General features: G+C 38.6%; 4 protein-coding genes and 1 long non-coding RNA gene across 5 annotated transcripts; 3 read left to right on the top strand and 2 right to left on the bottom strand.

Annotated features, from left to right (window-relative positions):
- Positions 27,292-29,658, top strand: LOC18770707. The gene is made up of 5 exons (XM_007202393.2): positions 27,292-27,531; positions 27,645-27,812; positions 28,485-28,595; positions 28,938-29,004; positions 29,102-29,658. The coding sequence occupies exons 1-5, from the start codon at positions 27,373-27,375 to the stop codon at positions 29,395-29,397; spliced, it is 801 nt and encodes a 266-aa protein (XP_007202455.1). The 5' UTR covers positions 27,292-27,372; the 3' UTR covers positions 29,398-29,658.
- Positions 30,994-33,555, top strand: LOC18771699 (transcription factor PCL1). Its single transcript, XM_007203613.2, has one exon. The coding sequence runs from the start codon at positions 31,729-31,731 to the stop codon at positions 32,698-32,700; it is 972 nt and encodes a 323-aa protein (XP_007203675.1). The 5' UTR covers positions 30,994-31,728; the 3' UTR covers positions 32,701-33,555.
- Positions 37,311-38,998, top strand: LOC109950213. The gene is made up of 2 exons (XR_002272501.1): positions 37,311-37,444; positions 37,957-38,998. It is a non-coding gene; the product is annotated as an uncharacterized LOC109950213 (long non-coding RNA).
- LOC18770232 (R3H domain-containing protein 1) lies at positions 40,218-44,685 on the bottom strand. Its single transcript, XM_007204630.2, has 4 exons — positions 44,340-44,685; positions 42,573-43,197; positions 41,807-42,083; positions 40,218-40,520 (listed from the first exon to the last, which is right to left on the bottom strand). The coding sequence occupies exons 1-4, from the start codon at positions 44,452-44,454 to the stop codon at positions 40,470-40,472; spliced, it is 1,068 nt and encodes a 355-aa protein (XP_007204692.1). The 5' UTR covers positions 44,455-44,685; the 3' UTR covers positions 40,218-40,469.
- On the bottom strand, positions 55,189-56,067 carry LOC109950325. Its single transcript, XM_020568884.1, has 2 exons — positions 55,748-56,067; positions 55,189-55,687 (listed from the first exon to the last, which is right to left on the bottom strand). Exons 1-2 carry the CDS (start codon positions 56,065-56,067, stop codon positions 55,189-55,191), a joined length of 819 nt encoding a protein of 272 aa, XP_020424473.1.

Here is a 72,089-nt window from a genome sequence, read left to right as displayed (position 1 = left end):
AAGACACATCACCAACTTCCAAATGATTTCCAGCAAAAGGACACCTTTATTTGATCTTGTCATTTTCCGCTCTGGAGAAGGTGCAAAGTGCACCAATGCTTATAGGTATGGGTTCATGGATTTTCTGTTTAATGGGTTCATGGATTACATTATCTGTTATGTTGAATTGGGAATGGATTTAATTTTGTCGTATCTTTTAATCACCCTATGTTATGTTGAATTGGGAATGGATTTATTGTTTTCATGCTTGGTTTCATGTATATGTTGGTTTCTTGCTTGGTTTCATATATATGTTGTGTTCTTAATGGGTTTTGTGTTCTTGAAAATAAACTGAGACACGACGAATTTTAAGGCGTACGACGACGATTACACGACGGTGTTTTTAAACTACCGTCGTTGTATTACTTATACACGACGGTTTTTTCATAAACCGTCGTTTGTATTACGTATAATAGACGACGTCTGTTGAAAATCCGTCGTCTATATATGCCAAATACGTCTGTTTTTGATTAAAACCCGTCGTCTCTGTTGTTTATTACTTGCGATTAGATCATTGTATAATCTGCTATAGTGATGGTCATTGCCTGTATTTTCACTTTATTATAGATAATAGGTTATAGTGTCGGAGATGGATAAGTCATGGATGCACTCGGATAGAAGATCGAAGGCATATGAGTTTGGGGTGGAAGCATTTTTGAACTTTGCTGTAGAAAATCTTCTAACTACAACACATATCCGTTGTCCATGTGTTAAATGTGTTAATTTGAAGTTGTTTGGGGTTGGAATTATAAGGGATCACTTATACTTTAATGGAATTGACCAAAGCTATAAGAATTGGACATTTCACGGAGAACCTTGGGAAGCAACTACTAATGCTAGCAGAAATGTTGAAGAAGATGATGGCCATAGTAGGTACAGTTTTGTGTCTGAAGAAATTGATATGGATGATAATGATTTTGGTGATTTTGGTTCGGATCCGTATGAGTTTGCCAATGTGATTGGGGATGGAGATCAACCAGTGTACCCTGGTTGTAGAAAGTACACGAAGTTATCGGCATTAGTGAAGTTGTATAATTTGAAGGCAAAACATGGGATGAGTGATGTCTGTTTTACAGAATTATTGATACTTCAAGGCGATTTGCTTCCAGAAGGAAATACAATACCAACCTCCATGTATGAGGCTAAAAAGACTTTGTGTGCATTGGGGCTGAGTTATGAGAAAATGCACGCATGCCCCAATGATTGCATCTTGTATAGGAAGGAGTATGAGGATTCAACTAATTGTCCTACTTGTGGTATCTCAAGGTGGAAGGAAGGCAAAGATGCAATCTTGAAAGAGGGTGTGCCAGCGAAGGTGGTGTGGTATTTTCCCCCAATTCCAAGGTTTAAAAGGATGTTTCAATCACATGAGACAGCTAAGAGTTTGACTTGGTGGCATGTTGCTAGAAAATCAATTGACGGTCAGATGTCTCATCCGGCGGATTCCCCGTCTTGGAAACTTCTTGATGATAAATGGCCTGAGTTTGGTAATGAGCCGAGAAACTTGAGATTGGCTCTTTCATCTGATGGATTCAATCCCCACAGTTCTCTAAGTAGCAGATATAGTTGTTGGCCGGTTATCTTAGTTACATATAATCTCCCTCCATGGCTGTGCATGAAACGAAAGTTCATGATGTTAACCTTATTGATTTCCGGTCCTAAACAACCCGGAAATGATATAGACGTCTACTTGGAGCCTTTGATTGATGATTTAAAATCCTTGTGGGTTGGGATTAGAGGAGTGTATGATGCACATAATGGAGAATACTTTACACTCAGAGCTGCATTAATGTGGACAATTAATGATTTCCCCGCCTATGGAAACTTATCTGGTTGTGTTGTTAAAGGATATAAAGCTTGTCCAATATGCGGCGATGATACACCTAGTCACAGGTTGAAAAATGGCCACAAAATTTGTTACATTGGGCATAGAAAATGGTTACCAATCAATCATCCATATAGGAGGCAACGTGCAGCTTTTAATGGGAAATCTGAATATGGCATACCTCCAGAGCCATTAACCGGAGAAGAAGTGCTGCATATGGTTGAAAATGGTGACAGAGTTTGTTGGAAGAAGAAATCAATATTCTTTGATCTCGAGTATTGGAAATACCTTCCTGTGAGGCATGCCCTAGATGTTATGCACATTGAGAAGAATGTTTGCGATAGTATCATTGGTACATTGCTGGAGATCCCTGGAAAAAATAAAGATGGGATTGCTGCTCGATTAGATTTATTGAACATGGGGGTCAAAACTGATTTGCAACCCGAGTATGGAGAAAGACGTACTCGTTTGCCTCCTGGGCCTTGGAATTTGTCAAGAGCAGAGAAGAGAGAGGTTTGCAATTCTTTCTATGGTATGAAGGTCCCTGAAGGTTATTCTTCAAATATTAAAAATCTTGTATCTGTACAAGATTCAAGACTTCTTGGCCTTAAATCACATGATTGTCATACCTTAATGCAACAATTGCTCCCTGTGGCAATTCGTTCTGTTTTGGAGAAGCCTGCAAGGTATGCAATAACTCGTTTGTGCTTCTTCTTCAATGCTATATGTGCAAAGACTGTTGATGTTTCCAAGCTAGATAAGTTGGAAGAAGATGTAGTAGTTACTCTGTGTTTGCTTGAGAAGTACTTTCCCCCTTCATTCTTTGATATCATGGTTCATCTAGTAGTACATCTTGTCAGAGAAGTTCGTCTATGTGGGCCAGTATATTTTAGGTGGATGTATCCGTTTGAAAGATATATGAAAGTGCTGAAGGGGTATGTTCAGAATCGTACTCGTCCCGAAGGTTGCATTGCTGAGCGGTATATAGCTGAAGAAGCGGTAGAGTTTTGTACTCAGCATTTATCTGATGTTAGTACAGTTGGAGTGCCTTCAAGCCAAAAGATGGGAGTTTCAAAGCCATTATCAGGTTGCACAGTGAGCGTAGTTGATCAGGACCTGTTGAATCAAGCACATCTATATGTCTTGGAGAATACGGAGGAAGTCCTACCTTATATCGAGTACGTATGAGTTTTATTCTTTAAGTTTCCATTTAAAATTATTTCTTATGTTTATCTTATATATTTGGGACCGTAATGCTTGAATTTTTCGTGTCATGTAGGCAACATATGATCCACATCAAGACTGCTTATCCAAAATTTAGAAAGAGAACAAAGTGGCTGCAGGATAAGCACAATAGCACTTTCATTCAATGGCTACGCTTCAAGGTATATGTTGTTGAATAACGTATTTCTCTTTTAATTTTCTTCTTATTTATATGTTAGGATGAATTAAGATATGATTAATTTGCAGGTTCAAAGTGAAGTTGAGGAAGACAATCATGGCGTATCAGAAAATTTAAGGTGGCTAGCAGCTGGTCCAAACATGTCAGTGCCATTATATAGGAGCTATCTTATTAAAGGTATTAAATTCAATATCAAGGCACAAGATGATGTGCGGACAACTCAAAATAGTGGAGTTTATTTACTTGCACATACCATGCAAGTTGCTAGTGCCAAGGATAAAAACCCAATTCTCTCAAATATGGGTTTCTATGGTGTCATTCAAGAAATTTGGGACCTTGACTACCAAAAGTTTACAATCCCAGTCTTTAGGTGTGATTGGATAGATAGTTCTGGTCTTGTAGTCGACGAACTTGGATTTACCCTTGTAGATTTGAGTAAAATTGGACATAGGAATGACCAATTTGTTTTGGCTTCTCAAGTCAAACAAATATTTTTTGTTGACGACCTGATGCATCGTGGTTGGTCGGTAGTGTTATCAATGCCTAGTAGAGAATATAATGATGTTATTGGTGATGAAGTATTAGGTGATGTGATAATTGAGTGTGAGCCATTTACTAGAGGGATGCCAAATGTTGACACATTTGATGAACTGGTAGGTGAGTTAGGCGGTCAAAATATTCGAGATGGGTGTGAAGATATATGGATTGAATGATGCTTATGTAATTGGCAGTGTATGACATTAATTTTGTAATATATTGTAATGTGATTTCTTCACTTTCTACGTTCAAATAAAACACGACGTTATTGTGAATCAGTTATTCAGCATATTTACCGACGTCTTAAAGCAACGTAACAATGAAGAACCACGACGCTATTGTGAAGCAATTATTCAGGATATCACGTCGGTGAAGGATAAAGAACCGCCATGTAATTCAAAATAACACGACTCCAATCCCATAATACCGACGTCTAAAAAACGAGATATGTAATCTGAACGTTAAAAAATACGACGTCATCATACATTTTCCACGTCGCAAGTTCTTTTATAAACGAAGAGGAACGAAATTAATTCCGACGGAAATTCATTATAACCGCCGTCTAATAACAATTAAACGACGTTATTTGTAATACGGCTCCCATCATAATCTACGCCGTCTATATGTTCTGTAATACGGCTCTCATTTATTTGGAACCGACGTTGTTTAGACGTTCAACGTCGTCTATATTATTAAGTGCGTCGTGAGTAATGAATACATATAAATACAACGTCGACTATATAAATGTATACGTCGTAAATAATGACACTGACAACTATTTCCACGTCATCTTTTTTAGATAAAATCGAAGTGGAAAATTTATTTCACGACGGTTTTTTGTAAATAAGAGACGTTGTAGAACTTTAGCAGACTAAACACGTCTGTTTTTATTGTTTTCCGACGTTGTTGTATTTAACAACGTCTAATATTTATGGTCGTTGTTTGTTTCTGAAAATAGGACGTATAAATTTTTTAATACGACTCTCATATATTTGTAACTGACGTTGTTTAGTTTTTCAACGTCTACTATAGAAACACATACGTCGTAAATAATGACACTGACAACTATTTCCACGTCATCTTTTATCAAAAAATCGAAGTGGAAAATTAATTGTACGACGGTTGTGTTTATATGTGCGACGTAGTAGGTATCAATAACGTCGTCTTCTAATGTATTTAAAGACGTCATATTTTTTATTGTCGTGAAAATTATATTTAACGTCGGCGTATTTTTATTGTCGTCGTTGTATGTCTATCTTGCGGCCTTGTTCTCTTAATATGTGTCATATTTTCCCTTTTTAACGACGGTCTTTTTAGAGAATTGGTCGTCTATTATCATCATCGATTGCTTTTTTTAGATCTTTTTGCAGTACAAAGACGTCGTTTTGTATTTTTTGATGACGTTGTATTGTTTAACAACGACGGTTATTTAGCGTCGTGGTTTATGAGGGAAAAGATGACGGTGGATTCCACGACCATTGAAAAACCAAATACACGACGGTGATTTACCGTCGTCTTTTTGCTTTTTTGTAGTAGTGTGATATTAGTTATGTAGTAAGCATAACAAGTCGATATCAATCTCACCGAATGACTCGTTATCAATCTAACCCAGGTTCAGAACACTAGGCAGATGTCAAGTGCGTCCTAAAATACTTAAGAAGAATGAGGGACATGTTCCTAGTTTATAGAGGAACATCAGAGCTGCAAATGGAAGCCTACACCGATTCAGAGTTCCAGTCTGATGTTGATGACAGAAAATCCACCTCTGGATATGTCTTCACTCTGAATGGAGGAGCGGTTAGTTGGAGCTGCAAGCAAAGTACTACTGCCGATTCCATTATTGAAGCAGAATATATAGCAGCAGCTGAAGCTGCCAAAGAAGCTGTTTGGATGATAAAGTTCATCTCCGATCTTGGAGTGGTCCCAACCATAGTGTTGCCAGTAGCCTTGTATTGCGACAACAATAGGGCAATAACTCAAGCTAAGAAACCAAGGTCTCATCCGAATTCCAAACACATTGAAAGACACTTCCATAAATTTCGAGAATATATATCTCTTGGAGAAGTCAGCATCCTCAAGGTAGTTTCGACAAATAACATAGCAGATCCACTAACTAAGCCAACAACTCAACTACAATTGGATCGGCATCTCGAAAAGATGGGTATTAGATACATGGCTAATTGGCTTTAGAGTGCATGTGTGAGATTGTTGGAAATATGCCCTAAAAGCCAATCCATATGATGTAATCTTTTAAGGATATTTCATGTATTAGACTTATGTTAAATTCTCTTAAAGGGAAAATTTATTGTTTATTAGTAAATGTCTCATTAACAATTACACATGCTTAAACAATAAGTCTAATGGTGTGTTTGGATGAAGTAATTCTAATTTTCATGGAAATTGTAAATGACGGAATTTCCAATTACATCATTTAAAAATTCCGTCAATTACAAATTTTAGTGTTTGGATGTCATATATGCGGAATTTAAGAAATGACAGAAATTACAATTTCACCTGTTTGGATAATCATCACATAATTAGAATTTACGTAAGAACTTTTTTATTTAATTTTTTTTTAATTTTACAAGAGTCTTGTATAAAATCTGATATGAATAATTAGCATAGTTCAACACATTATTATTATATATATAATTAGAAAGACTTGTGATGTATGAAAATGTCTAACATCACATACCTCAATTGTTACTAATATAAAGAATTGCAACTGTAGCTTGTCTAATTTAAAAAAGCATAAATCACATAATTAAAAAAAAATGAAGCTAATCATCCCAACCAATGTTTCAACAAAATAGCAAAAATTAAAAATATCAACTGAATATAAAATGTGTCTATGCTTTTGGTGAAATAAACATAAACACCATTCCCTTCTTTCTCTCAGTTGGAATTGTCTTTAACATGAGAAACTGTTTCTCATTTTCTATAAACCAAGAGCATGCCTTCAGTTGTTCATCTGGACTAAGATCTGGAATTGCAATGACTTCATTATATACTTCTGTTGGATCATGCTTTTGTGTAGTAGAATTGATAAAGTGTTCCAAAGATGAAGCCATTTTAGCCACTGAATCAGCAAGAACATTAGTTGTACCTCTTTTTTTTGGTGGGGGAATATCAGAAGGTTTTTGATTTCTTCTCTTTGGACAACAAGAGTTGGGTGAAACATCATCAACCTGACAACTCTCAAAACCTTGAGTATCACTTTCCAAATCAACAATATTATTGGGATCACTCTCAGGAGTCATAATCTCAGCAGCTTCTGCACATGTTTCAGCATCCTCTCCCGTAGCTCTATCTTTGCCACATAAATCCACTATATCATCCCAGTTTGCAATCACTTTAAATCGAAAAGTTCTAGCATCTTCATGAGACTATCAAGCAAAAAATCAAAGTTAACCATTTATTTACCACAATTTTAGTCATACAAAAAGATATAATTGCATTATAAATTACCTTCACATACTCATCCCAAACATTGTCTTCATCTACACTGAGCATCTTCTTTGTTGCATTCCAATTGAATCCACTCTGACTTAATATATCACTGACTATATCATAAAACCTTTTCCAAGTTTTAACACGATTTCTTATGTTATCATCACTTACTTCAATATCAAATTGTGCTGACAATATGGCAGCAGCGGTGTTATAAGCAATTGCTTTCCAACCACCATCTCCTTTATGACCGATCTGACGTTCTTCTCTAAGTATATCCGCTAATGAACGCTCCATTTGTATATTCCATCGAAAATAGGCTTTGTCATCTCCTTCAGTGTCATTATTTTGCTTGTCTTTTCTTCTCCTCTGCTTTATTTTGTTTACTTTTTCTGCCATCTTATGTATTTAAAATTATTATAACAACAACATTAATAAATATTTGATCAACACATATTTGCATAAAAAATGATCAACATATATAACAAAATAGACACATAAAGCTGAATAATAAGGAAAAAAAAAACAATCAATAAAGAAGAGTACACATTTATTAAAACTGATAAGAAAAACATGATTCAAATGTTTACAACTCCATACATAAATTTAACTTGAGACAGTTCCAACTCAATTAATATATAATGACTGAAAATCATGAATTAGTGGCGCCTCGTGCTTGATAATCAAGAAACATCTGCATTGCTAATGTGTCATGGAAAGTAGTCCATTGATCAGTGACTTGAACACTTGTAATCTATTTGCGTTACCCTCTACTGTAGAATGATTTGATACCTCATGATCCACAAATAATTTTAAGATAAGTGGCAACATTATAACAAGAACATATTTTCCTAAAGTTATAAGATTACCTCAAACCACTTCCACTTGTCTCTTTCTGAACCACCAATATCACATGGCTGAAGTTTCAAATATTCTTGACTAATTCTCATCATTGCATGCAACACACTATTAAATTGCCGGCTAATTGTTTCCTTAGAACGATAATAGTCAAAACCAATGACCCTAAACTTCAAGTTATGAGCAAGTATATTTAAAAAGATAGCAACGGATTCTTCAATTGAAACATTTCTTGTCCGAGCCAATCCACCCTTTTCATGCAAAATAGTGCACAAACTTTGAAATGCTTTCTTACTAACTCATAGTTGTTCAATACAATCAACTTCCTTCCCATTATACAAACGATTCAAGCGACATCGCCTTTCTTCATCCCAATCACGTGAGGGCTCTTTAACCAAATAATTTTCATTATACCATACTCCAACAATGGCAATGATACATGTAATGGTACTAAGAATCATTGTCATTTTCTTCTTATTTTCTTCTTCGTCTCTAGCACGCTTGCGACTTAAATGGGCCAAAAAGTGTATAATTTTATTATGTAAGTAATCTACTTCACCTAAAAAAATATGACTCAACATCAACACACATAAAAAAAAGAGGCCAGCAAGATACCAAAAAGGAACCAAACCTGTCAGCATCCTCATATCCCGTGCACAAAGAGTTAAGACTAAATTAGACTGAAGACTAATTAAACAAATACAATGAATGACCAAATTAAGCCTAGGGATTACATGATCCACACAACAGATGTTCAGGGGAAACAATTATTCACAGTTACCAGGATGTCCAAATCACAGTGCAGCTCCTATGATTAACACTATGCAATGAATTGTGTCCTAAACATAAGATAACTCAGAAAGAATATGCCTAATGATGCTGAAACAGGTCTCAAGAAGAGGAATGCTGCACTACAAAAAGATATATCCAGGTCCAATATGACTTATATTGGCTCTTCAAGCATTTGGGACCTTTTCTTATTTTTTGGCCTCTACAAAAATAGCAGGAGGGCTAGCCGCCTATTCTCCACCTAATGACGTAAATTTTTTGGCTTGTATACTTATTTATTACTTTTTTAACAGGGTATGATTCCTCCCAGATCTAGGTTTGATCTCAAGACCAATTTTTGTTGGCCCTTCAAGTTAGGATTTTCTCCCTTGGGTTTCTGCTTTAGACTGATTTTCCACAGGTAGACCTCTACATTGTTCCTGGTTCTACCTAGAGACCAACCTTAATTTCATCAACTTGTTATGAATATGATCATCTGATCCGTCCTTTCAATTGGCTTTGTAAAAGGAGCATATATCAATATTTCTAACAAGGAGCATATATCAATATTTCAAGAACGTGATAGCGACTGCTTTCCATTCCAACTAATTAGCAATACAATCAATACAAACACAAATATAACACAAAGCACAACCAAGCACATAGCAGGGGCAAGCACAAGGAGAAGAACAGAGAATTATTATCTTGTAAATAAAATTCAATTAACTGAAAAAGGAAAAATAGATAAAATATGCAAAACCCATGTCTTGTTTTCGAGAATGATCAAGAAACAGATTCAATTCAAGGAAGAATCAGAGAAGAAGCAAAGAGGAATTCAAACTAAACAAATTTTGAATATGGACATCGATTCAGAGAAAAAGAGAAAGAAAAGCCCGAAGAAAACACTTGAGAGAGAGAGAGAGAGAGAGAGAGAGAGAGAGAGGACTTATCGAAAAGTCGGAGGCGCTTGAGGAAGAAAGGCGTTCGGTGAATGGAGGTGAGAAATTTTGACCTTGCGTATGTATATTTCTCTCTACTCTGTCTTTCTAACCTTGATTGGAAGAGCAAATATTCTTGTCAGATTGAAAGACAGAGAGGAGAAATAAAATAAAAGCAAAACCCTGGTTCTAGAGATGAAAAGAATCAATATAGCATACAAAAAAAGAGGCCAACGATAAGGAAAGAAATTGAAAACTGAAACTCACCAGAAAACTTAGCAGAATACCATCAAGAGAATACCCATGGCGCGTAAGCTTGTTCTCTTTGAAGAAGATAGGTTATTCCTAAAATTTTGGCAGGCAGAAGATGAAATTTTTGGCGGGCAGAAGATGAAAATTTTGGCGGGTAGAAGCTAGGTTATCGCAGGCAGAAGATGAAAATTCCCTCTATGTTGGGAATTGTACAATTCCGCCTATTACCATGGAATTTCAACTCGGGATTATAGATGTGCAATTTCCACGATATTTTCCGCGTGTAATTTGGCAAATCTTGAGTTGATTTTGCCAAACGCTGAACTTTCCCTTTTCCACGCTCCAAATCTGACTTTTATTAAAATTCTGAGTTATTTTACCGCATCCAAACACACCATAAAGGATAGAGAAAGTAATCTAAGGAAGTTAGATTCAGGAGACCTTTCCTCTATTATCCTCATATCCTAAATGTTCATAGTCATAGGATTGTCAAATGGGCACTGACAATCCAGAAAGACCGGTATATGCTATATTTTCTCAATTGGGAGGATGACTGGTCTCAAGTCATTTGTGTAGCGACACTAAGACAAGTATGTAGGTGCTCCATAGAGAATAAGTACGCTAAATGCGATCAAACGAGAGTTTCTTATATGAAACTTTTACTTAAATGTCAAACAAGAAACTCCAAGTTGCAATAACGTAATTTAGTCCTTAGACCTAAGGCACTATGGTTGTCTTGTGGGAAGGTCGTGGATCTCTGATGATGCTATAAAGACATATCCTAATCACGAATGTGGTACAAGCATTGTTGGGGTTCTGGATTAACTCATGAAAACATGTGAGTGTACAACATAGAATCTCTATCGAACAACTGTGTACTAAGCACAGGTACATGCAAACATCTAAAGGCAACTGGGATGCAGACAAATCGGGCAAGTAGATAGGCAAATCCTGGGCAAACACCTATATACTAAACACAGGTATATGCAAAGATTTGAAGGCAACTAAGAATAAGGAAACTGGCTAACCACCTGTGCAGACAAATCGGGCAGGTGGGTAAGGAAATGCTCATTAGACTGCTCTACACTAAACAAAACTACCTACAAACATTAAAAGGTAACTGGGAAGGGGGAAATGGGCCGACCAACTGTGAAGACATGTCGGGCAAGTGGCGGAGGAAATCTTGGTCAGACAACTGTGTACTAAGTACCGGTACATGTAAACATCTAAAGGCAACTAGGAACGGGAAAACTGGACAACCACCTATGCAGGCAAATTGGGCAGGTGGATAGGCAAATCCTAGCCGAAAACTGGTATACAAAACACAAGTGCATGTAAAGATTTGAAGGCGACTAGGAACAAGAAAACTGGCCAACCACCTGTGCAGACAAATCAGGTAAGTGGGTAGGGAAATCCTCGTCAGACAGCGCCGCATTAAACACAACGAGCTGCAAACATCGAAAGGTAACTGGGAAAGGGTAAACTAGCCAACCAACTGTGCAGACATGTCAGGTAGGTGACTGAGGAAATCTTGGTCGAACAACTGTATACTAAGAACAGATACACATTTAGCCCTCATGATTGGAGATGGCTTAAGAATAAGCAGGACCAAACCTACATTAAGGCTATAGGGGCTTTTTCGTTCCGGCGGCTATTGTGGGCTTGGACTGCTGTAAAGGGCCAAGTGTGTGAAAAATTGCCCCTAGGTCTGAGTTCAAGAATCAGACCCCAAGAATGCGTCGAAAGGGTAGTTGAGCCTTAGGAAGCAACTTGGTTAGATTCACCAACAAAACTAATAGTTGCTTACAGATAAATTCTTAGCTTGACATGAGAGGCTTGTGGCATGGAAGCAAAACTGTCATGAGTTTAGCATTTGAAGGGAGAAAGAGCTTTGAGTTCCTGGGAGAAAGAGGGAGGTCAAGGTAAGGGAAAAAATGATTGTAAGAGGGTTTGGCTGAGAAGAGAGAGGGAGAGATGGGGGAAGTAATGGGCGTGTTGAGTAGTTTCCGGCAGCCTGAGAAAAGCTTTGTCAGACTTTAGAATGGCTTGCCAGAAGAGAAATTGGAATAGATGGAGGAATTAGGGCTTGAAATTGCAGAGGTTTTTGGGATGAGAGATGAAGCTTGCTCTCTAGATGTGGTTGTCTGTTATTGGGTAGGAGGTGCCCTATTTATAGCCGCTGGAAGCTCATCCTTTCCAAGAAATCCTAATGGTTTCTATCCAATTTGGCCAAGTCTTTCTTTTCATTTCTCTTCTCTTCCTTTGACTCATTGTATTTAGTGAAATCCTCTCTGCCCAATCGCACAAAGACAGAGCGCCCTTTACTAATATAAATTAAAGGCTCTAAGCTCTGCTCATTCGACTGATTTTTCACACCGGATCTCAAATTCTCTATTGCACTTCCTCAATAAGGTTATTTTCACCTTTCCCTCACGGTACTTGTATGTGCTAACGGTCATTAAGGAATACGTAGGCTTAGAGGGTGGTCTCCATTTCTCGCATAAAAGCGATCAGAATTCGAACATGTCGTGTTTTACTAGGAAGGTTCTGTTGAACCAAAAAAAAATTCACAAAAAAATTGGATTGCATTTGCCTAAGCCCACGTCTAGTAACCTTAACTAATATAGATGATAAGTGTTTCAAAAAAAAAAAAAAAAGTAAAGCCAATTATCCAATAGGCTTTTCAAGTTTCAAAGCCAAGGGATAAAGCAATTCAATCCCACATAAAAATATCCTGAGGGCTAAAGATGATTTCAATCATTTATGAGATCAAGTCCTGATCTGCCCCGAGGTGCAGCTCCTCTCAGATGCTTCCAGGATGTGCTCAACATCCAATTCACAAGCACTCTGTAAGGATTGCTTATCGTGATGGGCTAATCGTCACAAAACCAAAATTGGTTTGTGGTGCCATTAACAAACGTTGAGAAACTCCCGGAATTTTCTGGGCTTCTCTTACTACAGTGGCATAATGGCAAAGACTTGTTCAATGTTGTTCATGTCTACCGAGGGAGGAGAGCATACAGGAGCAAATGAATTGCTGACAGATTTCTATGAATTCTATATGAATTTCTTGGTTATTTGTTCTTAAAAGCAGCAAGACAGCGAGATTTCTCTCACAGATGCCTTGAACATCCAAAGCCACAAAGAAGCATCAAAGGAAGAATAGCCGATGATGTGGGGGAGAACCCACCAAGTGGCCTGGAAAAAAAAAGGGGGAACAACCGAAGGAGGAGAGGAGTCATGCAACGCAGAGAAAAGCAAGCAACAACATCGGAGCAAAGTATGCTCCCATGGCTTCTACTGGACCTTGCCCCTACTGTACCAAAAAAATACAGAGCAAACCTTCACAAATCCACTGCAAGGCCTCTCTCTTGGGGATGTTTAAAGCATCCAAAACAAGTTATTGCGATGTGTAAAGCACCCAAAATTATATGGAGGGATTGATCTCATATGATGGTGGAAACCATCTCAAACCTGTCACAAGGGAAAGTCACAACTCTAAGTCTTGACTTGGCTGCAAGCAAAAAGTAAAGCAAGAACGGACAATGATGTGGTGATTCCATCACGGAGTCTAGAACAAAGCCTTCCTTGTGAAGGAGAAAAACAGAAGGAAAAAAAAAATAGAAGAGGGATGTGGTGGAAGCCACCACATGAAAGTCCAAAAAAAAAAAAAAAAAGAGGCAAAGAAACATAGCAAGAGGACGTATTCTTCTATGGCAAGCTAACAGGTCCTTGAAATCAAGCATTCACCTCAGCAAATCAAAAAGACCCCTACGGCAATTGAATTGCCTTCCACATGAAACACTTGCTGCCAGCAAGTCAACAAAAAAAAGCTTATCTCTATAAAATCCAGACAAGCATGGAACTGAAAAAAAACAGGAAGATAGACATGTGGGTTACCACGTGAAATCCCAAAGGGGATGAAACAAATTGTTTCTTCTTTTGATGGCAAAGCAAACAAGAAAGAATATCAAAAACATTCGTTTTGTTTGCTAGACTTTTATCCTTGGGTGTCTTAATCAAATTAAAAGACACTTGTTAATGGCACCAAGCTATGAGGGACCAGCTGGAGCAAGGCAGGGCCACAATCACTTTTCCTTCACGATTTCACCATTCCAAACGGCAAGCAACACCGTTGGGTCTCTCTACTATGCGTTCAAGCATCCCAAACACAAGTTCAATCTGTGGGGATTGTCACGATGATTTCAATCATCACAAAGCAAAATCAAATGTGGTGTCTTTGCAAGGAAATCATGAGCCGGGGTTTGCCTCTGACTTTAGATTTTCCGAGATGAAGATGGGTTTGTGGTGATCCATTGTTGAATTTATCCTTGTTGGTCTTACGCCACTTGCAAAGCACCGATTTAAAAGCAATCGATTCACAAACAAAGACAAATTGCTTTATCTTGGTCCCTACAAAAAACAAAAAACAATAATAAGGCAACTGGGCATGCAATCCCAAGTTTTCCTTACCTTTATGGCCCCCACAACAAGAATTGCAGCTGCAAGATTTGTTTGTGATAAAAAGGGAGAAAGCTCCCTTTGGTGAGCCCACCACGTGAAGCTCCAAAAGGGAAGAAACAATATGGTTTCTTCTTTGAATCAAAAGTGAAGCTTCATAATTTCACGGCCCATATATTTAAAACGCATTCAAGGCGATTCCCAGCACCATTGGCATGTAACTATCTCTACCCTAAGTCCAGTTGTAAATGAGTTCTCGGATTTGAAATCAACTCAACGACAGGAAGGTACGAAGACCACGCAATAAATCTGAGAATCCAAGACGTAAAGTCCAAGTCCTTCCCATTAAAATATATTGGACGGAGTAGGTATCTCAAGACCCAATGGTCTAAGGTCAAAGTGGATATCAAGACACAATGGGCTCATCTCAGTGTGGGTTAATGGGCTCAAATAAAAAAAGTCCTATTAAGTACAAAACCACACCAGATGTCAAGTGGTACAAAACCACTTCAAAACCACACTGAGAAATGTGGGAATCAACCATTATGGCAAAGAAGCTATTCAGAAAGGAGTGCCAAGAGACTCAACCATGCTGTGACGGTGACTTCAGTCCAATAAATGATTGGTCATGCGCTGAGCATGAAGCTCAACTCCCAAAAGATTTTAAAGGAGAATCAATATGGATTAGCGGGTTTCGTTGATCACAAAAGCCCATTAATCTCAAATCCTCCAAATCATGCATGGATACAAATGCATGTGTCAATGGTCAAATTAAATTAGGGGGTTTATCAAAATTGCCCATTAGTTTTCTTTGATATTGACAATGAAAAAAATGGTACAAAACCATTCCAAATTTTCTCATGGGTCATCTACCCATGAAAATTTCAATGAGATTAAATTCAAATCTCTCGAATACAAATTCTCAATTAGTGGACCACACTTACCCATTAATTTCAAATTTTTTTCATAGGTAATCTACCTATGAAAATCTTTAAATCGCCTCAAAGACACCAATTCTAAATTATTTGGCCACACTTACCCATTAATTTTCAAATTTTGGAACTATGTCGGTTTGATCCCATGAAGGATACGTAGGCAGTCTAATATCTCAATAGATGCAACCGCAACCAAATTGTCATCAATAAAATCTCCACACAAATCATTTCTGAACTACGTTGGTTTGATCCCTTTGAAAGGGTACGTACGCAATCTAGAGTTTCAGTCTAGATGCAACCATCTCAAACACAATTCCATATTGAATCCTTCGTTTATTCAGCTAAATTCACTTAAACACTCCTCAATCAAATTCATTCAAATTCCACATTTTGCAAGTCATCCATTCATTGTGAATCTTTGAACTATGAGTGACTTGATTCCCGCGAGGGATACGCAAGCATCCTGAGGTTGGACTTGGGAGCAGCTGCAAAATCAAACACACACATTCTGTTTCTTTATGATGGAATCAAAGGGTGTTCCCTTGAAGCAAGGGATTGTAATTAAAAGACTTGCGTCTCGAATGGGTCAAACCTAAAAATAATAAAACCCCATTATTTATTTAGTGGTGGTGAAATTATGTTGGGAGGTTCACACTTTTCCTTCAACATAATTTTTGGCACGCCCAGTGGGACCCATTTACCTTTTCATCTCCATTCATAAATAGACTAATCATATTTACTTTGTGTTTGCCTCAGGTTATGAAAACCAAAAACAATGGCACCACAAGAAATGCTCTACTTCCAAGAACCCCTTCAGAGTTATGGTTAGCAAGGTGACTGCAAATGTCATTAATGCCCAAGCCACAAGAATTCCATCTAAGAAGGCAACCCCAAAATGCAAGAAAAAGGGTTGTTAGAGCTCAAAGGAAGAAAGTTAACTGTAAAGTTGTCCCAATCAAAGATTTTGAAGCTGCTGCAACAAATGCCATTAAGGCTAACTTCTTCAAGGCCATTAAGGTTCCAAGGTTAGCAAAGCCTTTACAAGCACTCAGTCATGATTGGTTGAATATTTATCAACTTGGTCTTTCTAGCTTCAACATTAATGGTTGCTAAGGCCATAAAGGACCAACCGCTGTCAGCTCAAGCATCACAAAACCTATGATGGTGATTTCTGCCGAAGAACACTCACTATCCAAGTATGCTCACTAAGTGGCTAAATCATCAAGGTTGAACAAGTCCAACAAATTCATAAATACAAATAGAGCAGAGTAAAGCTTTGCCAATCAAGTGATGAGAGGTCGAGCACCATAGGGGGCAATACCCTCCACTTACAAGTCAAGTGAAGACATGAAGCTGATATGCCACAAGGGGTAATCCCTTTAGCTCAAAGTCAAATCAAGACAGGAAACTGGTATGCCACAAGGGGCAGTCCTCGAGTTATAACTCAAGTCAAGACATGAAACTGATGTAGCAAGGAGTAATCCTATTAGTTCAAAGTCAATGCAAGACGTGAAACTGATGTCACAAGGAGTAATCCTATTAGTTCAAAGTCAAGCCAGCACATGCAGCTAATATGTCACAAGGGGTAGTCCCCGAGTTGCAACTCAAGTCAAGACATGAAACTGATGTAGCAAGGAGTAATCCTATCAGTTCAAAGTCAAGCCAACACATGAAGCTAATATGTCATAGGGGGCAGTCCCCAAGTTGCAACTCGAGTCAAGACATGGAAGTCAATTCAAGACATAAAACTGATGTCACAAGAAGTAATCCTATTAGTTCAAAGTTAAGCCAAGACATGAAGCTAATATGTCACAGGAGGCAGTCCCCAAGTTGCAACTCAAGTGAACACATGGAAGTGAAATCGAGACATTAAGCTGATATATGACAGGGGGCAATCCCCTCAGCTCAAAAGTCAAGTCAAGACATGAAATTGATGTCACAAGGAGTAATCCTCTCAGTTCAAAGTCAATCCAAGACATGGAACTCATATGTCACATGGGACATCTTCAAATTCCCAAGGGGAAGCCAAGACATTCAATGGGTCGTACTGTTACATCAAAGCAATGGGCGACGTCACATCATTCATGAAGGATACTTTTAGCCTCAAATGTGATGAGGTAATAAGTTCCAAATCTCCTATCCAAGAAGAGAATATTTCAAAACCAACAACCCAAGCTCGAGGCTAGAAGATTAAAGACACAAAGTCTGAAGCCATGCTAGTCTTGGTTACTATTGTGGATGAAAATAGCCAAATAAAATGCTCAAATAGCTTGACTAATGGTTTAGTCAACTCCAAGGATAGTCAAGACAAGTGTGAAAAGAAAGAAGGAACAAGGGGGCAACAAAGAAAGTTCTCATCCTACAAAAAGGATGAACATGAACAGCCTGCAAGCTTTTTTGCTGCCTTCGCTCAATTGTTTTCAGCACAGTTCTTCACAAGTCAATATAAGACAAAAGAACAGGTCTTATACTGCACTATAGCCTGTGGAAAAGACGACAATGTTGATATTGAGGTTGACGAGGTCACTTTCTGTTCCGATCAAACACATCATATTTGTTGAAGAAAGTTGAGCTTTCCTAAAGTTTAAGCATAGGAAAGTCATCCAAATATCCTTTATGAAATGCTGTGACAATGGAAGTTCCAAATCCCGCCATAAATGGCACTCCATTTTATGTCACTGGCAAGGTTGGCATAACAGTTAACCGAATCTTGTGGGATTGCAGTTTCGCAGTGAATTTGATCCCAATCAAAATGCTACATGTTATAAAGATATGTGAACGAAAAATGCCCTCCCAGTGTTGACCATACCATACATGGGTTCAATAAACTTGGGCAAAAAGCCACGTGCTCTTTATCACACTGCAACTGGAAATGTGAATTTCTCTATGAGCGCTTTCGTCTATGTGACAATGTCCTATTAAGTCCTCCGTGACTGGACACATATGACGCCGTTTATCCTACACTCCACCAATGCTTCAAATATTTGTGGAGTAAATGAGGGTTTAGCCAACTCTGACCTGCTTATAAGGGAAGTGATAAATTACTCAAATGCAAAGTTTTATGGACCGCCTGGCCTTACCTTAGCTCAATCTTCAAAAGCTGAAAAAGCTAGGTCGGAGTGAGAAGGTGAACAAAAAAAAAACCCCAAAAGGCAAAGGCACTTGAGTCCGACAAAACCATTTGAGTAAACTATGCATCTTGTATTAGGTCATCCTCAAGAGGTGAAGGAGTTGTGAAGACCAAGCTAAAGAAAATGTTCAAGTTCTCGATAAGGGACCAAGGAGAGTCCAGTTTGTTGAAACATACAACTTGGGCTCTTCGAAAGACCAATCAACCCAATTCAGGAGGCAGTATGGTTATAAAAAAAATAAAAAATCAAAAGAGCAAAAGGGGAAGAAAAGCAATGCCAACCCAAAATTCAACAAGTGAATGGCATACTCAAAGCAACTCTCCCAAAGCCAAACTCAAACGTTTCTGAATCGGAACTTCTCACTATCCTCGAGCAATCGGTGTTTAGGGGAGATGAAGTGAGTACAGAGCTACTTCAAGTCTTGGTATTCAAAAGACCAGGGGGCAAAAAGCCACCATGCACCATAGTCTTTCAATGTTTGGAGGATCTTTCCAATCATCAACAAGGGAAGGTTCATATAAACAAAACAAAAAGGGAAGATCAAAGTTCAATGAAAGGCAAATTTTCAAAAAGGCTTAAAAGGGTTAAAAGGGAAGAACGACATAGCTCAAGTCAATTACATCTCCACCAAGGAGAAGATAGAGCAAGATGTCAACCATCCATTTACAGAGGAATTCCATTGACGCTGTTCAACTAGCAGGGACTCTCGTCTTTACTAAGGTCCTTGTTAATGAGGTCACGAGTTTTCGAGCTCTAAAGGGAAACACGTTTCACCTTGTGTTAATGCGAAGTTCGTTAAGAAATTATGTCTAAACGGTCCATTGCGTTGGAAGCCCGAAAGAGCAGGATAAAACAAAATGTTTCATGGGCAAAAACCCAGAAAGGTGGCTCAAGCAAAAGAACTATGGTTGACTTGATCCCTCAAAAAGGATACGTAAGCAATTTAGTCCTAAAAGCTAGATGCAATCGCAAATCTCAAATGTCTCTTTCTTTACCTCATATGAAAGAGACGTAGGCAGCAGGCCCAAAAGCTAGCTCTAGCCATAAATTTTCCACCAATGGTGTTAGCACGTGGTAAAACTGCTGTATACTACACAAGAACTCCAGTTCACATGAGTATAAAATGTTTGTTAAAAAAAATAAAAATAAAGAAAGAGCTCGTTGGGCTGAAAACCTGAAAGGGAGGTCCAAGCAAAAGTTAGAGCTTAAAAAAAATGCTATGTGGGCTAAAATCCGAAATGAAAGCCTAAGCAAAAGAACTACAGTTGACTTGATCCCTCAAAAAGGGTACGTAGGCAATTTAGTCCTAAAAGCTATATGCAGTCGCAAATATCAAATGTCCCTTTCTTTACCTCAAATAAAAGAGACCTAGGCAAACAAGCCCAAAAGCTAGCTCTAGCCATAAATTTTCCACCAATGGTGTTAGCACGTGGTAAAACTACTGTATACTACACAAGAACTCCAATTCACATGAGTATAAACTGTTTGTTAAAAGAAAAAAGGAGCTCGTTGGGCTGAAAATCCGAAAAGGCGGTCCAAGCAAAAGTTAGAGCTATAAAATAAAAATAAAAATAAATAAAAATAAAGGGCTCGTTGGACTGAAAACCAGAAAGGGCCTTCCAAGCAAAAGTTAGAGCTAAAAAAAAAACTCGTTCGACTGAAAACCCAAAAGGGCAGTTCAAGCAGAAGTTAGAGCTTTAAAAAAAAAAAATTGCTATGTGGGCTAAAAACCAAAAGGGAAGCCCAAGCAAAAGAACTAGATTCAGTCACAAGTCCAAAAATCCCCCTTCAGTACCTCAATTCAAGGAGGTGAATTATGTTCGGCTTGATCCTTTTACAAGGTATGTAGGCAATCTAGCCTAAAAGCTAGATGCATCCGTAAAATATCAAAATCTATTTTTTATCCAACAAATGATAGCATGTGGTTAAACTGCTACACAAGAACTCCTGACCCACACGAGTATAAACTGTGAATGGTTGAAGAAAAAAAGGGCAAAAGAAAACCAAATTCTTGTCTAGAAAAGTTATCAAACCTTGCACGCGAAGAGTTGTTTCACGCACAATGCTTGAGGGGGCATATGTTGAACCAAAAAAAATTTCACAAAAAAATTGGATTGCATTTGCCTAAGCCCACGTCTAGCAAGCTTATCTAATATAGATGATAAGTGTTTCAAAAAAAAAGTTAAGCCAATTATCCAATAGGCTTTTCAAGTTTCAAAGCCAAGGGATAAGCAATTCAATCCCACATGAAAATACCCTAAAGGAGTTTTAAAAAAAATAGGAGTTTGACCAACCAATGAAAACTCTCAAGAGAGTTTGGTGGTTCCTGTTTTGGTGGAGTGATTACTGCATGAAGAGTCCTCCACAAAAGTGACCTCTGATAGCTAGCCTACAAAAAATACGGCTGTGAAAATATTTGGGGGAGGCTGAAAAAGAGCTTGGGCAACCGGCAGGCTGTACAAGGATACAAAAAAAAAAAATAAAAGAAGATGCTGCAAGGCTTGGGGAGAGCCGCAGGAACAAAGAGGAAGAGCAAGCACGTAAGAGGATTCCTGGCTATGATGACTTCTATCATCATAAAAAAGGTTAGGAATCTCTCTATGACAAGGCTCTGCTCAAAGACTTCCAAGGAAGCACTCAACATCCAGTACAATCAACCCATGGGAATTCTTGGCTGTGATGATTGAAATCATCACAAATTAAGTCAAGAATCTACTCTAGGCGTATCTCCTCTCAAATACCTCCAAGACATCCAGCTATGGATTGACAGCCAAGATGATTTCAATCATTTATGAGATCAAGTCCTGATCTGCCCAAGGTGTAGCTCCTCTCAGACGCTTCCAGGATGTGCTCAGCATCCAATTCACAAGCACTCTGTAAGGATTGCTTATTGTGATGGGGCTAATCGTCACAAAACCAGAATTGGTTTGTGGTGCCATTAAAAGACGTAGAGAAACTCCCGGAATTTTCTGGGCTTCTCTTACTACAGCAGCATAATGGCAAGACTTGTTCAATGTTGTTCGTGTCTACCGAGGGAGGAGAGCATACAGGAGCAAATGAATTGCTGACAGATTTCAATGAATTCTATATGAATTTCTTGGTTATTTGTTCTTAAAAGCAGCAAGACAACGAGATTTCTCTCACAGATGCCTTGAGCATCCAAAGCCACAAAGAAGCATCAAAGGAAGAATAGCCGATGATGTGGGGGAGAACCCACCAAGTGGCCTAGAAAAAAAAAAGGGTACCAGTCGAAGGAGGAGAGGAGTCATGCAACGCAGAGAAAAGCAAGCAATAACACTAGAGCAAAGTATGCTCCCATGGCTTCTGCTGGACCTAGCTCCTCCTGTACCAAAAAAATACAGAGCAAACCTTCACAAATCCACTGCAAGGCCTCTCTCTTGGTGATGTTCAAAGCATCCAAAACAAGTTATTGCGATGTGTAAAGCACCCAAAATTATCCAGAGGGATTGATCTCATATGATGGTGGAAACCATCTCAAACCCGTCACAAGGGAAAGTCACAACTCCAAGTCTGACTTGGCTGCAAGAAAAAAGCAAAGCAAGAACGGACCATGATGTGGTGATTCCATCACGAAGTCTAGAACAAAGCCTTCCTTGTGAAGGAGAAAAACAGAAGGAAAAAAAAAATATATAAGAGGGATGTGGTGGAAGCCACCACATGAATGTCTAAAAAAAAAAAGCAAAGAAACAAAGCAAGAGGACATATTCTTCTATGGCAAGCTAAAAGGTCCTTGAAATCAAGGACTCACCTCAGCAAATCAAAAAGACGCCCACGGCAATTGAATTGCCTTCCACATGAAACACTTGTTGCCAGCAAGTCAACAAAAAGGAGCTTATCTCTATAAAATCCATACAAGCATGGAACTGAAGAAAAAAAACAGGAAGATAGGCATGTGGGTTACCACGTGAAATCCCAGAGGGGATGAAACAAATTGTTTCTTCTTTTGATGGAAAAGCAAACAAAGAAAGAATATCAAAAGCATTCGTTTTGTTTGTTGGACTTTTATCCTTGGGTGTCTTAATCAAATTAAAAGACACTTGTTAATGACACCAAGCTATGAGGGACCAGCTGCAGCAAAGCAGGGCCACAATCACTTTTCCTTCACGGTTTCATCATTCCAAACAGCAAGCAAGACTGTTGGGTCTCTCTACTATGCCTTCAAGCATCTCAAACACAAGTTCAATCCGTGGGGATTGTCACGATGATTTCAATCATCACAAAGCAAAATCAAATGTGGTTTCTTTGCAAGGAAATCGTGAGCAGGGGTTTGCCTCTGACTTTGGGTTTTCCGAGATGAAGATGGGTGTTGTGGCGAGCCACTGTTGAAGTTTATCCTTGTTGGTTTTACGCCACCTGCAAAGCACCGATTTAAAAGCAACCGATTCACAAACAAAGACAAATTGCTTTGTCTTGGTCCCTACAACAAACAAAAAATAATAATAAGGCAACTGGGCAGCAATCCCAAGTTTTCCTTACCCCTATGGCCCCCACAACAAGAATTGCTTCTGAAAGATTTGTTTGTGATAAAAAGGGAGAAAGCTCCCTTTGGTGAGCCCACCACGTGAAGCTCCAGAAGGGAAGAAACAAAATGGTTTCTTCTTTGAATCAAAAGTGAAGTTTCAAAATTTCACGGCCCATACATTCAAAACGCATTCAAGGCGATTCCCAGTGCCATTGGTGTGTAACTATCTTTAGCCTAAGTCCAGTTGGAAATGCGTTCTCGAATTTGAAATCAACTCAACGACAAGAAGGTACGAAGACCACACAATAAATCTGAGAACCCAAGACATAAAGTCCAAGTCCTTCCCATTAAAATATATTGGATGGAGCAGGTATCTCAAGACCCAATGGTCTAATGTCAAAGTGGATATCAAGACACAATGGGCTCATCTCAGTGTGGGTTAATGGGCTCAAATAAAAAAAGTCTTATTAATTCTCAAAAAGTCAAGTAAAGACTCAAGTGGTACAAAACCACACCAGATGTCAAGTGGTACAAAACCACTTCAAAAGCGACACTGAGAAATGTGGGAATCAACCATTGTGGCAAAGAAACTATTCAGAAAGGAGTGCCAAGCGACTCAACCATGCTGTGACGATGACTTCAGTCCAAATAAATGATTGATCATGCGCCGAGCATCAAGCTCAACTCCCAAAAGATTTTAAAGGAGCATCAATATGGATTAGCGGGTTTCGTTGATCACAAAAGCCCATTAATCTCAAATCCTCCAAATCATGCATGGATACAAATGCACGTGTTAATGGTCAAATTAAATTGGTGGGTTCATCAAAATTGCCCATTAGTTTTCTTTGATATTGACAATGAAAAAAATGGTACAAAACCATTCCAAATTTTCTCATGGGTCATCTACCCATGAAAATGTCAATGAGATTAAATTCAAATCTCTCAAATACAAATTCTCAATTAGTGGGCTACACTTACCCATTAATTTCAAAATTTTCTCATAGGTAATCTACCTATGAAAATCTTCAAATCGTCTCAAAGACACCAATTCTTGGGCCATACTTACCCATTAATTTCCAAATTTTGGAACTACGTCAGTTTGATCCCATTAAGGGTACGTAGGCAGTCTAACATCTCAATAGACGCAACCGCAACCAAATTGTCATCAATCAAATCTCCAGACAAATCATTTCTGAACTATGTTGGTTTATCCCTTTGAAAGGGTACGTAGGCAATCTAGAGATTCAGTCTAGATGCAACCATCTCAAACACAACTCCATATCGAATCCCTGGTTTATTTAGCTAATTCACTTAAACACTCCTCAATCAAATTCAATCAAATTCCTCCTTTTGCAATGAGTCATCCATTCCTTGCGAATCTTTGAACTATGAGTGGCTTGATTCCCACGAGGGATACGTAGGCATCCTGAGGTTGGACTTGGGAGCAGCTGCAAAATCAAACACACACGTTCTGTTTCTTTATGATGGAATCAAAGGGTGTTCCTTTGAAGCAAGGGATTGTAATTAAGAGACTTGCGTCTCGATGGGTCGAACCTAAAAATAATAAAACCCCATTATTTATTTAGTGGTGGTGAAATTATGTTGGGAGGTTCACACTTTTCCTTCAACAGGTTCAAACCATGGTAACGAATCTATAAGGTTATCACCTTCTTTGGCCAGATATTTCAGCCCTTTCACAATTACAGTTCACTGCGCCCTCGACTTGAGAATCAAGGAGATTAGCTTGCTGGTTTTTCCATCTTCCAATCCACAACAAATCAAACGAAACCTGGCGAAAAAAAAGTGAACACTTTGCTGAAGAACGAAGCTTCATGTTTGTTTCTCTTCAAAGCCCTAAGCCGTTTTCGCTCGCTACTACTAACGAGCTCTCGATTGATTTCCCTTCCTTTAGCTACTCAGATATTTCAATTCACTAAGTTTCAAAAGTCCAAAAAGTGTAGACTAGCCTCGGAGCTTGGATACGGTTTCTTGATCGAAGATCCATGAATCACAGACGATATCTCCCCATGGCCTTTCGCCTTTGAAAGCGTCCTTCCTTCCTAATGCCCTGGCATCTATCCAATGCATTCTTTTTGATCTGGTGCTAAGGTACACTGAACACCAACCCAATCTCGAAAAAGAAAATACCCGTGATTGAACGCTTTGTCATTAGAGTGTTATAACCTTAAATAACGATAAAGCGCTTTTTTTTTTCTTTACTCAACTCGTAAAGGCAAACAAAAAAGGGATTCTCCTAAAATCAAAACTATTTCTCCTTTCTTTTCTACGCTATGAGATTTCTTCTCTTATGAAATTTCTAGTTTGATCGCGGGCGATACACTTCTCCCCAATATGAGATAGATTGCTGCTATAGTTAGAACTCCAACTGCTCTCTCGATATGGAGTTTCTACTCTACATGCCGTCTACTCTCTCGAGGTCGTCCTTCTCTAGGTATAAGGAAACTTATAGTGCTAGCAGATTAGGAGTACGAAAGTTAGCCCTACAATAGGGGCAATGTTATCTATAGAACGGGAATTTGAATCCTCTCTTAAAGTCCTTTATTGATTTCAAGTCGGGAATAGAGTTGTGGTAAGTAATATAGATCCCTCATTACCTTTGTAATATTATTACAATCTTCCAACACAGGGAAAAGATTGTTTATCCCAATCCTATATCGTTTGTTGATAGATAGGGTTGACAAGAGAGGTTTTCAGATATTGTGGAAAGAGCGGGGTCTCCCGCTTTTTCTTCTCGCTAATGATTGACATTCTTTTCTTCCCCATTCCGGCATGATCAAAGAAGCTATGGTTGACCTGGTCCCCTTTGAAGATAAGACCGTCCTTTTTCTTTCTGTGGTTCTTTTCAGCTTTAAAGTTGTAAATCAACCCTCTTTGCTCCTCTTTCTTTCCAAGGGCACTGCTTTATTGCGTGCATTTGGTGTGCTATTGAATAACATTCCTATAAGTGGTCAAAGTCTCTCCCCATCTCAAGGAGGTCCTTTACTTTGGTTGGCTAGTCGATCTTCCTCTTTCCGAATTTACATTTTGATCACCCTTGTTGTACTTGTTCTTTCGAAGGATCACCTATCGACTTCCTTGAACCTTTCATCTCTCCACATCACTAACGAAAGTGTGGGTGCCCACATTTGCGACTTTACTGAGGATAGAAAAGACTCCAATGCATCCATGGCTATTTCCAAACAAAGACCCAATTCAATGAGCTTAACCTGCATACACTTGCACTTTTTTTGCCCTATAACCAGGCGAATTCTAGTTTCTAGGGCTTGGCCCACTCGCCCTGTGCTGTGACAACGACCAATTTCCTCTACCACACGGACCAGTACCCATGGCCCACTCCAGACCATGATATATGTCAAGAAGAGCAACTGCGTTGATGACCAAGGTAGTTCACCTTAAATAGCCCATCTTGAGAGGCACAATGGGAGCTTCCTCCCCCAAGCCTTACCAGAGTTATAAGGAGACACTTAGCCACACTAGAGAGCTTAGAAATTTCCCATAGGTCAACCCTGTCTTGTGTGACTGCGTGTGCTTGTTAGATTGCTTGGGATTCTATGTTGGGCCCACTCTTTTTCGCCTTAGGAAAATTTACTTATAGGTTGTGTTTCTAGGCCCTATGATGAACCTTTAGAATAAATAGGGAAGGGCTTTGAATTAAACCCGATATGTGAGACTTAGGATTCAATACGACTTGAGCCCATAAGGATTACGACTTAAACCCAATATGTGGTTTTGTCATACAATAAGATCCAATTTGTTTGGACTAGTTAGGATCGGGCTATTACCTTGAATGAGGCCTAACGTGTACACCTTTTGTCATGAGGATGTGATCCTATTCTTATCCACCGATGGGTCTTGTTCTAAGTCCAATCCTCTTGTCTTAGAGTAGGATATCCATAAACCTTAAATCGCAAGAACAATTCCTTTTTGGTTGACAACCTATGTTGGGCTGACTAAGCCCACTATCCTAATAGGGTCCCATCTTGTGTCGGGTTAAGGCTCCACCTCATGTTGGGTTAAGGGCTTAGTGGAAGCCAATTTGTTCACTTGTAGTCTAGGGCTTTGCTTGGCATTGGGCTTTAGTTAAGCTACATCCATTTTAGAATAGGATCTTTAATGTAGCCCAACCCATAGAGTTCGGTCACTTGGTCTGAATGTCTTTCTTCTATTCCACAATGGGTTTTCCCCTTTTAGGATTAGTTTTCTATCCCATATCGTGTTGTGCTAAGCTCAGACTAAGGGTTCGTGTTGTGTCTCAGAGTAAGGGTTGAAGCTATGGTGGGTTGGCAGAGGAATCTGCAGTCCCTAATCAGTCATATTGGTAAACGAGTATCTGCTGCAAACTTTTCTTCTTCTTCTTCTCATTTTCAGAGACTCTGGAGACCATCTCCTCAAACCATTGCAAGGCCTCTTTATCACTGCTTTCAGCACTTGGTAATCACAATACTTTTTAATTTTAAGACTCGGGGATTTTTTTTCTTCTTTCTTTCAATTTCAACTTCTGTTTCAATTGTCACATTTTTTTGTCTTTGTTTTCGCTATCAAAGGGGATTTCCAGTTCAAGGAACTTGCTTGCAGATTCGTCTGTCGAATCACCTCTTCAATCTACGGTGGCTCCTGTCTCTGCATCAGATGGTGAAAGGAATGAAGAACACAACCAGAAACCGCTCTCTAAACCTTCACAAGTTCAATTTGTCTTAAAGGGCATAAAAATGGTACCATATTTGCATCCTTTTAAAGGTTTCCAAGAGATTCTAAGTTTTTTGTTGTTGTTGTTTTTGTTGTTTTTTTGTTTTTTTTTTGTTTCTGGAATATTTTTGAACCATCTGGACATTAAACATTTCTTCTCTCAAGTGGGTTATAACGTTCCTTTCATGCACATTAATCAACTTTTATTTTGGACTAGGAACCGTAACGGATTTTTGTTACATACACTAATCTCTCAACACCAATTTGAATGCTTATTGCTTTCTGTCTAAAGCACAGTTGACTGGTTCAGTTACCTTGGGATGCCTAAATTTGAGGGGGGTTTGAACAACTTAGAAGAACTGTTACTTTCTGTATTATTGTTTGTGCTGTTATTTATGTGGGGTGTGGTGTATTTGGGAAATGACTGCAGTGCAAAGGGGGTTTGCGGGCATTCTTTGTGCCCGGGGGAGCAATGGGTTTTTGTTAAAAGTAATGTCTGTTGTTTTTTGCTTTGAAGTTGTTGGCTGCTAATAATACTAGCAATTGAAAGGATATCTTAGATATTTCATCTTCACATTAGCATCAAAGGATCTTTGATCACCTAACTGACTGCTTAAGTCTATGTTTGATGGTGTTTTCAACTTCTTCCCCCTTTTTTCTCAGCATACATTTATTAGTTGCTCACTTCCTGCTTGCAGAGCTCTAATAAGGTCAACTTGGTTGCTAAACTGATTCGTGGTATGCGTGTTGAAGATGCATTGTTGCAACTGCAAGTGACAGACAAGCAAGCTGTAAAAACTGTGTATCAGGTTATTGAGCCATTCTGCACTTTCTTAGTATAAGTTCAACTTTATAAAACAATTGCATAAATAAGGAGCGCAGGAACTGATTTTCATTTTTGAATTGTTATGACTTGTAAGAAGGCAGGAATACTGTATATGAGAGATTCACCTTATTGTGGTACCATCAAATGTTTTATATATATCCTTTTGATATTTCTTTCCTGTAAGCATTAGTTATCATCATATGAATGATTCCGTTTGTTGAATTTGAATCAGTTTTGGTTTTGATATTTTGTTCACAATTCTTTGATTATGCTCATCTAGAAACCACGGAATGTCAACATTATGTAATAAGGTACTGTTTTGCAGGCTCTTCACTCCGCCCGAGCAGAAGCAACATATAATCATGGGTTGGATCCAGAACGTCTCCTTGTTGGTAAATAAAGCAAGTCAAGTAAAGTTTCCTTTATTTATTTGTATTATTTTTCTTAAAAACTCAATCCTCATTATTCTGCAATCTCTCCTTATTACAGCTGGGGCATTTGTTGGAAAGGGATTCTTGGGATTCCACAAGAACAGACTTTACTACCATGGTAAAAGCAACAATGGAACTAAAGTGAGACCAAACAACTACCAATTGATGGTGACGCTGAGGGAGATTACTCCTGAAGAGGAGGGGGAGATAGCCAGGCAGAGAGCCAACAATTTTCTCTATCTCACTAAGCGCCTCCGGCTCACTAAGAAGGAAAATAAGTTTGTTCCTCGCCAGCTTATCAGAAACCACAAAGGCAAAGTCAGTAGTAGTCAGCGAAGTGGTATGACTTCGTGAGCAAGGTTCCTTCCCATGCTTAAGCATTCTGAAAGAGTTTTGAGACACATTAGAGACCTCCTCCTTTGTCTTTTGGAGTTTAATAAAATTGTCTTGTAGAAATGAGAAAAACCGAAGTGCCAGAGTAGGAGCAACCTTGTTTCAGTTTCTAATAGTGGCTGCATGTGGTTTTAAATGCTTAGGTGTAGATTATCATCAAATCATTTCTATCTTGTTGCATTGAGAATATAATTTTGAAATGAACTGTACTTCTTTCACCTTCGTCATTGGCCTTTTATTTAAGCAGGGCATGGCTCTGGGCTGTAAGCACAGGTAGATTTCCAAATTGATTTTCGTAAGTGAAAAAATAGAAATATAATCACCCTCTAGAACGAGTTCAGTAAAAGAAAAGGCATACTAGTTAATGTTTGCATTGTTGTTATCTTGATTCTCCCTTAGTAGTAGATGATTAAATGCAGAGAGCCATTTTTATCTTTCTGTTATTGGCAATTTATTTGGAAGTTCACACCATACTTGCTCGCTAGTGTTGTGTTGCCTGAAAAGGCAAGCTTAGTTGAGCAATTTCAGGTCCTCAGTTGAGCTTGAGCCTCTTTATTGAATGTGTTGGCTCGATTTAGCATCAGCCTCTAAATATGGCCAAGGATGCTTGTAATATGTGTACTTCATCCTCAGCTCCTTTTGCCACAACTCACAGGTTTCTGTTTGGAACAAACTAGTTGGAAACTACTCCATAGGTCCACCTTAGTATTTTTGCTGTAACATGGAGTGTTTGGGAACCTTTTTGTGTTATGTTATTTTTGTTTAGTTGTTCAAGTGTCTGAGCAAATACGACAGTGAAAATGTTAGAAATGTTAACCAAACTTATACACCATTTTCAGCTTGTCACGTTAAAGAAAAATTAAAGAGAGATGCTATTTCAAGTTTTCAAAATCCTTATTTTTGTTAAAAATAATGAAAAATATAATAAATAAACTCATAAATAAGATTTTAAAAAGAACCCTTTGAATTTTATGTGGAACTTGAAAATGGAATTTTTTTAGATCAGATTGTGAATTTGAGATCATGAAATGAAAGTGCATGTTACAAAGAGGTTGTAGTATACTTCGGTGAATTTTTATGGAATTAGGATGATTTTTTGGTGAATTTTGGATTTAGAAGTCCCAAGGCTTGGACTTGGTCTGTGGTAGAACGCAATAATCGAGTGGTCAAGTCCAAGTTAGGAGGTTCTAAATACTCATTTTGATAATTGGAGTGCATTTCATGTGTGGTGATGTAAAGTTATGGAATGAAAAAAAATAAAAAATGAAAACAGTTTCAAGTTATTAATGATGATTTTGAAAACTAGATTTCACTCTCTTTTTTATAACTGAAAATGAAATCTATTACAAAACATGTTTTCAGTTTTCAATTTAAAAAAAAAATGAAAAAGAAATGTTGTGAAACAACTCCTTAGCAAATCCCTCAAAGTGACCAAACTTTGCATGTGAGTTGTTTCTCTTTCTAATAAATCCCTTCCTTTCCTAAATCAAAAGAGTAACCCATTTTTACCGTACAATATTTGCTGTAATGAAGTGAACAAACCTCCACTCTCCCATAAAGTGTGTACGTGTCATCAGGTGAAGGTGCGTCGAGTCGAAATCTCAGATTCCGCACGAGCGTGATTTTCACGCGCTACAAAAGACAGGGAGATAAAAACGTATATAATATTCAGAAAAAAATAAAAATGATAAAGAAAAATCTATGGATCTCAAGTCTATGGATCTTGTTGTAACACTCACTCTCAAGTCTCAAGTCTCAAGTATGGCATGATAGACCCTCAAATCCCGGAATTTTAAAAAAATAAAAAAATAAAAAAATAAATTTAAAACTCCCATAAAAATCATCACAAAGAGGAAAAAAAATTAATAAAACAAAACAAAAACAATCAGCAACAACAAAGAAACAGTACCCCATCAACCCTTCACAAAAGCGGAAAAGAAGAAACAAGATCCACCTCGAACCTCTCTCCTCACCTATCCATCCCCTCACCTCCCTCCCTCCCTCCCTCAACCTCGCAACAATTCAATCCAATTCCAAATCCGAATCCACCCTACCAAATAGCTGGCTGTTTTTGTTGTTGCTTTTTAAGTGGTTAATTATTCATTCTCAAATCTGAGCTGAGCTGAGCTGAGCTGTGGGATGATGAGTGTGTGAGGAGGAAATTAGGAGAGCAAAATAGTGGGAATTGGGTTGGTGGGTAAGCAGCTGAGTGTTGTAGAAGAGTTTGTAGGAGTGAGGAGGAAGAGGAGGAGGAGGAGGAGGAGAGAGAGAGAGATTCATAAGAAAACAATAATGAGGGAAGATGAGTCCAATTGGTTCTCCAGGTGGGAAGAAGAGCTTCCTTCACCCGAGGAGCTCATGCCCTTATCCCAAACCCTAATCACTCCTGATCTTGCCTTGGCCTTTGACATCAGAAACAACAACCCCAACAACCCAAGTAGCCCCCAAAACCAACAACCCCCACAACCTCCTCAGCCACCACATACCCCTCCACCTCCTCCTCCTTCCTCCTTGCCTCCCGCCACCCCGACCCACCCCAACTCCTCCGCCGAATTCGCCGATTCTGCCGACCTGGGGTCTGGTGCGGGCGGGGAAGAGCCCGCCCGCACGCTCAAGCGGCCCCGCCTCGTGTGGACCCCGCAGCTCCACAAGCGCTTTGTGGACGCCGTGGCACACTTGGGGATCAAGAACGCCGTCCCCAAGACCATAATGCAGCTCATGAGCGTGGACGGCCTCACCCGGGAGAATGTTGCCAGCCATTTGCAGAAGTACCGTCTCTATCTCAAGCGTATGCAGGGCTTGTCCGGCGGAGGCAGCGGCGGCGGCGGAGGCGGAGGCGGAGGATTGGCAGCCTCCGCAGACCCCGCCACCGATCATTTGTTTGCAAGCTCGCCGGTTCCGGCTCATTTCCTGCACCCGCATCCCGGGGGAAGGCCCAATTCGGAGCATTTCATGCCCTTCGTGCCGGTGGCTCTGCAGCAGCACCATCACCAGCAGCAGCAGCAGCAGCAGCAGATGGCTGCGGCTGCGGCTGCGGCGGTGGCAGCCCATCCCCAGTATCACAGGCAGGTGGGGCATTTTGGGTCCCCACCAAATGGCCAATTTGAGCATCCATTCTTGGCAAGGCAGTCGTCACAGCCAGTTCATAGGATGGGGGCGCCACTGCATAATCCAGTGCCAGGAAGCTATGTAGAGGACTTGGAATCAGCTAATGCAACTGGTGGCAGGAAAGTTCTTACTCTGTTTCCAACCGGGGAGGATTGAATTTGTGTAATTGTCATCAGTTTTGTTTTCATCTTGCTTTTGAGTTCATTTAATTTCTGGGTCTTGTGAAATTGGTGTGTGGTTGTACTTGTTAGAGGTTTGATTCAGGATCTAAATTATTGGATTTCCTTGTTGTGTTAGTGGGTCTTAGTAACCTTGGTTGGTGGTGATTGCTAGTGGGCTTCAAATGAGATCTGTGAATTCCATTTCCAGATCCAAAATTTCAGGTTACTAAGCGTTGGTGACCATCGGGGTTTGTTTCACTGTAATTTATGGAGTTGAGTAGTATTAGGGGGCGTCTCTATGTGGCCTTTTCTCTGGAACTGCTACTTGTGTAATTATATTGCTGGTAGTAGCATCTAATCTATATCTCCCCTGTCACCCTCTAGTGATGTCACTCAAAGCGACAGCAATTCAAGCCCTTCTCCGTGTTATACTGACAAATCAACTGGGTTTTCATTGAACTCGGAGTCTTCTTGCTGGGGGGAGGGGTTTTCTCATTGGTATTGCCGGTGGGGGTGGAAGAAGCGACAAACGACTAATTTTGAGCTTGCAGATGAGGATAAATAATGTTGGCAAGTGCTTTCTTATGTATGTTCTCTGGATAGCTAAGGATGCTGTTGGTAACTGTGCTTAACATATTTGCTACTGCATTTCTTGGCTTATCAAGAAATATCTTCTTTGTGGAGTTTTATGCCTTTGCATCTCTTAGTTTAGTCTCATGTAGAGGTAAGTTGTACTTGTTGTACATTGTGTGACTTTGTAGACAACTTAAACCCTGATATTAGGGGATCTGTCGAAACAATTCTGATTTTATAAGAAGGTTATCTTAATGCTACATGACCTTTGATTTCATATGGCTTTATATCTTGGTGCTTTGATCACTTTATAGCTCATATATTCTTTCGTGTTGCATCAAATAAGGGACTCAGCAATTCTTTGTTGTTTGCATATTTACTGGGATATTAGTTTTATTATAGATTGTCTTTCTTGATCACTATTGAAAACAACACCAATCTAAAGCATGAGGTAATGGAAGATCACTCAGTTTCAAATAATTTTTTTTGGTTAAACATTTGCAAATATTTAGATGAAGGTGAAATAGAAAATACTGGTGGAAGGATTAATTGATGTAGCAGCATCCTCAAAGTTGACAAAGTTGTGAGAGTCCCATTAAGTTATTTCTTTTTCCTTGTAAATTTGTAATGCAAGTGACTAGAATTATATATGATGAAAGCGATAGAGAATGGTATAGTAATAGTATAGACCCCCTTTTAAAGTGAAAGTTTGATGGTAATTACTAATTATGAGTAGATTTAATCCTTTTATCACATAATTGCTCAGCCTGAAATGAAAATTCAAAAACATTAAACTGTCTGGAGGGTTGTTGGTGAAACCTTAAATTCTCGTAACTGCATGGTGAAAAAAATGGTCTCTGTTTTCCATATATTGAAGTATTGGAGATAGTCAGAGTTCTTGGTGTCTAATTTCGTGAAGTGAATTCCATAGTTCCTCATAGTTTAATACTATCCATATTTATCGCATCCTTCTTACATCCCCGCCATAGTTTTAACTTACCTGTCCAGCTTGCAAGGTTATATTGTAGTTAAACCTAGAATAAGAGAATCTGCATATTCTTGTTCTTGCTTCCCAACCATCAGTTTTAACTTACCTGTCCTTCATGCAAGTGAATATTGTAGCTAAGCGTAGAATAAAAAGAATCTGCGTAATCTTGTGATTACAGCATGACAACCTGCTGTTATTCATGTGTATCGTAATCTGGGTTGTGTGGGGTAGAAGGCTTTTATGAGTGCAAGCTCTTGAACCCAGTTATCACAACCCTTCTTCCTGTTTATTCTGTCGCCTGAGTCTTTCGAGCTCTCAAGAGCTTCTTTCACGAGAGGGCCATCAGGAACAAAATTTGTAAGCTGATCCATTTAAAGGGCTGATTGACCTTACAAGACTTTGCTTGCAGTGGACATTAGCCGTTTCTGCACAATTGAAACTCTGATTAGATCCTTAGCGCAAGGGCTAAGTAAGCAAACTACCTTCTGTAATAAAAACCGAGGAAAAATAACGTCAAATAGAAACGAGCAGGGTCTGACAGCACCATCACTTGATCTTTTCCTTTTCTTTATCTCTCCTCCCTTCAACTGAAATACAGTATATTGTAAAATGTTGGAGTGAATAATTAATCTGCTTCTGTTATCATCCGAAGTAAAGCAGATGCATAATCTCAAAAAGAAAGTCAAAAGATTGATTCTAATGAAGCCTAAGATTATGCTTGATGAATTGCAGCTGTTGAAGTTGTATGTGGTTCCAATTAAGGTAAAGTCACATTTGAAGCTATAAACTACACAGGTATTTCATTGTCATGCCTTTTCTCATGTACCACACTAGTCTTCAATTTGCTTACTTTAATATGGGAACTTCACAGAACCAGTGGATGTATTAAAATCTCTATATTCTTTCAGCAAAGCATTTAGTCGCCTGTTGATCCATCTTTCATAGGTTTCACTAGGAGGATTATTATTTGGTTTAAGAGTTTGATGATGATAAGTTAACTGACTTTCAACTGGTTAATGTTATTCTAATGTTCGGATGCCCATAAACCGATAATATTTGAACTCAAGACCTCCGTCAAAACAAAAACAAAAAATAGATAAATGAAATCATTCTCTGGAAATGATGCCCATTATATGGTTTCTTGTTTGCTCGATCCTGTGAAGTTTCTCAAGATTATCCAAGGCATTGCTAATTCAAATATGTTCAAAGGGCCTTGCATTGATTTTGGGAGATTCCAACCAACGCACATATATAATTGGATATTATTAGAGTGATATTATAGTTAAATTAAGCTGAAATAGTTTCCAAGAGTGAGCAAAAGTCTTTAAGTCATTTGTGTCTTTTTGCTCGTGTTTCAAACACTTGGGGGATGGAGAAGAGACAGAGAAATTGGATACATAATATCTCAACACTTAATGACGAGCTAAAAAGACTCTTCAGCCTTCTTCTCTCGAGTTTCAATGGAATTTAATTTTGCAAAGTCAAAATTTGGCTTGTGAATTTTCCATTTCTCTCTAATTGTGAGCAGAATCTTGTGAATGTGGATCCATAATATTAATGCTATTCATAAAACTCTATTATTGTATGGTAATTGTTTAAGCAAAAGTCTATGGAACATTTAGGGAATGTTTGGTATCTTGGATCTAATTTTATAAACTCAAAAACAGATTTTAAGTCCAAAGCCACGAAAACCTATTTGGTAGACCCATTTTTAAAAACCCAAAAACATCCCATTATTTAAAAAAGAAAAGAAAAAAGGAAGAGGTTTTATAGCTCTCTCTCTCTCTCTCTCTCTCTCTCTCTCTCTCTCTCTCTCTCCTTTTCTTTTGTTAATTTCAATTTGGGAATCTAGGATTTTTGATTTTCTAATTTTAATTTCAAATTTTATAGATCTTAAAAATAGTTTGAAGTTCAATACCAAACAAGTGTTTAGATCTTAAAATCACTATTTGAAAACTTATATTTTTAAAAAGAATCATATTTTTTTAATTTAATTTTTTTGAATAGGATACCAAATAAGGGGGACCTTTCCAAGTGGATCAAAATGTTGGAGAAAAAACCCCAAGTTATAATTCATAAACGAGTCCATTTTTATCTGATAATTGGATGAAATTGGTAACATAAATATATTTTTCTGAAAAAACTTTGCAAGACTACGTATGATTAATAAAAGGCCTCTTATGCGAGAAACTTTTATTTAATCACGCGTAACATGCATGACTAACAAAATTATTTTTTTTATTATTTTTTATAATTGTATTCTTTTAGAAGTCCGTCTTAAAAGTTTTTCTTTTTTTGACATTTAATACGGGTGATAAAAAAAAGTATTAAGATGGACGTCTAAAAATACAATTACAAAAAAGTAAAAAAATAAAAAATAAAAAAATTCTTAAAATGAGGATAATATAAGAATTTAAATTTTTTTGATAATTCACTTAAGTGTCTCTTAATTCACCCAATTTGAAAATCAAGTTGATTTGGTGTAGAAATAATTCATTTAAAATTTCAAATTATAAACTCATCAAGAAAGATTGGTTATTTTGTCCAAATTACACAGGTTGTGGAATGAATTTCTCTCTCTCTCTCTCTCTCTCTCTCTCTCTCTGTGAAAAATCCCTTGTAGAGAAACTTTGATACTTACCTGACAATTTATCAATGATAGCATGTTTACTAATTGTAATCGGATTATGAGGAATTGAATTGAGAAGGAGTTAGATTGAGGAGAAATAGATTTCGGATTCTTATTGAAGTTGTTTACTAAACTATATGGATTGAGGAAAGTTAAATTTTAGATTCTTATTGAAGTTGTTTACTAAACCATATGGAATTGGGGTTGGAATGGTACTAATTACTAAAATGTCGTTGTTGTTGGGTTAAAAAAAATACAAAATTAGTGAAAAATCCATTCATAGACATGAAACTATAAATATACCCTACACTATTCAATACATAGAAACACACCCAAAAATCGACAGCTGTCGATTTTTGAATTTATTTTCTATGTTAGATTACGGTTTTGACCTTTCGGTTATTTCCCTCTGTTATGAAATTTTCACTTTCGTTTCTTACACAACTCCGTTTCTCTGGATCCAAACGCTTCCAATTTCTTCCGGTTTCTGCTTTCCGCGGATGACTTACAAAGCTCGAGGCCCTTTCCTCTAGCTCTCATTCTAACCTGGTTTGCTTTCTTTCTCTCTCTCTCTCTCTCTCTCTCTCTCTCTCTCTCTCTCTCATCGTCTTTAATTTCGTGTATCTATATTTTCATTTAATTGTTGATATTTGGTTTCGATTTATGTTTCTAGATTAAGGGGTTTTTGGATCTGATTTTTATGGAAGTGGTTAATACTGTTAGAATTTGATGTTTATGTATCGGAACTGATATATAGATCACACGATTGTATGTATGGATTTGTGATGAACTGTTGTAACTATGTAGATTTTTTGTGCGGATCTATTTGGTGAAGTGCGGATTTGAACAAATTAGATACCACCATCTATTTGGATGAAGAGAAAATTGAGTGAATGTTCAATTGATGGTCTGAAATTTGGCCTCTGTTTTGTGATTTTGTTCTTTAGCTCCCCAGTTATTGAATTGAGTGTTAAATTATTCATCGGTTTGGTCTTATTCCATCATCTCACCAATATAATGGAAGTTTTGGTTTCAATCATGACTCTTTACTTTCTCTGCAGCAGTGAAGGCCATGTGAGCTATTTGGGACAGATTTTGATTATTGCTTCGGCAATTGGTATTTGATGATTAGTTCTTTTAGTATGCTCCAGATGGGTAAATGCAAAGGTTGTGGGAAATTAGGAAGAATGATGCCAAGGGGTGGATCTGTGAGTGCATATCAATTTTCCCTTATGTTGTCGCCTGTTGTTTTTGTTTGGGATTGCATCGTTCGCAAAATGAGGTACTCCTACAGACCTGAGTGGGTGTAGTTGTCAGGATTACAGTAATATATTAGTTTTCAACAAGAAAATTAATTAAATTTATTTAGTAATATAGAAAAGTAAGGGAACACAGTTATAGGGAAATGTATACACTTTAGAGGAATTCTGAAAGAAAAGTTAAACAAAGGCGTCTGTTTAGAGGTCGTTAATCTGAATGGATAACATATAGTGTAATAAACTGCAACCTGTTGTGAGAAAAGTTAAGAAGCAGGTGATGGACGAGTTGGAGAAAGCCCTTGCTTCTTCGGCTGCCATCATTTCTAAACTAGAAAAGAAAAAACAAAAGCAGAAAGAAGAGCAACAGAGGCTTGATGAAGAAGGTTGCGCTGCATGTTCTACTTGGTGAAGACTCAGATGAGATATGTGAAATTGTTATGAACAAAGACGAAATGCTTACTTTCAAAAGCAATGAAGCTGTGCTATAGTGAGGTAGCTGGTTTACGAACATGGGGTTTTTGCAGTTGTACAGTTTTATCTTGTGTTTTTTTGTGTCTTTTGTAATGGGCTTGTTTTAAGTTAATCAATGGCAGAGATGTAATAAATATAGGAAGATAAACACTTTTTTGTTATGTAGCAAATGTTTTTAGGTATGTTTGTAAAGTGAATTCCATATTTTGGGTTTTTTTATAAAATTGGGTTGGGGTTATTTTGGGTGCTTTTTGAGTTTTTTTGTTTTTGTTTTTCTCTTTCTGTTGGGCTTGATAGTGGCAGTGTTGTAATTTATTGGAACTTCAACACTAATTTGTTATTTAATAAATGAGTTTTGGGTGTGTTTATAAAATGTTTTTCGTGTGAATTTTTTTTAATAATTTCAGCTCTTATTTTGGGTATATTAGTGAAGCTCCTTAAAATAAATGACAAATTTGAAATTTTATAAATTGTATGAGGATATAATAGGTAAAAAAAATATAAATGCCTAATGGATTAGATATCCAAGAATTAAAATACCATTTTCCACCCAAGAATTGAATTTCTTCAAAATCAAGAATTCAATTTCTAATTTTGTGTAAGCTCCACTTATTTTTTAATTCCTTGATGTGAAGTAAACACATGAATCATCCATACTTAGAATTTAATTCCTGATTCAAATTTCAATTCCTGATATAATAAACACACCATAAGCGAATAAAGCTTCAAATCTCAACTGAGGACAGTAAAGCAACTTCCTCAATACCAATCCTGAACATTACACTGAGTGGCGTGTCGGTGCAATGTGATTACACAAAAACAACGAAATTGTAAAATCACATCACCACTAAGAAACCAAGCACAACAAAATTGAAGTTTGAACCTACCATTTGATTAGACGATGAATCCAACATTATTGTCTTGGTATCAAGGCTGCGGTAGAGAGAAATCAAGAGGTTGAGTCGTGGTCATGGGGGGGACTGGTGTCGGTTTTTGGGGAAGAGGGAAGGGGAGAAGGGATCAGGAGAGCTTCTTGGGTTCAGTTGATGCAATAACATTGTCTTCCTCCTCTTGGAGGTCGCGGAAGTCAATTAGAGCGATGGCGGAAGAACCCACAAGAGAAGAGCTGGGTTTTGATCTTAGTCAATAATTATTGATTACAGGTTACCCAATTAATAATTAGAAACGCAAGCTTATGACTATCAAAATAGACACAGAAACTTATTCCATTTGGTAAAGAAATGCTTGATCGATTCAGGGAGCAGGAAAAAGTAGTCATTCATTCCCGATAGCACCTAAATGATATATACATATCTTGAAATTATCGACTTTTTCTTTCCAGAATGCATAAACATTTCCAAAACACGTTTGGTATATATCTTTACAAAGATCTCATGAAAATCGCCCGTGAAAACGTAAATGAACCCCGAACCCATGTGAATTGAAGATAATTTATACAAATCCCGAACCCATGTGAATTGACTTGTACTTTAATTAGAGGTCGACGAATGGAAACAATTTGAACAAAAGCAAGCTAACAAATGTTTTGTAGATCGTAACTAAAAATGCCAAAGCAAAATTAAAGATGGTGGTGTCACGTAAAGGTCAACAATTGAAAGGCATAATTTTGAAGCAAAAACCAATAGTTCAATGAAGGGTGATAGCATATTACAGTCCTTGGCTAATATAGAAGATCAAAACAGTAAACACCACCACAAACCACTAAGAGAACAAGCTTTTGTAACACAAAGTCTCAAACAAAATACCTAACTCTATTTAAGACCCTAGAAGAATAAAGAATTCTGCGTTCAGCTCAGTTATAAAATCTCTCCTCTACATCTAGTTCAATGGTTTTGCGAATAGTCAAAACTCAGGGGATGCTGACAGAATGGAGCCTGCAAGGAAGTCAAGAGTAAATTAAACTTAACGAACATACAAAAGTTCGACACAAAAACCCACGAAAGCAGAGTAGACATATACGATCACAGATATAGTATATATTCCGTCATATGCTTTATAACCATACTTCAAAGGGTCTCTACATATGCATGCAAATGTAAAAGTCAATACATACCAGATTTATACATTTATACTCATCACAGCAGACATTCCGACTTAAGATTAACCCAAAATATAAGAACGCATACTTGCATAATTTATTCTCAGCAAAATGCTTTCTCCTAATTTGTCAAAATTAGAAATTTACACATATTTGGCCATTACCAACAGACCTGAGGTTTTGTTTCCTTTCTACAGAATGTAGAGAAGCCAAAAATTTATTCAGAACAGAGATTGCAAGATGGGCTACTCTCAAAGGCCTTACATATTGGGCAGAATGGATTCGGTTGAGACCAAGCCCAAATATAATTACAAACTAGAATCTGTTAAGCATTGGTTTGGTCTTGAATATTCTTTTCTGTTGGACAACTAGGAAATTAAGGTTTTCATATTGGAGACCTCTCCAGCAAAAGTTTGGTCCTGAAATTTCTTTTCTGTAGGAAAGTGACAACATTGAAAGAGTCGGTTATAAACAGTGTAAAAACAGTTGAGAAAGGTATTGTGATTCATGAAGCTGCAGCTGCACTATGGCATAAGTAGGCTGCCAATAACGGGAAATGCAGAGAAAGTAAATGGACTGGAATGATCAAGGAATTGGGGTAATGTCTCAGTTTTTTTTTCTTCTTTAGTTATCTAAAACACAATCGTTTTGGGCATGTTTAATATTATAATACTCAATGCCACAATACCCCAGAAGCATACACATGAGGGATAAAGGAATGAGGCTAAAGCCTTTCTACACCAAAGGTGTACAACCACAGAAAAGGCGTAAGCTATTTTACGCTTCCACCAAACATAGAAAAACACCTCAGGCATTTCTGTGTCACCTTTACCTACGCGTGCCCTAAAAAATGCCTAGCAATCCTACAACTTTCAAAAAACTTAAGTATTGTGCACAAATTAACAATAGTGACACCCCAAGTGGGATCTCATGGTTTGATGTTAAAGATCTTCGAAGAAAAACAATATAAAAAAAATGTAATGATCAAAAGCCCAACAAAGGGAGGAACTACATGAAAACATTCAAGTCTAAAGTGCAACCACACTTCCAAAATTGATCATTGAAGCATCCGGTAATGTATTCTAAAAAAACAAATTACAGGGTTAAGGATTTGTTGCTTACCTGGATAACAGCTTGTCTGAACTGATCATATGAATGTGAATACATCATTGCAGCACTTGGCCACTGCATGTATGTAGCATCCCTATATGTCTGATTGAATCCCATGGCACAAAAGGGGCTCATAGCTGGGCTTGAAGGAGGCCCATAACTAATTGAAGCTTGAGCCCTTGGCATCTGAGAGAAAACAGTATCATACTGCACAAACTGGGGTTGAAGCTTTTGCATATTGACAGGTGCCAAGTTAAATCTTTGATTGGTAGGAAGACTCCTAACATACCTGTATCAGTAACGTATTATATTTTATTAGTTAATAACATTGTTTTCTTTCATAACACATAAATGTTGATATCATTATGCCCACACTAGTAATATCTATGTGTATCTGTATGTCATAAAACCAAGAGTTACACGAAGACAAGATATGAGAACACATGTCAATATAAGACAGCCGCTGGTTACCAGATTAAAATTTTAAGCATTTCCAAAACAGATAGGAAAAGAAAAAGAGAAAGGATACGAAGTATGTGTTGAAGTTAATCCATAAAGGCATGAGCCATCTCTAATAATTTACAGCAAAAGATCATGGCATCATTATTTGAAACAGATATAATAATTTTAAAACAAAAACCTTGACACCCAGAAATGCAAGCATGCATGCATGTTTTTCACCAAGTGTAGCAGTGCAAAGGTTGTAGTGTCTTTATTAGGTAGATAAAAACAATCATAGTTCCCTCATCTCAACTTTGATAAATAGATGGACTCTTACCTCTCATAACTTCGATCATAATCTGGATCAGTACGGTCTTTCTCCCTATCTCTGAAAATGGCAACTCGAGATGAAGTACCAAGATCCTTGATGTTTACATTCTTTTCTGGATCAATCATAGAGTTCCTGGAATTTTCATTCTCATCCCTGCTCAAAGATGCTTTTTTCACATCCGGTGGGACCTGATATGTTGTATCACCAGAGTCAGAACTGCTAGGACTGCTAAATATGCGAGCCCTTGCCCTATTGTACTCCTCCTTCCTCTCTTCTACACTTCTCACAGGACTTCGTTTGATCCCAGCTCCATGAGTTTCATTCATATTATTTTTATTAGACCTAGGCTTGATGACAGTTTTAATCTGCTCAGGTTTATTGTTTTCTGACTGCTTAACAGGTATTTCAGATAATTGAATCGCTGGGTATTTTCTTTCTCCTGTTTTCCTCACCAAAATCCTATTTCCTTGTCCATCTGAGCCACTATCCTGAACCATAGTCTGCAAACCATAGTGTTGAGAAACACGGTGTGCAGCAAGTCGAAGGTAGGAGGTAGGGAAATGTTGGAACTCAAATAGCTGCTCATCAGGATTATGCAGAAACCTCTGGATATCAAGTTCCATTCGCAAAACTGAAAAGGAAAGACATCTACTAATTAGAAAAGTAAAATAACCAAAATATTCAAAGAAACAATCACTGTAAAAACTAGGAGTCTAGGATGCAGTTGCATCAAACAGCATGCCCAATGAGAACAAGGAAACTCATCAATTATACAAGATTTAGCCAACATAAAAGCAACAAATCCAAAGACTTAACATCACCATGTTGCTATTCAGTTATGCAGTTTTAAAGAAATCAGAAAGTTACAATCACTGTGTTATCTGCTAAGCATTATTCCTCAGAAACTTTAAGCTTAACAAATATAATGTATTTTTATCCTTGTGAAAATCTGTTTTATTATCCTAAATACTTCCTTCTCAATCCATTGATTATCTTACACAGTTGTCAGAAAGATTTCACTGACCCAGAAAAAAAAAGGCTTGCTATTAGAAGAAGGTAATCCATCGCATCAACCGATGCCTCAGAAAAATCCAGCCTAACCAATAATGATGCCATGATTTAAGAAGAATGATTTAAGAGATGTTTGGCCAAATTCATATTTGAATGCGACTCCAAATACATGCTTATCTCACTGTCCTGTTACATCATTATTTTCTTCCTTGGGTCGTAGTTACTTATAATGCATAAAATCGTAAGCATGCATGGAAGATATAGAAATCAATAACGAATCTGCAAAAAGCTGATGTCCAAACTTACAACAAGAACGGATTTTTCCTCGTCTGGGATCAAAAAATAATATAAAAGCAAATAAGCTATCAACTGAGACTCACTCAGCACCTAATTCCCTTAGCTAAGGTTGAACAATTTCCAAAGAGGAATAAAACATAAATAAAAAAACATTCAAAATCATAACCCAGATCTGAGATAACAACAAAACCCGATTCCATACCAATCTAATCCAACAAAATCAACCGAAGGCGCATACAAATATCATATTTCCTGCTATTCTCCATGATAATTCAGATTTTTTTTTTTCTTCCAATAACCCTCAGACCACAAAATTCCCAAATCAGAAACCCAAATTTAGAAAACACAGATTAAAAAGTTTAACCTAAACAAAACCCATTAACATAAATTCAAATCCAACACTAAATTAGGGTTTACAATAAGAGATTACGAATAATTAAACAAAAAGAAAAACAAACTACTGACTGGTGAGACGGTGGCGAGGATTCTGGAGAGCCTCGACCAAGAAAGGGTCCACCATTGACTCCTCTTTTAGCCCCAAGAAGTTGACCGCATCATTCGAAGCTGAAGAAGATTCCATAGCTTACAGCTCTTTCTCTCTCTAGACGCTTCTAATGATTCCTCTTGTTTCTCTCTTCTCCTCTGTTTGGGTGAAAGAGAGGAAGAAGAGGGATTTGTAGGTGTTATTGGTCCGAGAGCATTTAGAAAAAGGGTAAGAGAGGAGAAGAAGAAACACCCCTTTGGTTTTTAATCCCACCAAAGGGAGGAGGTAAAGGGAAAAGATATCGAGACGGTGGTTTTAGATTTTTATAAAAATAAGTTTTGGGCCCTTTTGGTTTTTAATCCCACCAAAGGGAGGAGGTAAAGGGAAAAGATAACGAGACGGTGGTTTTAAATTTTTATAAAAATTAAGTTTTAGGACAAAACTTAATTTAGTATGAAAAGACATTGACTTGTAAATCAAAGCTCTCGAACTCTATGACAACTAGGTTATGTGCCGGTGTAAGAAAACATCTAGTGATAATAAATAACTATACCAGAATTCCAGCTCCAATAGCATATATTAAGTTGTTGTAGTTAAGAAGCTTGTAGTATTGCTTGTACATCTCTTACAATTTGCAACGTAAAAAGACAAAAAATCATCCTCAAATTATCTCTACTATTATAAAGCCAGGGTAAAAGCAATTAAGGTAGTTGGGATTAGGCCTCATCATTTGGCCCGCAGGCTCATGGGCCAATGGGGGCTCTCCTGACATCAAAAAAAAGCCCAGCCCGGCCCGTTATGGGCTTTGAGATGGCCTGGCCCGCCTTGGGCTTGGCTAGGCTTGGGATTGGGTGTCTAAAGCTCTGCCCGACCCTATTAAGCCCAAAAAAATCCGGCCTGGCCCGCCCACAAAAGCCCGGCCCGTTAGGCCCGCATACATATATAATTATGTATAAATAAAAGTTTAGGTTTAGGTTTAGGATTATATCACTTAAATCACATATATAATTTGTTTCATTTTATTTACTTTTCTTTACTCATTCCTAGTTTATAATTGGATGATTAGCACATTAATTTGTGTCAATTATTAATTCAACAATTATACATATATAAAAAATAAAAAAAAGATGAACAACATATCACATCACCAAATATAATCATATCACGAAATATAATTGTACCACCAAATATAATCATGCTTTTCTAGAACACATCACCAAATATTTGCATATTTATTCATACCATCCTTAAAAAAAATATTTTTTTGTTACTTATTATTTTTTTAAAATTATTTCTTAAAACGTATTACGGTCTAATTATGTAATAACCTCAAAAATAATACTTGGTTTTATTATTTTTGTGGAAAATCTTATTAAGTTGTGTGACTTTATTAGGTGTTTTATGAATTTGGTTTGATGTGAAAATATTGGAATTAAGTGAGTGTAATCTCAAATTTGGACTAAAATGCCCTTATGATTAAGTTTATGATTTTTTTTTCATGAAGTAGAGCCCGTTTAGGCCAGGCCCGGCCCGATGGGCTTTCTCAAGCCCGGCTCATGGGTCGGGCTTGGGCTTTGAATTTTCTAAAAAAATCCAGCCCGGCTTGCCCCGATATTTTCTCTCTCCTCTTTAAAGTCCGGCCCGGCCCAAGCCCATTTAATTTGGGCCGGGCTAGCCCGGCCTAGCCCATTGACAAGCCCTAGTTGGGGTCATAGGTTTCATCAAAAAACTTAATCCCAACAATACCCTCAAAACAAAAAATGATAATCTCTTATAAAATATCATGTATGTTATAAAACTAAAGAGATTGTGGAGAGAATATAGAGAAATTAAGCTGTAATAGAATCCGATGTTTTCATTGAGTCTGTTGTTCTGTGTATTACAATGAAGGAAGGAAGCCCACATATAGGCAAAGTCTCTTGACTTCCCGTGGATGTGCAATCATGTCTTCCAATATGTTGATTCCACTTCCACAATACTTTCATCATGATATTCTTCATTATTTCCAAAATGTGTGGGCTCCACTCAAGACTTTACAACACTCTCCCTTAGAGACCACCATGTATGGAGTATGCCTCGTTAAAAACCTTGCTAGTAAAACCCAATAGGACAAAAACTGGTTGAATGGAAAAAAAGTACATAACCATGTGTAACATAAAATTCTGTATATATTGACACGCGTGTAATACTGCCTCCTTAAAACCTTGCCATGAAAAAGTGGGACAAAAACCTGGATTAAGGAAAAGAGTACAGTGTGTGAAGGTCTTTATTGACAGCACGCTCCCCCTGATGCTTGGCAAAATATCTTTAAGCCATACAGTTGATCATATTTCTGAATATCATAGTTGACACTACTTCTGTGAATCAATCTTGTAATATTGTTGGATTCTCCTCCTGAAGAATATCTCCCCCTGAAATCTTCATGACTAACTTTTTCCAGTAAGCGGCCATAGAAATTTCCAGAGTCCGCGTATCCAACAAAATCTGGGTTATTTATAACTTTACTTGAAAAGAATATACCCATATATGGTGTTATGCGGAGATAGCATCAAATATACCTCACATCATCCCAAAGTGGTGGTGATGGAGTTGAGCTCTATCTGAAAAATATAATATCCGGTCTAGTATATTTCCGGAAAATTATTTAAGTGCCTAACGGATAATCCACATAAAAATACTTCAATATCTTCTTAGTATAAGTAAGAATCTCGTTGGCATAATGTTCGATCTTCAGGCCGAGACAAGTATTTCTTGAACTCTTCAAGAGTTTTAATGTGTTGCAAACATATTATAATTAATGTACTCACTGAGTCAATTTATGCATATTAGTATTGAGTATAGATTTTGTGCTTCAGGCACATGTCCTTTAGGGACTTGCTTCATGCAATTACAATCCTTTCAGGGATTTTGTTTAACGGATTAACTTTATGACACATTATATAGCTTTAACCTAGCTATTTGTTCTGTTTGTACATCTTTAGGGAATCGCTTCTGGTGATATGCTCTGTTAATTTAATAACCCTTAAAACAATATGTTGGTCTCCGTAAATGTGTAATAAGGAGGCACAATTGCATTTGTAAATATGGAGAAACCCAACATGTCTTGTTTCTGCCAGAAACATTGTGTCATACAAAGTGGGTATATTCCCTTTTATTCCAAACACCCAACTATAAATTTCAGTATTAACATCTTTTAGAGTTCGTACTGTGGGTTTTGACAGGACTCGCCCCAGACTCCTCGGAATCCGGGACAAATCCAGTGAAAGTTATGGCATCAAACCGATGCCGGGCCCAGTTACTAAATACCGAGACTTTCTACCAAAATTTCAGCAGAGTCTCCCCTGTAAGGGATCCCTCAAATAAGCATATTTGAGAGACATCCCTTGTAGGCCCCACTCCGGATTGTATTTCACTAATCCAAACATCTATTTTGTAGATACTCATTCGAAGATTATCTATACAAAAAATCACTTGAATCCGATATCATGTGACCACTCAATTGAGTTATTGAAATTTTAGTACTTTCTTGAAGCACCGTGTTCATTGATTTTGTAAGACACAATTGGATGTCGAAACGGTTTTCGATTTGTCTAATTTTTTGTAAGGATAATCTATGAATGAAGACCTAAAAAATAGATAGTTTGGATTATTGGGAAAAGAATTGTAGGGTACCTTAAAGGGCGTCCCTCAAATAAAATTATTTAAGGGATCCCTCAATAGAAGGGGACTGTATATATACATATATATATACATATATATACATATACATAGATATATATATATATCCATATCCCAACAGGCAGCATGCTGTATGCAATTAAACAATTTACAACAAAGACCTCCGGCCTCACAAATCACACCCTAGCACGGGCGATAACAAAGCAAATCTAAGTATTTCGATTACAACAAAACAAAGTTCAACGGAAATAAAATGAAGAAAAGAATCCTACTGAGGCTCAGAGTTCATAAGTGGAAATCTCGGCTCAGTCGTACGATTTGAATAAAGCTACTGCCTGGGAGGCGCAAAATAAAAAGGTGTGAGTGGACAAAAACAGAGTTCATTTCACATTTGAAATCAACATAGTATAACCTCGCTATTTAGAAAACAATGCTGAAAACCAAAGCATTCAAAACCAACATAATCATCAATACCACATATATATATATATATGTATAAAGTTTGGTAAAAAACCAACTAAATCCAAAATCCCACAATAAAACTTTAATACTCAACCCATCCAAACTTTTCCTGATAATGCCCAAACTAAACTCTTGAAATGCGTGTCCATTAGCATGACAAGGGAGAAAGTATCCTCATCGAGAAACAATAATGAATCAATAATTATATATATATAAATATATGTATAATATAAGAGAGATATATATGGTTACATATGACAGCCCCTACTTTGTACCGGGGAAACAATCCAACCGGGGATTGTTTGACTAGTCTACATGGAAGAATCCTTAATTGACCATGTGGCTAGGGAACGAGCCGTTCAACTGGGGGACTAACTCTTAGCCAACACGTACAGTTGAATCCTCAAGACTCGTACGCCTGTGACAAGTCCTATGCCTGCAGATTACCCAGCTAAGGGTCTACGAAACACCTCGTCAAGGGTGCTCGGGTCTCGACATTTCCAAGTATCCCAAGTTTCCATATCCAAAGTTTCAAATCTGGAGAGGTACATAGGGTAGTGCTTATAGCACTTCAAACTGACATTCTAATCTCATTTCTTTCCACAACCTCACATCAACAACCCAAGTACCCCACACATAGCCAAACATAGATAGAAATTCTCAAGATCTATATATATATATATATATATAACTCAAGATACTCAAATATGCCAAAACCCAAATATATATAACAAATGCTTAATAAAAGCATTAAGTTAAACAATTGAATATATAATATATTCAATAAATCATTAAAACAATATGCATAAATTTTCTACCATAAAACCATGCTGATCATTTGAAAATAAAGTCCACTCATAAGTAGTCCCATGCTGCTTGACCCTGAGAGGGTCCCGCCTACTGCGTGTGAGTAACTGGAGCACCTATTTCAGAATACGGGTACGAAATTAATATAAAACATCTCGAACGAAAACTTTTAAATTAAAATCCTAGTTTCCCAGGTTTCAAAGGAGCGCATGAGGAATGAGATGTTCCTAAAGTCCAACTACATGTTTCAAATGAAGAGATAGCCTCGGAAGACACTCGGTCAACCAGGCGGTCAAACTTTCTAAATTGGGTCATCCGGGCCCACGGGACCCACGACCTACGATTTTTGATCTAGAAGTTCCTATGGGTTCCACAATATTTAGAAAACATGTCCTGCAAGTTTGGTTCGAAACGAATGGTTGGATCGCTCGCGATCGTACGATTGGACACTTATCTTAAGTTATTGAATCAGAACATCCGGGGCTTTGATTCACGATCTGCGAATTCCCACATGATCCTAGGTAAGGCTAGTCAATGGATCGGGCCAAGCCAGGCTTTAAAGAGGAGAGAGAAAATATCGGGCCGGGCCGGGCAGGATTTTTTTAGAAAATTCAAAGCCCAAGCCCAACCCATAGGCCTGGCTTGAGAAAGCCCTTTGGGCCGGACCGGGCCAAAACAGGCCTACTTCATTCGAAAAAAATCATAAACTTAATCATAAGGGCATTTTAGTCTAAATTTGAGATTAAACTCACTTAATTCTAATATTTTCACCTCAAACCAAATTCATAAAACACCCAATAAAGTCACACAACTTAATAAGATTTTCCACAAAAATAATAAAACCAAGTATTATTTTTGAGGTTATTACATAATTAGACCGTAATACGTTTTAAGAAATAATTTTAAAAAAATAATAAGTATCAAAAAAATATTTTTTTAAATGATGGTATGAATAAATATGCAAATGTCTGGTGATGTGTTCAAGAAAAGCATGATTATATTTGGTGATATGATATGTTGTTCATCTTATATATATATATATAATTGTTGTATTAATAATTGACACAAATTAATGTGCTAATCATCCAATTATAAACTAGGAATGAGTAAAGAAAAGTAAATGAAATGAAACAAATTATATTTGTGATTTAAGTGATATAATCCTAATCCTAAACTCTTATTTATACATATAAGGGCTTTTTTTCTTCCGGCAGCTACTACTGGCCTGGGCTGCCGTAAATAGCAAAATGGATGAAATTGCCCCTTGAGCCTGAGTTCGAAGATCAAGCCCCAAGAATGCTTCGAAAGGATAGTGAAGCCTTAGGAAACACCTTGGTTACTGATAGGATTTTTAGTACTTGTGCAAACAGAGTTAAAATCACATAAAATACTTGCAAGAATACAAGGCTATTGTAGTATAGATGCTCATGCAAGGTCGTTTTCCTCAAGGACTAATTAGCAATTTATGTAAAAATAAATTCCAAATAACTACTTAAAATAAAAGGTAAAGAAAGATGATTATGAATTTGGTTGATTCTAAAAACAAATACAATTGAAGGAAAGAGTTTTGAATATCAATTTATAAAAGCACTAGGGTTTCACCATCACCTAGCAATCCTATGAACTTTTACCAATTACTTATGATTTGCAAACATGCCACTTTGAAGGTTAGGTTTTCCTAATGTATATTCTACTTAGAACCTCCAACACAGAACGTATATCTAACATGCAACCCGTCCGGACGTTCGGATCAAATATGAACATGAAAGATTCATTAAGTTTTGTGAAAACCCTTTGAAAAACCATGCAATCCTTAAGACGTGGTATTCATCTGAAGTGAAATTACAATTATTAATCACAAGAAGCTAGCATCAATTTCAGGGAACCTTCCGACCAAAATTGCATCCAATTACTTTTCTAAAGATCCTAATGGTGATCAGGCATTAAGACAATTAGATAGTTTAAAACAGTGATTAACAATTCAAGTAGGCATGTACTCATCATAAGCAATTAAATAAAAATCACATATTCATGCTAAGGTTCAAGGCTTCACCCTAGCAAAAGAAATTTAGTTATGCATACTCATAATTGAAATCCAAGAAAATATCATTAAGAAGAAAAGAACGAAAACACCTGAAAGTTGTGAAAACCCAAAACCCTAGCAATTGCTCTCCACAATACAAAGTTCAAAAGTGAAAACGGGAGTCCTCAATTCCTTGTGAGAAAGAGCTTAAATACCCCTTAAAACCTAGCTGCCAATGTACAGCTTTTCTATCCCTACAAGGAAACTAATTAAATAAAATAATACTAGGAAATAAAGTCCAAATTGGAATAGGAGAATCTGCCAAAAATCTGTCCATCCACGTTTTAGCCCCAAATCTCCTCCAAATCTGGCCCAAGATAGCTTGTTTTAAAGATAAAAATGTTCTGAACACTTCTCTAGAAGGCCACGAACCCATCCGAGGTCATCTTGGGCTCCAAAAACGCAATAAAAGCCCAACACGTCACTATTCCAGCACCGCGCACTGCTCCTTTATTTTGTTGCCAGAAAATAACCGCTTAGAAGAAAAATCTGAAATTTTGGTACGATCAAGCTAAGTGACTCAAGAACGTCCTCCAACTGGAATTACTCCAAAATTCCTCAATTTGATTATGTTTTGCTCTAGAGAGAGTCGAAAGTCCTATATTGGAAATATAATTCAAAGTATCAAAATTCTTCCAAGATATTAACCAAAATATACTAAGAATGAGGTTAAATATATAATATAAAATATGTCCATCAAAATACCCCCAAACTTAGCTTTTGCTTGTCCTCAAGTGAAACAAGACTCAAATAAAAACTTAACAGATTAGACATCTGGCTAACACTTAACTAGGACAAAATTTCCATCTTCAAGTTGCAATCCATAGAAAATTTTAAAAACTAGAACATCCTTTCAATAGATCCAAGTAATCCCACCACAAAGTCTAAGCTATTTAGACTCAATTAGAAAAGAATTCACAAACTTCTTTCGGTGTAAAGTGAACCATTATGGTTATGGAGACTCGACTAAAACCCTTAACTCTCATCCCTTTTATTCATACTTCACACACTCCACACTTTTTTTTATTTTTTATTTATTTCCATTTCTTTTTTTTCTATTTTTTTTTCTTTTTGTTTTTATAGTAACAGTAGTGGTTGTGCAATGTTGGTTCCCTTAAGCTTTCGATCCAACCGTGTAAGATCCCACATCGACCAACGGAGAGGGGGTGATGTGCCTTATATGTGCACACCCGCATCCATCTAGCACGAGGCCTTTTGGGAGCTCACTGGCTTCGGAGTCGTAGGAACTCCGAAGTTAAGCGAGTTAGGGGTTAGAGCAATCCTAGGATGGGTGACCCACTGGGAAGTTGCTCGTGAGTTCCCAGAAACAAAACCTTGAGGGCCAGAGAGGAGGGGCCCAAAGCGGACAATATCGTGCTACGGCGGAGCCGATCCCGGGGTGTGACAATTTGGTATCAGAGCCACTCTGCCGTGTGGTGCGAGTGTGCCGATGAGGACGTCGGGCCCTTAAGGGGGGTGGATTGTAAGATCCCACATCGACCAACGGAGAGGGGGTGATGTGCCTTATATGTGCACACCCGCATCCATCTAGCACGAGGCCTTTTGGGAGCTCACTGGCTTCGGAGTCGTAGGAACTCCGAAGTTAAGCGAGTTAGGGGCTAGAGCAATCCCAGGATGGGTGACCCACTGGGAAGTTGCTCGTGAGTTCCCAGAAACGAAACCGTGAGGGCCAGAGAGGGGGGGCCCAAAGCGGACAATATAGTGCTACGGCGGAGCCGATCCCGGGGTGTGACAAACCGTGTAGCCAGCTTTAGGTCAATGTCTCCCAAACCACTCGGGTTTTAGGGCACTAGGTGTAGAACACCCCTAAGGACTTATTAACTCAAGCTGAAAAGGCTACGAAACCAACTAGCCACCCTGCCTCATGCCAAAACTCTACCTTTTGTCTCGAGAATCACTGCTGATTAGGCAGGACTGGCCCGGTTACTAGCAAAGTTTCGGGTGAGGCAATTATTACTTTATAACACATACTAACTTTATTTATATTGAACAGAAATTAAAACACACTTGGACAAAAAGTAAGTATTCCAATTCCACTCCCCAAAAACCATGTTGGTGTGATGTGCAAATTTCAAAGTATAATTCATGAATTAGTGTCTAAGCAACAATAAATAGAAAAGACTCTACTGTGGGATTGATTTTCACCATGTCTATTTGTTCTAACGTTTAAAATAATCTATGGATATTGACTGAAAAAAACGAAAATTTTTAAACAAGACTCAAAAAACTGAAAAATATAAAATTTACTTTCCCACCCCCAAACTTAAATCACACTTTGTCCTCAAGGTGTGGAAAATAAACAAAGGAAACAACTAAAGAAGTAATTAGGAGAGAAAAAAAAAAGAAAAAAAAAAGAAAAGAACATAAAACAGAAACAGAAAAAAAATAAAAAATAAAAAAAATAAAAAAAACGAAATAAAATAAAAATGAACACACCAGGGATGCGAAGGTGACGCTGCGGTGATTCAAAGGCAGGACTTGGAGCGGGATGCAAAGAGTGCTGACCAACTCAACCACGTCCACACTTGCGTCGAATATGAGCGACAGCTACAATATAACCTGGTCTAGCTGCTGCATCTGTCATTTGAAAAAAATATTGGATTCCCTTCTCCTCGCCCGAGCCCAGAGCTGAAAGGCTCGCCTTTGGCCATTCCCAGCTCAGATAGTAAATCACAAAAGATGCTTTTTTTTTATTTCACTCAGTTTCAACCCATCCATCTCCACCCTCTCCCCTTGTCATCTATAGCAAGAACTCAAGAGCCTTGGGTATCTTTCAGAGCAGAGTCGTGTGGGTTCATCTGTGTGAGGGTGCCAAATCCAGAAAACCCTCAACAAAATTAAAATCACCATCCGCTGCGGCTTCGTCGAAGAGACAATCGGATGCTCACCGAGATCCGTCCCAACTTTGACCCCAACGACTCAAATGAGCTGACCCAGACGGAGTTCAACCCCAACACCACATACACTCGTAGTTCCTGAGCTTGGTTAACGGTAAGCTTCGCGTTGTGCTCATAACTGGGTCACAGTGTGGGTATTTTTGTGTTGAAAGTAATTAAGAGCAAAAGTGATTATTGCAGACTTCGTTGCCTTGTTCTGAGATACTCATCCCCGTCTGTTGGTGGATTTCAGCAAGCAAGTCAATCTTCAAGTTGGGAGCAGGTATAATATCGAATCCCTGCAAGTTTTTTTTTTTTTCTTTTGTAGATCTGCATTAATTCATGGGTCTTTCTGGATTGTGAGAATTTATGCTTATTTGTGTCTTTTGGTTGGTTCTGAGAGCGATACTCAATTGTGTGGTGTCTGGCTATGTGATGTAAAATGAGTTGCAAAAATTAACTTCTCAAAATTATATATATGTGCTGGATCCGCAACAGCTTCCCCCAAACTTGCATCTTCGAGGGAGCTCATCTGAATTGCTTTAACTTCTAGTATAGTGTAGATGTGGTGATGTTAATATAGGATTGCTGCTGGGTGCATGATTCCAGCTGCTGCTGGGTGCAAGATTCCAGCTGCTACTGGGTGCAAGATTCCAGTATAGGATTTTCTGTTTTTGATGCTTGCTGATGATGCGTTGAGTCAATTATGTGTTAGGAATAGAAAGAAAAAAAAAAAAAACTAGATAAAGAAAACAAAATTATTTTGTTTTTGTTGTTGTTTTTTTTTTTTTTTTTTTTTTTGGTTTTCAAAATAAAAGAAGTAAAGAGTTTAGAAAAATTGGGTTGCCTCCCAATAAGCGCGCTATTTTAAGTCTGTAGCTAGACTTTGCAGAAGCCTGGTGGTCAAATCACTGGTTCCTTCAGAGTCAAAGACTCGGCTGCAATGTCAAAGGGTGTCTCCACGTAGGGTTTCAGCCTATGACCATTCACCTTGAACGTGTTGCCTTTATCTTCATTAGTGATTTGAACTGCTCCATGAGGAAAAACTTGAGTCACTAGGTAGGGTCCAGTCCAGCGAGATTTTAATTTCCCTGGAAACAACTTGAGCCTTGAACTAAATAACAGAACCTTTTGCCCTGGCTGAAATTCCTTTCGTAAAATTTGACTGTCATGAAATGCCTTAGTTCTTTCCTTGTAGATGCGAGAACTATCATAAGCACCTTGACGAATTTCCTCTAGCTCATTTAACTGCAATTTCCGCTTTTCCCCAGCTGAGTCATATGCAAAATTTAACTCTTTAATGGCCCAGTAAGCTTTATGCTCCAGCTCCATAGGTAGATGACAGGCTTTCCCATAAACAAGTCGGAATGGTGACATCCCAATAGGAGTTTTATAAGCTGTCCTGTATGCCCACAAAGCATCATTTAGTTTGAAAACTCCAATCCTTGCGTGTAGAGCTCACTGTTTCTCCAAAATACGCTTTATTTCTCTGTTTGAAACTTCAACTTGACCAGATGTCTGTGGGTGGTATGGTGTAGCCACGCGATGATTAATCCCGTATTTTGCCAGTAGGTTAGCAAATGGTTTATTAATAAAATGCTTCCCCCCATCACTAAGAATAACACGCGGTATTCCAAAACGTGGAAATATAACCCTCTGGAGGAACTTCAGGACCACTGATCCTTGATTAGTTGGTGCTGCAATGGCCTCGACCCATTTTGAAACATATTCCACAGCCACTAAAATATACTGGTGCCCATTAGAAGATGGGAATGGTCCCATGAAATCAATACCCCAAACATCAAATAGTTCAACAATTAGGATACTTGCTGGGGCATCTCATTCCTTCTGGATTGATTGCCGACCCTTTGACACCTATCACATGCCTTGCACCAATTCTGTGAATCTCTAAAAAGTGTTGGCCAAAATAACCCACTCTGTAGGATTTTCTCTGCTGTCCTTTTCTGCCCAAAATGTCCTCCACAAGCGTAGTGATGAGCAAACTTTAAAACACTTTCCTGTTCAACCTCCAGAATACACCTGCGAATAATCTGGTCTGCACAATACTTGTATAAGTACGGTTCATCCCAGAAATAGTGCTTTACATCAGATAAAAACTTCTTTTTCTGCTGGTAGGAAAAATCTGGATGTACCACACCCTTAGCCAAATAATTGACAATATCTGCAAACCAAGGTGTGTCAATTATGACAGCAAATAGCTGGTCATCTGGGAAACTTTCACTCAATGGTAGAGAATCTGCCTCTGTAGCTGCTGGAATAATTAATCTAGATAAATGATCAGCCACAACATTCTCACTGCCCTTCTTGTCTTTAATCTCTAAGTCAAATTCTTGAAGTAAGAGAACCCAACGAATCAATCTAGGCTTTGCATCCTTCTTAGACAACAAGTATTTTAGTGCAGCATGATCTGTATAGACAATTATTTTAGCCCCAACCAAATAAGACCGAAATTTCTCTAGTGCGAACACAACTGCCAACAATTCCTTCTCTGTAGTTGCATAGTTAAGCTGTGCATCATTTAGAGTACGACTTGCATAATAGATGACATGGGGAAGCTTATCTTTTCGCTGCCCTAAAACTGCCCCGACAGCATAATCTGACGCATCACACATTAGTTCAAATGGTAAATCCCAATTTGGTGCAGCAATGATGGGTGCCGAAGTTAGGAGTGCTTTCAACTTGTTGAATGCTTCTAAACAGGCCTTATCAAAATTAAATGGTGCATCCTTAGCCAATAAAGTGCATAAGGGTCGACTAATCTTGGAGAAATCCTTGATGAACCGACGATAAAAACCTGCGTGTCCTAAGAAGGATCTCACACCTTTTACTGATGTAGGAGGTGGCAGCTTTGCAATAACTTCAATCTTTGCTTTGTCAACCTCGATGCCTTTGCTAGAAATTGAATGACCCAAGACAATTCCCTGTTCAACCATGAAATGACACTTTTCCCAGTTTAGCACTAAATTCGTCGCTTGACATCTCTGAAGAACTAATGATAAATTCTGTAAGCACTGATCATATGAATCCCCAAAAACAGAAAAATCATCCATAAAAACTTCTACAATATTTTCGACCAAGCCAGAAAAAATACTCATCATACAACGTTGAAACGTAGCAGGTGCATTGCATAATCCGAATGGCATCCTCCGATAAGCATAAGTACCGAATGGACAAGTGAAAGTAGTCTTCTCTTGATCCTCTGGTGCGATTGGAATCTGATTATACCCAGAATACCCATCAAGAAAACAGTAAAAAGCCCGCCCAGCCAACCTTTCTAACATCTGGTCAATAAAAGGCAATGGAAAATGGTCTTTTCTTGTCCCTGTGTTAAGCTTCCGGTAATCTACACACATTCTCCAACCCGTAGTCAATCGTGTAGGAACCTCATTATTATCATTTTTCACCACTGTAATACCGGTTCGTTTAGGCACAACTTGAGTCGGGCTAACCCATTTACTGTCAGAAATAGGATAAATCATACCTGCATCAAGTAATTTCATAACCTCTGTTCTGACCACCTCTTTCATAATTGGGTTAAGGCGGCGTTGAGCATCAACTGTTGGCTTTACGTCGTCTTCCATTAATATTCTGTGCATACATAGTGCTGGGCGGATTCCCTTGATGTCCGCAATTGTCCATCCCAATGCATCTTGATATTTTCTCAACACACGAAGCAATTTATCCTCCTCTGTCGGTGTTAAATCTGCTGCAATTATAACTGGCAGCGTCTCTGCAGCTCCTAAATATGCATATTTAAGATGTTGTGGTAAAGGCTTCAGCTCCAATTTTGGCGGCTGTTGTCTGGATGGTTTAAGGGGCTGTTTGGGCTCCCCTAAACTCTCATACACATTCCTAAATTTTGGCAACACTGTGGGCAGACTGTTCAATGCGTGTGTGTACTCATGAACACCTTCATCTTCAGAATCTGTCTCAAATGCCCCCTGTAAAACATGCAGCAACTGATCTGTTTTTGAATTAGCATAAAATCTGTCCTGCACCATACTGTCTACCATGTCAATACGCATACAATCTAGCTGTTCAGCAGGACGTTTTGCTGGCTCAAACAAATTAAACACCACAGATTGGTCCTGAACCCGTAAAGTCAATGTTCCAGCTTCCACATCAATTAAGGTCCTAGCTATTGCCATAAACGGCCTCCCCAAGATAATAGGTGTTTGAAGGTCTTCATCCATGTCTAAAACCACAAAATCTGCCGGTAGATAAAGATTATCAACCTTAATAATTAGATGTTCAATAACACCTCTTGGATAAGTGATTGAACGGTCAGCTAGTTGAAGTATAATTGATGTAGGCTTTAAATCTCCTTGCCCCAATCGCTGAAAAACAGAAAAAGGCATCAAATTAATACTTGCACCCAAATCAATTAAAGCACTTTTAAAATTAGAATTTCCAATAGTGCAAGAAATATTAAAACTCCCTGGATCTTTTTTCTTAGGTGGTAGTTTGTGTAGCAAAACTGCGCTGCACTGTTCTGTCAAAATAACTTTGTCCAAATCTGAAAGCTTCTTTCTGCTGCTGCAAACTTCCTTCAAAAATTTGGCATATGATGGAATTTTCTTGATTGCATCCAGTAAGGGAATGTTGATTTGAACCTTGGATAATGTCTGCATAAAGTCCTTGAGTTGCTGATCTTTTGCTTTAGGCTTCAAACGTTCTGGATATGGAATTGGGGCCTCATAAACACGCTCAGGAACTTGTTTTGGAACAGTTTCTAGATTTGCCAAATTATGTTTTTCTGCAGGTTTGGCAGGTTCTGCTGCTGCAAAATTTTCTGTATTATCCTCCACTGTTTGCTGCTCCTTTTCAATGCTATTTTCACGATTGTCATAGCTTTTTCCACATAGTAAAGTCCGAACAACTTTGCAATCTTCACGTCCATTTGGATTAGGGATTGTTTGACTAGGAAATTTGCCCTTTTCTCTGTCTGAAATCTGTGTAGCTAGCTGTCCAAATTGTTGCTCCAAACTTTTAATTGATGCTTCAACATTTTGAAATCTTTGATTGTTGCCCTCGATGAATGATTGAGTTGTTGCTGCCAGTTTAGCAAGTTGATCTTCCAGAGATGGTTTGGAGGGAACAAAAGGTTTTTGTGCATGCTTGAATGGTTTGGCATTAGTCTGATTGTCACCCCATTTGAAATTAGGGTGATCCTTCCATCCAGGATTGTAATGAGTTGCATATGCATCATTCCTAGGCCTTTGATAGCTGTTCATCATATTGACATGTTGTTCAACAAGCTCTGGGTAAGAGTCTCGATGTGGGCAGCCCATTATGTCATGTGTAGCCATACTGCATATAGTGCAAACTGTTGATGTAGGTGGCTGCTGTGTAGAACTTGCTATATGTTGTAGAAGCATATCAAACTTTGCATCAATTTTCTTATCCATTTTTTCCATTTGTGCAGACATGTTGGGAGAACCTACTGATAACTCAAAAATGCCCCTTTTCTGTGAATGTTCTGCTGCCCATTGCTAAGATTCTGTAGCCATCATATCAAACAGTTCAAATGCCTCTCTTGCAGATTTATTTGATAATGATCCTCCAGCTGATGCATTCACATGGCTCTTAGATGTAGGATTAAGCCCATCAAAGAAAATATTCATTTGTGTATCTGAATCAATTTTAACATGTGGACACTTTATGTACATCTCTGTATATCTCTCCCACGCTTCATGAAACTCTTCATTGGGCTTCTGTGTGAATGTCAAAATCTCCCTCTTGTAATTCAATGTCTTGGATGCTGGATAATATTTGTTCAGGAATTTTGTGTGTAACTGCTGCCAAGTAGTAATGCTATTAGCTGGTAGAGTGAATAACCAAGTTTCTGCCTTGTCCTTCAAAGTGAAAGGGAAAAGACGTAACTTAATAGCCTCAGCAGAAAAACCCCTAATCAAAATATTCTTGCAACCCACAATAAATTTTGCAATATGTATGTTTGCATCTTCATTAGGCAACCCCCGAAAAGTAGGTAGAATTTCAAGCATATGGTGCCTGATCTCGAACGAATCACCCTCTTCTTGTGCAGGATACACAATGCAATTGGGAACATCAGTGGCTCGGGCTTCCAATGACTCCCTGAGTGGTCTACCTGCCGCAGGTAATTCTAACGCCATGTTACTCTCGTTTGCAAACAAATTCTGCAGAAAAGTGCCCTGCAGTGAACAGTCCCAAGCCCAAGTAACTTCTCTCCGCTGTCTATGCAGTGTGCGCTCTGGTTCTGGATCAAATTGTACAATCTGTGCAGTTCCTGATCTGGTTTGGACCATGTAGTCTGCAAAATCTGCAACAGAAACAAAATTGTTCAATTTCAAATTTTTTTTTTTTGTTTTTTTTTGGACGAAAATTAAAAAATAAAATAAAATAAAATAAATCAGAAAAAGGTTAAACAAAAATTGTCTAAAATAGTCCCCGGCAGCGGCGCCAATTTCTTGATAGGATTTTTAGTACTTGTGCAAACAGAGTTAAAATCACATAAAATACTTGCAAGAATACAAGGCTATTGTAGTATAGATGCTCATGCAAGGTCGTTTTCCTCAAGGACTAATTAGCAATTTATGTAAAAACAAATTCCAAATAACTACTTAAAATAAAAGGTCAAGAAAGATGATTATGAATTTGGTTGATTCTAAAAACAAATACAATTGAAGGAAAGAGTTTTGAATATCAATTTATAAAAGCACTAGGGTTTCACCATCACCTAGCAATCCTATGAACTTTTACCAATTACTTATGATTTGCAAACATGCCACTTTGAAGGTTAGGTTTTCCTAATGTATATTCTACTTGGAACCTCCAACACAGAACGTATATCTAACATGCAACCCGTCCGAACGTTCGGATCAAATCTGAACATGAAAGATTCATTAAGTTTTGTGAAAACCCTTTGAAAAACCATGCAACCCTTAAGACGTGGTATTCATCTGAAGTGAAATTACAATTATTAATCACAAGAAGCTAGCATCAATTTCAGGGAACCTTCCGACCAAAATTGCATCCAATTACTTTTCTAAAGATCCTAATGGTGATCAGGCATTAAGACAATTAGATAGTTTAAAACAGTGATTAACAATTCAAGTAGGCATGCACTCATCATAAGCAATTAAATAAAAATCACATATTCATGCTAAGGTTCAAGGCTTCACCCTAGCAAAAGAAATTTAGTTATGCATACTCATAATTGAAATCCAAGAAAATATCATTAAGAAGAAAAGAACGAAAACACCTGAAAGTTGTGAAAACCCAAAACCCTAGCAATTGCTCTCCACAATACAAAGTTCAAAAGTGAAAAAGGGAGTCCTCAATTCCTTGTGAGAAAGAGCTTAAATACCCCTTAAAACCTAGCTGCCAATGTACAGCTTTTCTATCCCCACAAGGAAACTAATTAAATAAAATAATACTAGGAAATAAAGTCCAAATTGGAATAGGAGAATCTGCCCAAAATCTGTCCAGCCACGTTTTGGCCCCAAATCTCCTCCAAATCTGGCCCAAGATAGCTTGTTTTAAAGATAAAAATGTTCTGAACACTTCTCTAGAAGGCCACGAACCCATCCGAGGTCATCTTGGGCTCCAAAAACGCAATAAAAGCCCAACACGTCACTATTCCAGCACTTCGCACTACTCCTTTATTTTGTTGCCAGAAAATAACCGCTTGGAAGAAAAATCTGAAATTTTGGTACGATCAAGCTAAGTGACTCAAGAACGTCCTCCAACTGGAATTACTCCAAAATTCCTCAATTTAATTATGTTTTGCTCTAGAGAGAGTCGAAAGTCCTATATTGGAAATATAATTCAAAGTATCAAAATTCTTCCAAGATATTAAACAAAATATACTAAGAATGAGGTTAAATATATAATATAAAATATGTCCATCAGTTACCTTCACCAACAAAAATAACGACAGCTTATAGATAAATTCTTAGCTTGGCATGAGAAGCTTGTGGCATGTGAGCAAAATTGTCATGAGTTTAGCACTGAAGAGAAAACTAAGTGTTCCTGGGAGAAAGATGGGGTATTAAGGTTGGAGAGAAAGGATTTTGTAGAGAGGTTTGGTTGAGCATGAGGAAAAAGAGAGAAAAAGGTGGCTTGAGTATTTTTCCGACAGCTTGGCAGAGACTCTGTCAAGTATCAGAATAGCTTGCCAAGAGGGAAAACTAAGAAAAAAGGATGGGCTGAGCACAAAATTGCTGGGTTTTGGGAGTAAGAGAGGAAGCTTGCTCTCTGATGTGGTTCATCCTTGTTGGGTAGAAGAGGCCCCCTTTTATAGCCGCTAGAAGCTGACATTTCCAAAGAAACCCTAATGGTTTCTATCCAATTTGGCCAAGTCTTTCCCTTCCTTTCTCCCCTCATCCCTTCAATCATCTTATTTTGGTGAAATCCACTCTGCCCATTTGCACAAAATCAGGGATTTTTGGGAGCTCAAGGCCCCCTTTCCCGCGGCTGTTTCAGACTCCTATTTTCAGCCATCTTTCTTCCTTTTTTTCTCCCTTCTTCCAAGGCTAGGTCTAATTAGGGAAAGAAATGGGTATGCATGTTGGTTCAAAGGGTGATATGCGCTCCAATATCCCTTGGTCATTTGGATATTTTTGCTTGAAACTTGTTCCTCTCATGTGCTGGAGCCTCCCGGCAGCTCTGCATAGTGGACCTCCAGACTTCTCTTCGAGGCTTCTGTTTTTTCAGCAAGATGCTGAGGCTTTTGCAAGTTCTTATTTTAATTATATGGGCCTTCTAGGATAATGAGTTGGTTTGTCAAAATAAATGAGCTAACCTCAACAAGTGTTGGCCTATTTTTGTTAAGGTGATGGCTATTTTGGTTGGAGTGATGGGCTATTTTGGTTGGGCTACTTTCTCTTTTGTGCTCACCCACATCTTTGGGCTAAGAAATGGGCTTGAGTTCCGAGGCTTCCAAGCAACCCCGGGACTTCAATTTCTCGGCCCATCAACGGGCCTCATGACAACTTATTACCATCTATACCACAACCCACTCAAGCAAGCCCCGGGCATCTTGCGTGGCTTGGGCCCACTTAAGCTTGTAGCGTGGCATGTTGCTTATTTGCTTGGCGTGGCATGTGTGCAAAGCGTATATGACGAACTTTCGCTTGCCCAAATTGGGTTTCTTCTTGATAAGGTATCGCATTGGGCCGAGAATTTATTTGGGCCGAACCGTAGATTTTTTGGGCCTCAACATTTGCCCCCTTGATTATTGGGGGGGGGGGGGGGGGGAATGTGTATTGAAATGGTCCAAATAATCAATTTTCAGCTCAAAATAAATTGCAGTGGCATGGCATGGGTTTAGGAGCAACTCAAGGATGACCAGTTAAGTGTTTCTGAAATTACAACCAGGTTTTTTCCGGGAAGGTTGGAGGGGTCGCAATGGTCCCGCTTAAAACCCAATCCTTCTTAAACACCGAGGGTGTTGCCTTGAAGAACTTTCATAGACACTGTAATTTTGGAGGTCACTTACTAGAGTTACCAAGAGTTGACCTATTTTGTGGCATGATATAGGAGAAAATGCTTGGTGGATTAGCTCAAGATAACTACTTAGCTTGCGTGATTTATTTGCTTGAGTGACTAGAGAGGCTTGATTTTGCATGGTTGTGATTTGCAAGAGTTGCATTGACTTGCACGCTTGGTTTTGACGTGTATATTTAGCGTGTATTATTTGTATTTGGCTTGATGCTTAGCATTGGCATGTATGCTTGATTTTGGCTTGATGCTTGGCATTGGCGTGTATGCTTGATTTTGGCTTGTATGTTTGGCATTGACATGTATGCTTGATTTTGGCTTGTATGCTTGGATGCTTGACATTGGCGTGTACGCTTGATTTTGGCTTGTATGCTTAGATGTTTGACATTGGCATGCACTAGAAGGATATTTGAAATAGAACAGGTGCTGGCAGGGTGTTTGAAATAAGGCATGTGCTGGAAGGATATTTGAAATAGGGCAGGTGCTGGAAGGATATTTAAAACAGGACAAGTGCTGGAAACTGTTTTGTTTAACATGGAATAGGTGCTGAAAAAAAACATGACTTGGCTTGGCATGATTAGCTTGGACTTGCTACGAGGAAATGGATAATCTAATGGTTGAGTTGAATCAAGATGTAGCTTGGCGTGATGAACTTGGGGTATCCCTTCGTTGCAATGGTGACAATTTGGCATGATATGGTGATAGCATGGTTCTTCTCTGTGATTCCAGCAACTAGAACTGCCAAGTTCTAACATTGTCATTTTTATGATGACTATAGTGCTTGAAAAGCTTGATATTGTGATATCTGGTTGGGTTTGCTTGAAATGATTGCATCAAGTGAAATGCTTGATTTGCATGGTTTGTGTGGATTGATTCACAAATGCTTGTATTGATGCATGGTGGGTTGAAGAAGAGATACGGGCTTGAGAGAGCATAAGAGAGCTGGGCGTGTCGTCTCCTTGACTGGCTTAGCCTTCGTGTGGGCAAAATTATGTTGCCCCTTCCTTTTGAATTTTTTATTATTTGCAAGTGGCTGCTATCTTTTCCTTTCATTTGGCATGGCATGCTTTATTTTCTCATTCTCCTCTTTCATCTTCTTCAAGACCCAAACCCGTGGGTATTGTGCATCAGTACATAAGTCATATTTCAGAAGCTCGGATCAAAAAACTTCCTTGATGAAAGTTGCTCATCTGCTCGAGTACTATGGCCTGTAAAATTTGCTGAATTTTTTGAATTTTTCTAATGCCTCAAAGCTGGTCTGCAACCTCTGTGTTCATCCATGGCTGGTGAGTTTCTACAGATTCTGCTTCTGCATGTGTCTTTAACTTATGATGCTTGGATGATTGCGCTTGCTTCACAAAATTTGCTAGAAATTATGTTGTTTATAACGTATCCAAAATTAAGGATCGTCCACCCATTCTAGTGCTCTGTGCCTCCATTTTTCTGAAGCATGTTCATGAGTTGATGTTGAGGCCTTTGTTGCATGCTTGTTTTCTATGCTTGAATGCTTGAGTTCCTCTGTATTTCCCAGAAGTTGTAAACTAGAAATTGAATTTGGAGGTTGAGCTTCTGGTTTAGGATTCTAGCTTGGTGATAAACAAGAGTCATGCAAGCTCACTTGGGTAATGCATGCCAAGTGTTTGTCAAAATATCTCAAAGTACCTTGCTGGCAGTTTTTGAACTTTTGAAATGTTTCTTTTCGAATCTGAGTTGGAGCTTTTGAGACATGAAAATGGACTTCTCAATGGTTATGTCGGAATTGTTCTTGCATCACTTGAAGAAAAAATAAATTTTCCGTGGAATTTCAAAGTAAGGGTTAAGCTGCTGGAGCTGTACAATTCCTGCTGCATGGGCTGTTTTAGGAATCTGTTTGACATGCTTCCCTAGTTCGAAATGCAACGAAATTTTGGACAAATGAAGCTTAATATGTCTAGTTCTAATCTGGAAAGTCTGGGATTTGTTGGTTGTAAGCTTGATTTATAGTGATTTTCTAAAGGTGGGATGTTCTAGCTAGAATGGTTGGAAAGTTTGTGTGTAAGTTTTGCTTGGCATGCTGCTTTTGTTTGAGAATTTGGCACATCCTTTCTGTTGGCATTGAGTGCTGATCTAAGTATTGCTAGAGCATGTTCTTGAGCAATATTGTCGTGAGAGAATGATGTTGAAAGGTATTGTCGTAAGAGCATGAGTTCTTCAATTTGCTTGAAATGCCCGAATTGCTTGGAATGCTTGAATGAAATGAAATTTCTTGGCACGTGGATTGGTATCAAGCCCTGTGAATTTTGTCAAATGCTTGATAGATGAGTTTGCTTGCACTTTGTGAAAATTATGCTTCCGGCGCCTCCCTTTGTGTATGAGTACCTTTCCGGAGTCTAATTTTGGCTAATGTATTCTCTTGTTTAGAAGCTCCAAAGCATGAGAAAGCTTGAGAAGTCTAATTTTCTAGGATTTTGATATCATGAAAGTGAGTTTTGGTCTCTTGCAACTTGTCTTTGGAAAAAATTATGCTTCAATAGCGATTATGCTTTCGGCGCCCCTTTTTCGTTTACGAGTTCCCTTCGAGCATCTGATTTGGCCAACGTACTCCCTTGTTTCTTTTTCAGGCTTGATTGAGAGGTTCCAAAGCATGAGAGATGCCATCTTCTTACTGATTTGCTAGGAACTTGATAGAATAAAGGTGAGTTTTTGGTTACTTTCACAGATGTAATGAGTTTGTTGAATTGTTGCAAGGATAAATTGAGCTTTGGGGTTTAAGGAGCATATACACTAGCATGATGTTTGAAATAGGGAAGGGGCTAAGAAGATTTGAAATAAGGCAAGTGCCAGAAATTCTTTACTTGTAGAGTAGGAGTTGGAAGAATGTAAGAAAATATGCTTCTAGGACCTCTGTTTTTTTTTTTTTCACGAGTACCTCTCCAGCGTCTGTATCTTTTTTCAGACTTGATTTAGAGGTTCCAAAGCATGAGAAGAACAAGCTAGTCGTTGACGTCACTTCAAGTATTCTTTTAGAGGTGCAATGAGGTTGTTTAATTGTTGTAAGGATGGATTGAAATCCGGTAGAGGCTAAGAAGGTTTGAAAAAAAAAAAATAAGGCAAGTGGTGGAAACAGTGATGAATGAATGGTATAGCTTGGGCTTGGTTGAAGATGTGAATAATGTTGAATCACAGCTCTTGGAACCGAGGCATAGCTTGGTTTAGCATGAGAAAGTTTGAAGTGCTTGTGTCTGACTTTTTTTTTTTTTTTAAATTGGCAGGAAGCCCCCAAGTCATTTGGAACTGAATTTTGACTCCTCTTTTTTTTATTTATTTTTATTTTTTTTATATATACAGATTTGCTTGGCATGAAGCCCCCAAGTATTTTGGAGTTTGCGTGTGTAGTTCGCTTCAATGGCATGAAAGTTCGCTTCAATGGCATGAATGATGGATTTGCCTAAGCCCCCAGCCCTTGTACAAGACCTGGTTTTGCTTGAGAATGGAGATCTAAGACACAAGCAAAAGGCACATGTCAATAACCCATGTTATGCTTGTTGTGTAAAGTGGATAACCAATAAAGGAAAAACAAAGAAAGAGGAAATGTTCTTATCTTTTTATTTTCTCTGGTTTATTGCTTCTGGGCTTCTTCTCCAGAGGCATTGGTGAAGATAACGACCTGATCCACAGCAGAGTCGCCAATTTATGTAAGGACTTTTTTTCTTCCAGCAGCTACTACGGGCCTGGGCTGCCGTAAATAGCAAAATGGATGAAATTGCCCCTTGAGCCTGAGTTCGAAGATCAAGCCCCAAGAATACTTCGAAAGGATAGTGAAGCCTTAGGAAACACCTTGGTTACCTTCACCAACAAAAATAACGACAGCTTACAGATAAATTCTTGGCTTGGCATGGGAGCAAAATTGTCATGAGTTTAGCACTGAAGAGAAAACTAAGTGTTCCTAGGAGAAAGATGGGGTATTAAGGTTGGAGAGAAACGATTTTGCAAAGAGGTTTGGTTGAACATGAGAAAGAAGAGAGAAAAAGGTGGCTTGAGTGTTTTTCCAGCAACTTGACAGAGACTCTGTCACGTGTCAAAACAACTTGCCAAGAGGGAAAACTAAGGAAAAAGGATTGGCTGAGCACGAAATTACTGGGTTTTGGGAGTAAAAGAGGAAGCTTGCTCTCTGATGTGGTTCATCCTTGTTGGGTAGAAGAGGCCCCCTTTTATAGCCGCTGGAAGCTGACATTTTCCAAGAAACCCTAATGGTTTCTATCCAATTTGGCCAAGTCTTTCCCTTCCTTTCTCCCCTCATCCCTTCAATCATCTTATTTTGGTGAAATCCACTCTGCCCATTTGCACAAAATCAGGGATTTTTGGGAGCTCAAGGCCCCCTTTCCCGCGACTGTTTCAGACTCTCATTTTCAGCCATCTTTCTTCCTTCTTTTCTCCCTTCTTCCAAGGCTAGGTCTGATGAGGGAAAGAAATGGGTATGCATGTTGGTTCAAAGGGTGATATGTGCTCCAATATCCCTTGGTCATTTGGAAGTTTTTGCTTGAAACTTGTTCCTCTCATGTGCTGGAGCCTCCCGGCAGCTCTGCATAGTGGACCTCCAGACTTCCCTTTGAGGCTTCTGTTTTTTCAGCAAGATGCTGAGGCTTTTGCAAGTTCTTATTTTAATTATATGGGCCTTCTAGGATAACGGGTTGGTTTGTCAAAATAAATGAGCTACCCTCAACAAGTGTTGGCCTATTTTTGTTGAGGTGATGGGCTATTTTGGTTGGAGTGATGGGCTATTTTGGTTGGGCTACTTTCTCTTTTGTGCTCACCCACATCTTTGGGCTAAGAAATAGGCTTGAGTTCCGAGGCTCCCAAGCAGCCCCTGGACTTCCATTTCTCGGCCTATCAATGGGCCTCATGACAACTTATTACCATCCATACCACAACCCACTCAAGCAAGCCCCGGGCATCTTGCGTGGCTTGGGCCCACTTAAGCTTGTAGCGTGGCTTGTTGCTTATTTGCTTGGCGTGGCATGTGTGCAAAGCGTATATGACGAACTTTCGCGTGCCCAAATTGGGTTTCTTCTTGATAAGGTATCGCATTGGGCCGAGAATTTATTTGGGCCGAACCGTAGATTTTTTGGGCCTCAACATTTGCCACACTCAGGAATGAAAATATCTTCTAAGCTCCTCATAAATATCTTCTAAACTCTGGCTTTGGGTGGGCCTATTTTCTAAGCTCCTCCCACCCATGTGGTTCCCACATGTCCCTTGGTGTATTTCTTTTAGCACCCATTCAGTTTCACGTAGATCGAGGCATCTGACATATGGCCCTGAAAAAGACTTAGGAAAAAATGTATCATCTATAATTGCAGACCTAGCGGCAATTGGGTCATCGGGTTGGATTCCCTTCGTGAGATAGTTCATGATTGGTGTCATCCACATTTCTTCTTCAGAATCAATCTGCATAAGTCCAGGATCGATTGGTATACTGGGATTTGATAAGAGTTCCACGGGGGTGACCCTCATGTCTTCCACCGACGTTGATGCGGCGTGGGCCAAGTGATCTGCCTGATCGTTCATTTCTCTTGATATTCGCTCAAACTCTAGTTTTTTAAAACATGCTAGCTAAATCCTTTACCAGCCGTTGATATGCCCCTATTCGTTCATCATTAGTCGCATATTCCTCAGTTGTTTGGCCAGGCAAGAGTCGCTGTAGACAACTAAACGTCCTACCTTCAATGTCCTGGCTAATTGGAGTCCTAACACTAGGGCTTCGTATTCCACCACGTACAATTCCCATTGGGCCTTGTCCAGATCTGGTGTCTCCTTGATTTCGTCATGGTTTTCCTGTTGTTTGTTAGGTGGATAGCATTCTACCAGGAAATCGGCAATTACTTTACCCTTATGGGCTGTCCGAGGTTGATATCTAATGTTGAATGCTTCGAGCTCGATGGCCCACACTTTGTAACTCTTCCTGAAAGGTCTGGCTTGGACATGATCACCCTGATTGGTTGGGTCGTCAATACGATAATCGTGTGTGCCTCAAAGTATTGTCGAAGTTTTCGCTTGGCCGTCACAAAAGCTAACACGAGTTTCTCAGCCAGTGGATATTTTTTCTCAGCCTCAATTAAGCTCTTGCTCACATAAAATATGGGCTGCTGGATTGAATTTTCCTCCCTTAGCAGTATAGCACTGACAGCAATGTCAGTGACAACCATGTATAGGTATAATCACCGTGCTTTGGAATAGTCAGGGTCAAGGAACTGGCGAGATACTTCTTTAGCTGCACGAAGGCTTCTCTTTGTTCTAGCCCCCATATGTTTTCGTCCTTGTTTCAAATTGTCTGGAAGAATGGCTTACAACGATCTGACGATCTTGAAATGAATCGGCTAAGAGCCGCTATTTTCCCAGTCAGAACCTGCACATCTCTAGGCATTCTTGGATCAGGTATATTCCGCAGTGCCTCCACCTTCAATGGGCTGGGCTCAATGCCTCGCTTGTTCACTATTTGCCCTAAGAACTGCCCTGACGAAACACCGAATGCGCACTTCTTCGAGTTAAGCCGCATGGCTATCTTCTCAGTATGTTGAAGACTTCTTCCAGGTGCCTGACATGTTGGGATTTTTCCTGGCTCTTGACGACCATGTCGTCGATGTAAACCTCCATCATTTTGCCCGAATGGCATCTTGTTCACTAATATTTGATATGTCGACCTTGCATTCTTCAGCCCGAATGGCATCACTGTGTAACAATACAAGCCTCGCTTGGTGATGAAGGCCATCTTTTCCTGGTCCTCAATTGCCATTGGGATTTGATTATATCCCGAATAAGAGTCTAGGAATGAGAGAAGTTCATACTCGGCAGTAGCATCTACCATTTGATCGTTCTTTGGTATCAGATAACAATCTTTCGGACACACCTTATTTAGGTTGATGTAGTCTACGAGCACACGCCATCTCCCATCCCTTTTACTTACTAGCACAACATTCGAGACCCAAGTCGGACACCATACTTCTTGAATGAATCCTTTCTCGAGCAATCGGTCCACTTCATCGCTAATAATTTGATTGTTCTACTTCTGCTGGTTTGGGTCAACGTTCAGCTGATGACATGCAATCTCTAGGTCAATCCCCGGCATGTTTGTATGTGACCACGCGAACACATCCTTATTCTCTTAATAACTTCATTAGTTGTTCTACCTCACTTCAGGTAGGAGGGAGCCCACCAACACTTTTCTATCAGGATAAGAAGGATCCAGAACTTCCTCCTTGAGTGGCTCAATCGTCGGAAGCTCTAAGTTATCCTTCTCCTCTTGCTCTGGTAGTCCTCCGTTAATTGCTATAAGTCTTCGCCCTGCTGTGAAGTCGCAGCCTTTAGGCTAGTTGCTATGCTGTAGCATCTTCTGGCCTCCACCTGATCCCCCCTGATATCACTATGGTTTTCCCATCTTCAGATAGACACCTCATCACTTGGCAACGTGTCTATGCTTCATCATCCATTCGATGAATCCAATTCCTTCCCATTATAGCCTTATAAGCGCTCGGTGGATCCACAATTACGAAAGTAACGAATAGGGTCTTACCTGCAGCAATAATCGGCAGAGTCACGTTTCTGATCAGTTGTGCTTTCGTTCCTTCGAACACGTAGATCAGTGTTGGGTTTGGTTGAATCTCTTTTTCATCCAAGTTCATTCTTTTGAAGGTGCTCTAGAATAACACGTCTGCACTACTCTTCCCGTCAATCATTACTCTTTTCACTATTGAATTGGCAACGTGGAGCGTCACCACTAATGCGTCGTTATGAGGGAACTCAATTCCTTCCATGTCTTTCTGCGTGAACGAGATGACTCTAACCTTTTCCAGGGCTTTGGCATACTCGGGTGAAGATGCGATCCTGTTTATGCGTCTCACCTTTTCAGCTCGTCTTTTTTCGAACTGGGATCGAGCCTCTTTTCCTTCCACAGGATTCGGTCGACCATGGATGGTGTTGATCTCCAACAGTTCTTCATTTGCGATATTTCCGGTTATTGTTTTTTACCCACCTTCTTCACTTGCCTTGTTCTCAGGTTCAGCGCGGTACTGGGATAACATTCCCTTTCTCAGCATTGCCTCCACCTGATACCTGAGACTTCGGCACTCATCGGTAGTGCGCCCAAAGTCGTTATGATAGGCGCACATCTTGTTTCTGTCTCACTTCTCTGCGGATTCGCGGATCGCAGGTGGTATTCGAAATATACCTTTGCCCTTATCTCGTGAAAAAGTTTGGCCAAACTCACCATGAGTCTAGTGAAGGCTTTGCTTAGATCCATTGCTAGAGTCTTGTCTCGAGGAGTA

This window comes from Prunus persica, chromosome G7, assembly GCF_000346465.2.
Source record: "Prunus persica cultivar Lovell chromosome G7, Prunus_persica_NCBIv2, whole genome shotgun sequence".
Taxonomy (NCBI): domain Eukaryota; kingdom Viridiplantae; phylum Streptophyta; class Magnoliopsida; order Rosales; family Rosaceae; genus Prunus; species Prunus persica.
Note: the sequence above shows the minus strand (reverse complement) of the source record. Positions and strands in the feature narration are given on the sequence as shown.

What these genes read in the sequence shown, in the direction of transcription:
- LOC18770707 (XM_007202393.2), top strand. Translation starts at nt 27,373, where the DNA reads ATGGTGGGTTGGCAGAGGAATCTGCAGTCCCTAATCAGTCATATTGGT. An exon ending in ATCACTGCTTTCAGCACTTG is followed by an intron (nt 27,532 to 27,644) that starts GTAATCACAATA and finishes TCGCTATCAAAG; the next exon opens with GGGATTTCCAGTTCAAGGAA. An exon ending in TCTTAAAGGGCATAAAAATG is followed by an intron (nt 27,813 to 28,484) that starts GTACCATATTTG and finishes TCCTGCTTGCAG; the next exon opens with AGCTCTAATAAGGTCAACTT.
- LOC18771699 (XM_007203613.2), top strand. Translation starts at nt 31,729, where the DNA reads ATGAGGGAAGATGAGTCCAATTGGTTCTCCAGGTGGGAAGAAGAGCTT.
- LOC18770232 (XM_007204630.2), bottom strand. Translation starts at nt 44,454, where the DNA reads ATGGAATCTTCTTCAGCTTCGAATGATGCGGTCAACTTCTTGGGGCTA. An exon ending in TCCTCGCCACCGTCTCACCA is followed by an intron (nt 43,198 to 44,339) that starts GTCAGTAGTTTG and finishes TTTCCTTTTCAG; the next exon opens with TTTTGCGAATGGAACTTGAT. An exon ending in TATGATCGAAGTTATGAGAG is followed by an intron (nt 42,084 to 42,572) that starts GTAAGAGTCCAT and finishes TTACTGATACAG; the next exon opens with GTATGTTAGGAGTCTTCCTA.
- LOC109950325 (XM_020568884.1), bottom strand. Translation starts at nt 56,067, where the DNA reads ATGGGACCATTCCCATCTTCTAATGGGCACCAGTATATTTTAGTGGCT. An exon ending in AAGCGTATTTTGGAGAAACA is followed by an intron (nt 55,688 to 55,747) that starts GTGAGCTCTACA and finishes GTGGGCATACAG; the next exon opens with GACAGCTTATAAAACTCCTA.